This window comes from Ambystoma mexicanum, chromosome 9 (assembly GCF_040938575.1).
Source record: "Ambystoma mexicanum isolate Mex_15411 chromosome 9, UKY_AmexF1_1, whole genome shotgun sequence".
Classification (NCBI taxonomy): domain Eukaryota; kingdom Metazoa; phylum Chordata; class Amphibia; order Caudata; family Ambystomatidae; genus Ambystoma; species Ambystoma mexicanum.
Window position 1 is genome coordinate 1209712935 of NC_090931.1, and position 72089 is coordinate 1209785023.

Below are 72089 nucleotides of genomic sequence, written 5' to 3' on the forward strand. Positions count from 1 at the left end.
CGATACTCATCGCATCCCAGGCAGACATGGGAATCCTCGTAGTCAAGGTTGGCGATACTCATCGCTCCCCAGGCAGACATGGGAATCCTCGTAGTCAAGGTTGGCGATACTCATCGCTCCTCAGGCAGACATAGGAATCCTCGTGGCTAAGGTTGGCGATACTCAGCGCTCCCCAGGCAGACATGGGAATTCTTGTGGTCAAGGTTGGCGATGCTCATCGCTTCACAGGCAGAAATGGGAATCCTCGTGGCTAAGGTTGGCGATACTCATCGCTCCCCAGGCAGACATGGGAATTCTTGTGGTCAAGGTTGGCGATGCTCATCGCTTCACAGGCAGAAATGGGAATCCTCGTGGTCAAGGCTGGCGATACACTGTCTGTATTATTCCTTTCAACTCCCATTCCGCAGAGGAAGTTGATGCCAACCAATTCATTTAATCTCCTACGTCCTTTGTTTCTATATATGTACTTTACACTTCTGCTCCTTTCAAACAACTAGTTCTTTCATGCTTAAACCTGCTTTAGCTCGCCCAAACGCCCTATTTCAAGATGTCTAGCTCCTAGCTCTTCCTCCCAGTCCTCTGTTGCAGAGCTGCATCTGAGCTCTCTTGAGGCCTCTACACCCATGCCTAATGCCTCATGCCAATTTAAATGTTTTAAGAATCATTGTTACTACCTTCACAGCAAATAGAATGACAAGAGGAAAGTGGGTAATGGATGGTGTTCCACTGGAGAAAGTACCTGATAAGTATATTTGGGTTTTTACATCTCGAGCGCCCAAAATAAAGCAAATACACTGGGTTATTTCAGACAAAGGACAGACCTGCTGATCTCCCAGATGATTTGATCAAAACCAGGTACTGCAAGTACTCCATACTTCGTCTTATTAAGTATTATGTTGGTATGGTACTCCCAAAATTCACTTATGGAATCGAGGCTGGGTCTTTCAAATTCTGGAAAGAATGGAAAGTAGAGTGTGGAGGAAGGTCTTGGGATTGTTTAACTCCGTCCCTATGATGGTGATTCTATTTGATATTGACCTGTTTAGCATAATGTCCTTGGTTAGGTAGAACATCTTGTTGTTTTTTAATAAACTGCTGGTGCCTTGTCCCAATTTGCTATATTCAGATCTGAACCGAATATTACTAGCGGGTGAGGAAAACATTATGAAGGCCTTTGGAGTGCCTTGTGATCTCATTCTGAAGGAAATTGGTCCATCAAGAGTGCAATTGGTGAATTCTCCAAATACAGCTAAGAGGGTTATGCAGCAACTTAATTGGTGTACAATAACAGGCAGACTACATAATCAGAAGAGCTCACAGCATGTGTCACACAAACATAAGCGTCTGGAGGCCCTTGCTCCACATTCAAGATTGTTTTCTTGTCCAAAACTTAGACAGGATTTTCGAAGATTCCGTTGGAACCAATTTAGAACCCGGGAGATCCAGAGAAGACATACGTTAATTGATTCCAATGATGTTGCCTGTCGCTTTTGTGGTGATGAGGGATCCACTGAAATGCTAGAACATTTAATTATGCACTGCTTGACCTTGAATCATAAATGCAAGATTTATTTTGCAACATCTCTGGAAAGGAGTCAGCCGTCCCATAATAAATCATTCTTGAAATGCTGTTTGAGCGGTACTCCTTTGACAGTTGCCATAGCCATTGTGGGTTTTGTTATTTACTTGGGCTTGTGTGATGAAGTAAAGGGGAATGTGGTGGTAGTTGAATTCTAATATTTTCTTTTGATTAAGGAAAAAATATTAATTTTATATTTTACAGTTTTATTACTTTTTAATTGAATACGCGTGATTAATTGAAACACTTTTATGATGATTACAAATTGTATTGTAATTTTGTATGATGAAATATTGTAAAGGATGAACAACGTTTTAGCCAATAAACAATAAAAAAACGGGGAAAAATGCCTCATGCCTGTTCCAGAAAAATACACTGGGGGCAATATTCATTTAAATCGTCATTTGCACGGAGAGACCACTTTAGTTTGTACTAAGTACAAAAGTTCTCCTCAATGCAATTCGTACATTTTCCAATACGTGGTGGAACATTAAGGAGTAAAGCAAATGCAACATTTCCTTTTACACTTGAATTGCTGACTACTTTTGTAGAATAGTGTAAATGTCTCACACAATTAATGATTGAGGTTCTTTTAGAAAGGATTCCGATGGAATCCGCCTTCTCCTACCAGGTAGCAATGTCTAGCAGATTACAGAGGAATCCTCTGCTTTCAACACGGTCAACCATTCCATGGTGTTCAATTGTCTCTGTGAGAACCTGGGCATCACATAAGGCCCTCGCCTGGTTGACCTCCTTCCTCCTGGACCGTCCCTCTCAGGTCCAACTGGGGTCCTTTCTCTCCACCACCTCTCTCTCCACATGTGTTGTTCCCAAGGCTGTCATGACCGCAGCCTCCAAGGAGTCAGGTTTAGCCCAACTGCCTCGGAAGCTGGGTCACAACTTCATTTCCAGGCACCCATCGGCTCCCATAGGGGCCTTATGGACCTTGTCCTGGTGCCAGTGGCGCCAGGCTCATAAGGGGACCCAGTCCCAGCACAGGACGTGCCAGGCTCATGATGTAAGGAATGGTGCTTGGGTGGACCTACCGGCTGCAGACCATGCTGCTCACTCACCTGCAGGGTGAAATCCTCATCCATCCATGGCTGGAACTACTTTACCTTCTGGGTGTGGCCAGCACCACTCCCTGGGACTGGATACTGGAACTATTCTGGAAGCTGGGACTTCTTATCTGGGCGAGGCTGCTGTGGAAGGAGACACCTAAGCACTCCAGTAGGACTATTTAAACCACGCCCGATCAAAGCAACATGCTTCGCGTTATTCTACAATAGCAGCAGGACGCTCACCGTGTCAGCTCCAGAGAATCTTCAACTTCTGCATCTAGGGAAGAGAAATCCGTAATCTTACCTTCTGAAATACCATCTTTGTCTTCTGCAGCATCTGAGAAGGGAAAAGAACACCAGGTTAGCACGAGATAAAAACCAGCGCAGCACTTACCCAGTCCATCGGTGCATCTCAAGCCACAGGCAGCAGCTTTCCATTTTTCGGCACCCTGTGGAAGCAAGGACATTGGTTAGTAACCACCGTGAAACTTTCCTTACCTGCGCTGCATTCTTCTCGCCTCCGCCGACGCTGCTACTCGCATCTGCAAAACAAAAGGACATCATTAAGAAATACAAAACTCCATCTATACGCACGTGTTTTGGGCAGCTCCCATCTTTCTCACTCCTCGGCGCATTCCTCGACATCTATTTTTCTACCCAGCTGCTTCTGCAACCTGAAAAAGGAAAAGAGACATTAAGAAGTGCTTTTAACTTTGAATTGACATTTTCTACTTACTTGCCTGAAATACCTTTGCCATTCCATCGCTCTCCGGACCTCCATATTCAAGCAACCGCCGTTTGTGCTGCTCACGACGGCCTAGCTCCCAATCTTCATCCTCTGTAACCAAGAGGCTGGACAATTAACCAGTGAAGTAACTGGCTTCGGCGCCCCTGCACAGACGCAGGATGGAGAGCTCCGCTTTCACCTATATAAGGTGAGCACATTTAGCCTACGAACTACTTGGGGAGTACCAGGAAGGGGAGTCAGCTTGCCAGTCAGGCTTATATATCCTTATTAACCCCTTGCTCTCCTAATTGCAGACACCTCACCCTTCAGATCAAGATCTCAGTGAGGAAAGGGCCTTTCCAGGGTGGCATTCGAGGCCTGCGCGTGACCCTAGAAGACTCCGAGAACCCCCAGCCCAGACCTGCGCCTCCGAGGGATTCAGGTGAGCGTTACAAAGGACTCCAAAGTCTCTCCCTGGCTTTCCAACCTCTGTGTGGCCCCTTTGGCCCAACTCATCTCTACCTTCTCCTCTAATTTTCAGTGTAATGCGGATGACACTCAGCTCTCCTTCAGACTCTCCACTTCCCCTATCTCGCTCATTCCTGACTGTCTATTTGCGATTCAGGAATGATGTGCCTGCAACGATCTCTGCCTCAATGCCAGCAAGACAGAGATCCTCCTCATTGGGACCGCTGCTGCTGCTTTCCCTATTTCACTCTGGCCCCACTCCTTGAGCCCTCGCCCTGCACCTTCCTGTGAGGCAAAAAACCCTGGGGTCATCTTCGACTCCACTCTCTCCTTCTCCCTTCACATCACAGACCTCTCGAAGAAGTCCCACTTTCAGCTGCACCTCTTCAGAGGTATTCTTCTTATTCTCACTTTCCCCCAGAAGCTAAAAATCTCCACAGCCCTAGTTTTCTAGTTATCAGGTAATGTTATCCCCACCAATAATATCACCATATATATGGTTGTTGGGTAAGGCCATGCACAATATTTTTAGTGGGGATAATTTATGGGGTTATTGGGAGTAGGGGTTGTGGGGGTGTCCATGGCTTAATATCGCTGCAAAAATATGGATATTAGCACATGGAACTGTTTTCTCTAGGTTGGACTATTGCAACAGCCTCTATCTTAACCTGCCTTCCTCTTCTCTCCATGCTCTGCAACTAATCCAGAAAAGGACTGCAAGACTTGTCCTTGGCCTCAAGCCCAGGGATCGTATCTCTCCAGCCCCTCCACTGGCTCCCGGTGGCTGCAAGGATCAAGTTCAAGACCCTCTGCATTGTCCACAAGGCTGTATATGGCCGGGACCCGCATTGCATCCAACGCTCTCGTCCTAAACATCTTCCTTCTCGAGCTCTTCACTCAGCAACCTCGTACTCTCTGACGGTCAGACGATTCTCCAGACAGAGAGTTGGAGGTAGATCTCTCTCCTCTGCAGGGGTCTCCCTCTGGAATGGGTTACCTGCCCCTCTCAAACTCGAGCAGGACAACCTCAGGTTCCAGAAGCAGCTCAAGACCTTTCTTTTGGCTTCTGCATTCTCTCTTGCTCTCCCTTGCTGACCACCTGTCTGCTGCACTAGCTGGTCACCTGGCTGCCCTCTGAACTCAACAGGCACCAGGCTTCCTCCATGACCTGCAAGCACCTGCACTCGTTCCAGGCCTCTGTGCACTTAGAGGCTGTATCAGTAACCCTAGAGTCCCTCTCCCTCCTCTTTTTGCACTTCCCATAGCTGGCTCCCCCGGCTGTACTTACTCAGAGTAATCGCTGCCCTGACCGCACTGCCCTTTCTTCTTCCCCCTGGCACATCTCCCCCCGCAAACGTGCACAATCTGAATGACACAAGGCCTAGTAACATTGTTTGTTTCATCCTCCCTACGTCTCCCTACTGTCACTCCTAGAAACACTCGTATACAGGCGTGTTATAAATGGCTCATCATATCATATCATTGCATCACCGCCAGCATGAAACTGGGTGTTAGTCTTAAAAGTGCACGGTGGTGGCGCAAGGTATGGTTGCTCAGCTTACCATATTTGGTGAATTTCTGAGGTTTTTTGGTTTTACTTGTAACCATAACATCCCTTTAACAACGTTTTTTCACAGAATTTCATGGGTTTTTGGTAGTGCAACTTAACCATAATGTCCCTTTAACAAAGTTATTCCACTGAATTTCATGTTTTTCTGTTAGTGCAACTTAACCATATTGTCCCTTTAACAAAGGTTTTTCAATATATATACACATTTACATACACATATACACTAACACACACACATACATTACAGGGCCTGTTATGGTTAAGTTGCTCAACTCATAGAAAGAGCACTTATTGGGTGGTCTATAACTTTGCCCCCATTGGATAAATCCTCACCAAACTTTGCAAAACAAGTATATGCCCCCCACAGAAAGATGTTGTGAAGTTTAGTGTGGTTTCATCCAGAGGGGGAAAAATTATAGGGGGGTCCCAAAATATGTGGAAAACCTCAAAGACGCAATGGAAAAAAAATGTTGCTCATGCCTACAGCCGAAACTGCTGGACGTATTCTCACAAAATATGCACCAGGATCGAAGGCTTGGTACCGAAAGCGTGCTTCTGTAAATTTGGTGTAACCCTGTCCAGTAGTTTAAACACAAATGTCCACAAATTAAGGACCAAAAAAGGATGATATCTGGTTCCGGTCCGTGGACTAATTTCCTTATTTGGGGTCCGTGGATGCCTCTGGACCAATCAGAGTCCGACGTGACATCCACGGACATCGTACACGCCCACTGATTGGTTATTGGAAAGCGTGAGCTGCGTCACATTTTTTTAAAACAGTCGCCATGTTGTGTCCGTGGACAGCCGCCGCTGACCGCAGACACTGTGGTTAGCAGAAAGTCTGGAAAACACATTTGGGGGTATTTGGTGGCCGAAAGAGGGCCTGGAAAGGGTGGGGGAGTGGAAAAAAGTTAAGATGTTGGCATTTTAGTTGGTGAAAAAAGTGGTGCAGTTTTAATTCTATTGTGGTCTTGTAGCCAGTGTAGGTAGAAGGGCTTCCTTGTGCTATTTTGTCTGAAGATACAATAGTAGTCCGCAAGATCCGCACGTGCCATTCGGGTCCTTGAAGGATGCCAGGCACGGAAAGGGTACTGCGGTGACCTCGGACAGTCATGGATGTTCGCGAACATCGGGGGATCAGCCAATCAGGGTATGTGGTCCTGGTTTACAGGAAGAGATGGTAGCAGGTGTCTTCTTTGTTGGGTGCAGTGAAGATGTCTGGAGCTATAACTATGAAGACGGTGAGAGATTCTTCGATGTTATGTTATGTTATCAGAACTTCTAAAGCGCACGTACACCCGGAGGCATCTTGGCACTGAGGAGGCAGGCAGAAAGGAGCGCAGCTAGAAAAGCAGGGTTTTCAGTCCTCCACGAAAAGTGAGGTGATTTGAGATGTCACGTAAAGGAATGGGAAGGTCATTCCACGTTCTCGCAGCAGCGACAGAGAAAGCGCAGCCACCCTTTTGGGCCAGCTTCAACCGGGGTACAACAACCCGCCGGGTGGTTAGAGAGAAAAGTGTGTGGGTGGGTTGATAGGAAGCAAATTTAATTTGCAGATTTTCTGCTCCAGATCCATGAAATGCCCGGTGTACTATACACATAGACTTAAACAAGATGCGCTGAGCAACAGGGAGCCAATGAAGTTGTCTCAACAAGGGAGTCATATGGGCTCCAAAAGGAGGGTGGATGATGGACCGGGCTGCAGCGTTTTGAAGCAGCTGCAGCCGACCAATCATGTAGGCAGGTTGCACCAGATAAAGGGAGTTGCAGTAGTCCAGGATGCTAAGGACCAGGGCTGCCACAACCAGGGCCTGATTGACAGAGGGAATAAAATGGAGGACTTTTTCGGAGAACCCTGAGTTTAAAATGACCTGATTTGCACACTGCTCTGACCTGCTTGTCCATGGTCAGGGTGGCTGAAATGCACACTCCCAGGTTCCTAACTGATGGGACGGGTATATGACGAGGGCCCAGTGACGGGGGCCAGAAATCAGTCGTCCAGAACACATGAGGGGTAGAAGTGCCCACAACCAGTTGTTGTGCTGTTTAGCTTGAGCCAGTTCAGCGTCATCCACAGTCTCAGTTCCTGTAAGCTGTTTCAGGTTTTGTGAGATCCAGACGGACCAGTATCTGGGTATCATCCGTGTATGAATAAAAGCAGAACCCATGAGACTCAATGAGGAACAGCAGATATCTTATATAGATGTTGAACAGAATAGGAGAAAGCGCTGAGCCCTGAGGGACACCACAAGAGAGAGAGACAGGGGCAGAGCAAAAAGGGGGAAGCAAAACTGACTGAGAGCAATTAGTGAGAAAAGCTATGAACCATTTGAGGACTTGACCAGAAATTCCAGCTTCGGAGAGCCGTGAGATTAGAAGAGGGTGAACGCGGTGTTGAACGCAGCCGACAGGTCTAAAAGCAGGACTGTTCCGACACCGCCCTGATCAACAAGACGCATAAGGTCATCCATCACCGAGTTGAGAACGGATTCGGTACCTCTGCCAGGTCAAAAGCCAGATTGAAAGGAATCAAGAAACTGTGGATTCCAGAAATGTAGATAATAATGGAGATACTAATGCCTCCGGAACCATCATCAGGAAAGGCAGGAGTGAAATGGGGCGATAGTTGGCCATCACTTCAGGGTCGAGAGAAAGCTTTTTAAGCAAGGGGATCACTAAAGCATGTTTAAGTGAGTCCGGGATCACTCCCGTAGTGAAGGAGTTATTTACTGCTGACGTGTTATGATTAATCAGGTCCACAGACGTCTCCTCCAAAAGAGCGAGTGGTATAGCATATGTAGGGGGTGCAGATTTAAGCTTTTGAATAGTAGAGAGAACCTCAGTATTAGAGAAGAGGGGGAAAGATGACCAGCATCCTCCCATAGAGGTTATCTCGAATGGTGGTTATTTTAGGGAGAAAGAACGTGGAAATGGAGTCGCAGAGCTCTTGGGATGGAGGGTATGCATCTTGTGCTAGTTTAGGCGTAGAAAGAGATTGCACTAGGTCAAATAGGGCCTTAGGTTTGTTGATAGGCTCCTCTACAGTTTGAGCAAAGTAAGCTTTTTTGGCATTTACCACTTCACTATGGTAGGCAGCTAGTGTATTCTTGTAAAGGGTTTTAGAGTTGGGAGAGTAGCTGCGACGCCACTTTCTTTCTATCTGCCTACACAAGAGTTTGCTGTCCTTGAGCTTAGGTGAGAAACAGGGCTCTGGCGGTCATCTACGCTGTTTACATAGTTTATAAGGTGCCGGCACATCTGCAGTAGCAGAGAAAGAAGCCTGTAGTGTGGTGAGAGAGCAGCTATCGACAGAGTTACAGTGGGTATGAAGCAAATGAATCATTTTAGCTTTAGGGACAGCTTTCCAGCTGCGCCTGTGAACCGCAGGCTTAGCTGCAGCAACAGCAGGAGCTTTGAATGGAATAAGAAAGGGCACCAGAAAGTGGTCCGACCAAATAATGCATTCATTGAAGGGTTACACTTGTGGCATCTCTGCTACTATTGGATTGGAAGAAGTGGAATTTTCGTGGTATGCAGTTTGTGTGTTAAACTGTGGGACCTCATTGCCATTATATGGCTCACTTTAAAAGCCTGGATATTATTGTTGTGCATTGTGGAGGCAACAGTTTGGGCTATGTAAGTCCAGTATCTTTGCAGCTTGACATGAAGAATATGTTGATAAACCTAATGGAACTGTTTCCAGCTGCAAAGATTATTCTTTCTCAAATCAATCCAAGGCAAATATGGAGATGTCCACATTTGTTTTCTCCACAAATGGAAGAAACAGGCACCTTGTCAATAAAGGTTTATGTGCTTTTTTTATATGGTGTAGAGATGGTATCTTTTGAGAATGAAAATGTGAAGTTGGATGCTGTGAATAATTTTCAGAGGGATGAAGTGCATTTAACTGATGTTGGCAATCAGATTTTTGTTTGGAATGTTACAAATGCATTGCAAATGTTCATGTGAACAAGTTAAAATGGAACATGTGGAATGTATACTAAAGCATTTCTTAGTAGATGTGGGACATCAAAATGAGAAAATCAAAAATAAATGAAACCCCCCCAGAAAATGGCTCTTTTAAGAGCCACCCTTGTAAATTAAATGTTTTAAATTGAGTTTAAACCTCCCCACCCCCTTCAATTGGTAATGCCGTCTGCAGACAATGCGGTAGTCCGTGGACACTATGGGCCTCATCACGAGTTGGACTGTATTCGCGGCTATAATACCTTTACCACCGCATTTAAGAGCTACAGCCCAACTCGTGATGAGGCCCTATATGTTCAATCCGGCTATTTTAAGGCTACGAGGCATAGAAAGGGGACTAGTGGTTTTGTGGGTGCGCTGTACAGGACGACTGGGCAGCAAGAGTTATCTTTGTTGTGTGCAGTGACGATGGCTATGGCTTTGAGGAAGCAGAGTGTCTGGTTGGTGGGCGATTCTTGGGTACAATTGTTAAAGGTGTACTGTGAGCAGTGTGGATTACCTGGGAATCTTGGATTTCAAGAATATGAAGTTTCATGGTATGGAGTTCGAGCAGATGAAATTTCTCCCGTTTTGTGAGAGTATGGTTACTTTGAAGCATGTGGACATCATTGTAGTTTAGGTTATGGGCCTCATTACGAGGTTGGAGGTAGCCATGGAGCTATTAGCTTCATGGCTGCCTCCAAAACCCTACCGATTCCGCCCTGGTGAATGGAGCAATTACCGGTCCATTCCAAGGTTGGCAGGACCGGTAATTCCCCATTCACCAGGGCCCTTCCCCATTCCCATTTGAGCCCCCATAGGGCTCAATGGGAATGGGGAAGGCGCTAATAACGGTACCGCAGATTGCGGTACCGTTATTAGCTCCAGAGTCCCTTTGCGGGTCCCGTCCTTAATGCCTGGAAAAACCAGGCGTTAAGGGAGGACCCGCAAAGGGAACTCGTAGTAGGGCGGTAAGGGATTACCGGCACCGGTGCCCTTACCGGTGCCGGTAATCCCTTACTGCCCGCCTCGTAATGAGGCCCTATGTGATTAGAATTTCATTACAGTTACCAATGAAGGATACAGTTTCATAGTTGATGGAACTGTTTCCACATTTGAAGATTATTTTCTCTCGGATAGCTGAAAGACAAATGTGAAAGTGTTCAAATTTATTTTGTCCACAAATTGAGAAAGCAAGGAGCAATGCAAACAAAGCTGTATGTGCTTTTTTTGCAGAATGTTGGAAAGACATCTTTTCAGAGTGAAAATGTCAAGTTTCATATTGTCAACATTTTTTGAAGAGATGGAGTGCATTGGACTGATGTTGGCAAACAGATTTATCCTAAAAAATCAAAATGCCTTGCAACAGTTTCTGTGAACACATCAAATATGGATTGAAGTATGTTTTAGTACTTGTAGTAAACAAAAAGAAAAACAGAAAAGAATTTAGAAGCACTTTTTGTGAAAGTTAGAAAAAATAAGGAAGTTCAGTAGAACATTAATTACTTAAGTATATAAAACCAAATAATCCCAAAAATATAGAGGGTTCAGTAAGTCAAAAAGGGTCATTTTAAGAGCCACCATTTTTGTACGAAAAACATGTTAATTGTTTTTAATTCCCCTGCCCTGTGCCTGGAGGTTTTCAGGTGTCTGTGCACTCTGATAATGTCTGTGGTCCTTACAGGCTGAAAAAGGTCCTCTGATATTTTTTTTTCTATTTTTTAGCTGTGAAAAGTGCCTCCAAAAGGATTTTTTTAGTTTTACTGGATTTTATATTGTTTTTTAATTTTGTTTTTAAATTTGTCAGAGAGGTGAAGAGGTAAAGTGGGGGAGTGGAGGGGTAGGAACCACTGATACAGAGGGGCATGTGGACAGGGGAAGGTGTTGGGCAAGGCTTAAATACAAGGTAGGGGGCAGTGTTTCTCATGTTCCTTGACTGCGGCTTCAAAAGCACTTTGAAACTGCTTCCCCCTGAAGAGCAGTGTATTGCAGTATATACAGAGAACTGTGACCCTCGAAAGGTAAGGTTCGACAGCCTCCTATATGGCCTGCAAAGGAGCTGGCGGGTTCCTCTGCTCCACAGGAGTACCTTGTGTGGTGGCAGAAGTGGTTGAAGAAGATGGGGTAGAGGGAGTTACCTGTGTCTCCGTGACAAAGGAACAGACTTTCTCAGAGCTCCCGAGTGGTTGATTTTGGTGTGGCGTTGCATGGAGGTGGTCCCGTCGTAGGACTGCCCAGGTTGTCCACGACTTGCACTCTGTGCATTTCACCTTGGTAGCCTTAGCCTTCGGTACACCCCCAACGGTGGTAAAGAACCACCACACCCATGATTCTCTCTGGGTGCTGGAGGTAGGCATTTCCTCTATCTCATCTTCCTGGTCCTCTTGATTCTTTTCTGCATAATTGCACTTTTTCCATTGTCCAGGCCCTCCAGCTGGTGGTGGTGGTGTTGGTGGTGGTGGCTCCTGGGTAGGAAGAATGGCCATGTCTGATGTCATTTTTGAAGTTAAATAGCAGTTGTGCTAATATTCTTTCAAGCATGTGCTTGGCCATGGATTGCAGATGGAAAATCAGTAAGAATAGGTATCGGAGCTGTGCAAGGGTAAATGTTCAGCTTGAAACCTCCTAGATCAGCTGAAGATGCAGGTTAGAATTCTTTGTGAAGCAGCGACCCGTTCGCGAAGCATGGACCCGATCGTGAACACGTCATCATGCCGCACGCGTGTGGTCTGGTGACACTATCTGGAAAATCCACAGTGATGTCAGACGTTGGTGAATGTCCGCAAACAAACAAAAAGTTGCAGAAAGTTAATAGAAGTGTTAAAAATGTTGCTATATTGGGGGTAAGAATAAGTAAGGATATTAGGAAATTGTGGCAAATTAGGTTGCACTGGTAAAAATCCATGAAATTCAGTGAAAAAAGTTTGTTAAAGCGACTTTATGGTTACAAGTAAAACCGAAAAACATCTGAAATTCGCCAGTTACGGTAAGCTAAGCAACCATAACTCGTGCCACAACCGTGCAGTGCTAAGACTAACACCCAGGACATTAAAGATGACATCACAAATGTAATTGATCACATTAATGTCCGAATAGGTACATATGCCCTGCAATAGATGTTTTTTTCTTAGGGTGAGTAATGTGACCAGTCAGAACTGCAGAGCCCAACTTCCATTTATTTGCTCAAAAGGGTTTCTTACTGAATAACTTTAAGACATGTTTAAAATTTAAAATTGTGGACTTTGCTATGTTCCCATAATGCTCTTTGCTTTTATGCATATAGGCAGGGAAGGGTTCTATGAAGAGATACTGAATTGTGTGACCTAGCCCGGGGCCACGTAGCCTTGGCCCCTCCCCCCTCCTTCCTACGGACTTGCCCCTCCAAAAATGAGAGGGTTCCCCCAGTAAATTCTTTCCATTTCCAGCACTCAACCCTGGTCTTATTAAATATAGACTGTGTGAATGGTATTCATAATGTAATTGCTAAATTCTTCACACAAAGGCAACCAATTTGGCAGTGAGAATGTTATATGGCATGAAGCGATATGACCATCTGACACCTGAACATAGAACTCTTTGCTGCCTTCTGGTAGAGGCCAGAGTGAAGTTCAAGGGGCTATCCATAGCTCAGGCGGCCTAATGTAAACCGGGTCTACATTTATGAGTACTAAAGTCATACCACATCAATCAGAACAGAGTCTATGCTGTACGGCAATATTTTGTCAGAGAAGATGGGCTCATAGGGCAATCTCTTATATGGCAGCAGCCCTACCGAAGGTAGAACAATAGAGATGGGTCTCCCCTGAACCGTGGACCTGGGGAACTATATAAATAGCGAATAAGAGAAATGGGGTCACACGGATAAATACAACAATTCAAAACACACAAAGAATCAATAGGGTGAATGGGCAATGAGGGACATGGACAGGTCAGGAGTCAAATTTACATATTTTATTCAATTAATACAAATAACACAATAAAGATCATATCATCCACACTATAACATTTTCTAAAATGTAGCCCTACGGAAGACAGGCCACGTTTCACTCAGAGCACCTAGGTACATGACAAGTTTATGAGAGCTTTGAAGACCGATTTTACTGCTGAAATATGAACAGATCTTGGTGGATGCGTCTGACTTGTTTTAGCCTGTTTAGAACTATCTGAGAGAATAACATGCAGTAGTTCTGCAGCAATGTCACATAAGAATTGGTTGCAGATTTGAGACAAATTGGTTTAGAAATATTAGCTTTGTGAGGAAAGAAATGATGGTGGGATACCTCATGGACAGACTGAGCAGTGGGAAGACATTGGAATGAGGAGGCTCGGGAGGTGATAGAATTCTACATGCAGAAAAGGGATTGAGTAGATTAGGCCAAGTTGCTTCTGAGTAAGTGAATGTGACAAATCAACTTCCGGGGCACCAGTGGTCCAGGGGTGAATATCTGTTTCTAAACCATCAATCAGCCCCACACCTCTAGTACACCAGAAGGGATCCAAACAGATAGGAAACACAATCAAATAATAAACGTCCTTGTCCAATTTTGGTAAGGAGGATGGAGCGGCAACTTTATATCCACAAGGTCGTGGATCGTTGGTTAGTTGCAACACAGCGAAAATAAAATGATCACCCACTGATAAAAGTGACTGTCCAGTCAAGGTTGTATAAAAATATCTACTTTATTATTATCTCAACAGACATTTCTAGCACACTACAAAATACAACCCACATGGGAAAGGAATGCAGAGGACAGACAGTTTCAAGAAGGAAAAGGGGTGCACTCTGGATACTGACAGGAGGGTAGTGGGTAAAGTAATTAATTGCAATAGTTCAAGGATACTTGGTTTCAGCACAAAGGGAGCAATGGGTCTTAAAATGTCACTAGAGGAGAAGGACCAGGGGGACAGAACCACAATGTACCTTGTTCTTTTAGAAGTTTTTGGTGCTCGACAGGGTCAAAACGGTTTCAGGGTGCATTGCAGCTAATGCAACAGAGCTCAAGACGGGAGACAGCTGCGGGTATCAGGCGGCAGGCAGTTTGTCGAACGAGGGTGGACAGCTGCAGGCTGGCCGTCACAGCAGCTCGGGGTCAGGAATCGCTGTCTCAGTGCTGGTTGGTGGGTTTGAAGCACTGGCGGAGGCATGTCAGACGATGTTAGCGACTGCAGCGTGTAGACAGTCAGCGGTGAAGTCAGTTGCAGCTCGAGGGGCTCGACTGACTCGAAAAGTTCCTTTAAGGCCGACACTGGTTGATATGAGTCAATACACTCCTCCTAGCTTCTTCACTGGGCTCTTTTCATCCTTTAAGGAGGACGGCCCAAAGCTGAGGAGAGTGTTGCAGGCAACTGCCTTGTCCTGGGTTTGGTTTAGAGACTCTCTGGCACTTCAACATCTGGTTTGAAGAAGAAACCACGACCATACAAAAATCGCTAACCAGCCAACTATCAGCAATGAATCTGCAAGAACTAGTCAAAGGAGCAACCCACTCTGCAGGGCATAAACTTGACACAATCTTCGCAAACAATCTACTCTTCACCACGGCACCCACAATTCAAATACCCTGGAGCGACCATCTCATCATCCCCTTTGTAATCAAAATTACCATCCCAACAGTCAACCGGACAAAACACAGAACACCATGTAAAGAAATTGGAGAACCATCAAGAATTCCAACTTAATTGAACTCTTGGAGCTAAGCAAACCACACCCAACATTCATGGAAGAAGATGATCCGGACAAAAAAGTAGCCCTGTTGAATTCCTGGATTATAACTACTATAGACAACATTGCCAAAGAAAAACCCTTCACTCCTTCTCATAAACAGGCAATAGCAAAATGGTTCACCATGAAAAAGCAAAACTGAAGACTGAAACTTCATTGGAGAAAACAAAACGATGATTTGAACAAACACCCAAAAAGAACTCTTCAAAATTATAAACGAAATCAAAAACCCTGCGAGATGTAACAACACACCAACTCCGTCCATGAAACTATGCAATGACCTTGCAGACCAGTTCAAAAACAAAATCACCAGCATCCAACAAACCATACAAAGCAGACTGCCTGATCTGACCACGATCCCCACCTACACCCAGAAGGAACACCCAAATAAACTACAAAGCTTTCCAGAAATATCAGTGGAGACATTCATCAAATTGGTGAATGAAAGCAATAACTCAGGGTCTCCCAAAGACCCCTGCCCACCAGATATATACAAATCGATTGTTAAACAAGGAACACCCATGTAATATCACAGGAACGTCCTAAACCTTTCCATTGCAGATACAGTAATGGTAGATGTGGGCAACCTCCGCCAGGACGCAAGGAACTTAACAGAGAGAGTGACGGCGATGGAACAGCAGGTGCAGCAAAATATGGCAGGGGTTGCTGTAACGCAGACGCAGATGTCAGAGGTATTACAGAGAATCAAGGTTCTGGAAAGGAGAGCGGAAGATGCAGAGGGGAGAGCGCAGAGGAACAACATCCGCAACATTGGAATTCCGGAATGTGAGGAAGGCAGAGACCCCACCGAGTACGTGGAAAACATGCTCCTCCAGGAGGTCGGAGCAGGTGTACTATCCCAGGGCTTTGTGGTAGAAAGGGCACACAGAGCGCTGACCGGAAGACCCCAGCCAGGTGCCCCCCCCACCCCCCGAGGGCGATGATTGCTAGGCTCATGAACTACAAGGACAGGGATAAAATACTAGCGTTCTCACGGAGGGGGGGGAAATCACCAGAAACTCTTCCAAGATCACAATGTATAACTATACGGCTATGGTTCAGAGGCAACAGGCACAGTTCGGCCCAACAAAAGAATGCCTCAGGGTCACAGGGGTGAAATACATGCTCCTGTTCCCTGCTAAACTCAAGGTGATACACCAAGGCAAAACTTGTTTTTTCGACTCCACCGAAAAGGCCCACACTTGGATGGACTCACAAGGCATCCCTCAGCTGAGACAGAGAAACGCTAGCATTGTCAGAAATAGACCCCGATGAGGAGTAAGAAAGGCAACCTGGAACAAAGAAAATAAGCATTACATAAGTAAAAAGAAGCTAGAAGAAAGCCTAGAGGAGCAATCAGCCCCACTTTAGCTGTGTTGGCTGAGAGAAGCGGCGCCCCCGGGAAGAATGAACTACTAGTTTGGATGTCAGTTCTAAGGCATCACGCTGCGGTGAGTCTGCCCCTCCCAAAGGAGCATGACGAGAGAAGCGGCGGAGCCCGAGCAGGGGGAGGGTGGCTGGGCGTTAGTTTTCCAGTTTTTGTTAAGGTTAAGGAAGTTGAATGGAGTGAATGGGCGGCACATGGCACGAACTACGGAAGGACTACCGCAAAGGACATTAACATAATACAGACAATAAGCGACCGGAGTAACGTGGGGCAGGAATCCTGCGACAGCAGCAGTGGCTGCATCAAGAGGCAAGGATCCAGGACCAGAACATCGAGAGAGATAGGTACGAGGAGATCAAAGGGCAGGGTGCAAGGACATGGCAGTGGGATGATGAAGCCAGGCAAACAGAGAAGATCATGGGACCAGACAAATTGACAATAGCTACCTGGAATGTGAGAGGACTCAATGCGTATGTTAAGAGACTTAGGGTTTATGCCTGGCTAAACCGGATGAAAATCAAGATAGCGATGTTACAGGAGACACACCTCACAAGAGACAGACAGGATAAGAAATGGGGAGGACAGATATACAGCGCCACATACTCAAATTACGCACGAGGAGTACTAATATGGATTGCCCCGGGGGTCCCGTTCCAGCTACTCAAGCAGGAGACCGACACAGAAGGACGGCTGGTATTAGTGCATGGCATGCTAGAAAACAAAGAGGTGTGCCTGGTCAACACCTACGCACCAAATAATGATGCAACTGACTTCTTCAAAAAGCTAGCGCCCAAGTTAGCGCAATATAGGGAGGCAACGTTCATCTGGGCCGGCGACTTCAACTGCACCTTGAATCCCCTTCTCGACAGGTCTGATAATAAACACAAGAAGCCGGCACCCCCAGCCAAAGAACTGCATAGGACCCTGGAGCAGCTACAGCTAGCGGACGTATGGAGGCAGGTACATGGAGAGGGGAGGGGTTATACACACTGCAGCGCACCACATGGAACATTCACACGTATAGACTATATATTCGCGGGCAGGGAATCACTATAAGATATCACGGAAATCACCATCAAAGCACCCACACTTTCTGATCATGCCCCAATAGTGGCAACATGGGCACACACCAATAGGAAAGCCCCTATTCCAACATGGCAACTTCGCGCAGAGGCCCTGAGAGAAGGTGAGTTTGAGGAACACCTCCAGGAGGTGATCGATGATTATTTCGAGCAGAACGAGGGCAGTGTTGAGAGTGGCGCCGTATTATGGGACGCATTTAAGGTAGTAATAAGGGGAGCAGCAATATTGACGGGAGCGGCCATGAGGGAGTTGAATGAACTCGAGAGGGAGATTGAATTGAGAGAACAACGAGTGGGGATAGAGGGGGAGGAACCGGGAGAGCTGATAGAGCTGCGGACTAAATGTATGTTGCTCTGGGAAAAACTAGGGAGACTAAACTATGGGAGGTACCTACAGCAGTTACACGCGGAAGGAGATAAACCTAGTAGGCTCCTGGCCTGGCTCACCAGACAGGAGAGTAAAAATGATCCCATAACGGTGCTAGAAGTCCACACTGGGACAGAGATCAGGGATCAAGAGCACATTAACGCTCTGTTTGCGCGTTTCTACGAATAACTGTACGCCCCGAATCCGGAAATAGATCCGGAGGACACAGCAGATGCACTGGCAGAAATAGGGTTGCCGAGGCTAGCGGAAGAACAGGTCCAGCTATTGGACGCACCCCTCACGGTGGAAGAAATTGAGACTGTGATCACAGAACTTCCCACCAGCAAAACCCTGGGCCCGGATGGGCTCCTGGGAGAGTTCTACAAGACGTACAAGAGCGCCATTGCCCCGAAACTACTCAAGACATTGCAAGACGCATATGAGAGCATGTGTCTCCCGACAAGCCTGTCGGAATCAATAATCATCCCGATCCTTAAACCAGGGAAGTCCCCCAGGAAATGCGCCTCCTAAAGGCCGATATCCCTTATCAATCAGGACGCTAAAATACTAACGGCAGTTCTAGCCAACTGCCTAAAACAGGTAATACCCACGCTGATTCACCTGGACCAAACGGGCTACGTTCCGGGAAGGAACACGTCCTGGAACCTCCGCAGACTTCACCACGTGATAGATGAGACAAATCGACTACAAGACGAGAGCGTAATAGTGTCTCTGGACGCTGTCAAAGCTTTCGACTCTGCGCTGGGAATGGCTGGTGAGTGTACTCGTCCATTTTGGTATTGGGGAGGGGTACCTCCGATGGATCAGATTGCTATATAAGGAACCCAGAGCAAGGGTGAAAACTGGGCGATTCATTTCCAAGGAGTGGAAGATACATAGAGGAACCAAGCAGGGGTGCCCGCTATCGCCAATGTTATACATCCTGGCCTTATAGCCATTTGCGGTATTCCTTAGAGCAGAATATAGAGACACTGGACTAGACATAGATGGGGTACTCCACCAAATCTCGCTATACGCGGATGATATGCTCCTATTCGTAAGCAAGCCAACCACAAACCTACCCTGCCTCCTAGAAGCGATCGGGCGTACACCAGGCTCTCGGGCATAGCGATTAATAAAGAGAAGTCCCTCCTCTTCCCCTTGGCAGGTCTAAAACACGTCCCCCCACATTGTCTGCTGGACCTGGGCCTGACATGGGCGCCCCGCACCTTCAAATATTTGGGTATAGGGATACATCATGACACCGCTGATACCCATACATCCAATACACTCGTCGCTTTAGAAAAAACACAGCGGTCGATGACCTTGGGGACACTCCCACTGGGAATGATGGGAAGAGCAGCCCTCCTGAAAATGGTGGTACTGCCCTGCCTATTATACTTCCTCACGACGATCCCATACAGCATACCCAGCGCCTTTTTCACCAAACTAAACACGATAACGCATTCATTCCTATGGGGGGAGGGAGAAATAGGATCGCAATAAGGACCTTGCAGAAGGACTACGAAGAAGGGGTTATTAGACTACCGGACTTCGAGAGGTACTACTTATCAGGGCAGCTGCAATTTGCAGTAAAATGGCTGGGGAAGACGAAACAATAGACGCACGCATTTTCCAGCCAGCACTGAAACAATATTATTTACGGGAAATACTATGGCTCGATAGACCCCTGCTCAGAACCCTGCCGAACATGCTCAACGTTGCAGTGGACTTATGGAAAAGAGCGTGGAAACTCCCAGGGGCAAAAGATCCGCAGTCTGCACAAATCCCTCTAGCAGGTCTCCTGGGAGGGAACACAAACACATTAGCAACATATCGAGCACATTGGGAGGCTAAAGGTGTAGCACAAATTGGAGACCTGAGAAGGGAGGGAAGGTGGGCGGACTTCCACGAAATGGTAGACGAATATGAAATACATGTGGGTCAATTCATCCTATATACCGGCATGATAAGAAACATTACGAGAAGATGGCCAGATTGGGAAGACCAGGATGAAGAGACAACATTAGACGTATGGTATGACATTGCAGAGGGAGCGCACACAACCTCCAGGTTATATGAACAGCTACTGAAAGTTAAATACCCACAGGAGCAACACACGAGGCAGCGTTGGGAGGAGGAGTTGGGGAGACCCCTCAGGGACCAAGAATGGACCAGGGCCCTATGATACCCAAAAAAAGTATCCAGAAATGCAATATTTAGGCAGGCGCAGCTATATGTAACGCACAGAGCGTATCTCACACCCAAAAAGATTAATAAAATCCAGATGGGAAGCCAGAGCGGGTGCCCCGCTGCTTGTTCGGAAGAAGCGGACATGGTACACATGTTGTGGTCCTGCCCAGTGATACAAGAGTTCTGGGACGGGATCAGACTTAAGATAGCAAGAAGCTGACTTCAAATCCAGGCGGAACACCCCAAAAAGTACCTACTGGGCCTCTTCTCGAGAGGGGGTAAACACGAATCGCATCTAGCGAAGATGAAAGATTTAATAAGTATACTGGCCAAGAGAAGGATAGCAATGACATGGAAGTCAAGGGAGGGCCCGCGCGTGGAAGCATGGTGGTCAGACCTTCAGAAGTGGACGCAGGCAGAGACGGTGCTGTGGATGAGAGCAGTGACAAGAGGGGAAGGTGAAACTGCGCACAAGTTGACTGCATGGAACACGCTAATACAAGACCTCTTTGGCCATGGAGAGGAGGGAAACTCTGAAGATCCCTCGGAAACAGAGGGTCTATAGATGAAATAGAAAGACCAAGCACGAAGGTCAAGAATAGAACATTATGCGTACCAGACCTGTTCGACCCAACGGGAGGTCCGGATTGGACTAACAAGGTCGTTGGAGAAAACTATGAAATGACAGCGGAAGGGCAAGATCCGTACAAAGTGCCAATAAGCCATTTATGTTATGGTTGTTTGTATGTTATGTTGTTGTTAAAAGAAAACAATAAAGACATTTTAAAAAAATATATATCTTTCCATCGCAACTGGGAAAGTGCCACAAGCCTTCAAAACTGCATGCATCAGGCCACTACTCAAAGATACAGCAGGAAACTTAGAGGACCTCTCCAACTACAGACCCATCTCCAACATCCCGTACACAGCCAAACTGCTCGAAACGTAGATATACAAAACGACCCAAGACTTCATAGAAGAGCACGGCCTGCTAGACCAGGCACAAGTTGGCTTCAGACCAATGAGAGGAACGGAATCCGCTCTACTCTCAATATGGGACGATCTAAAAATGAACACAGACTCAGTCAACAGCACTGCCTTGATACTCCTAGACCTTTCAGCAGCATTCGACACAGTTAACAACGACACCCTCATAACGAGATTAGAAGGGAATAACAGACACTGCATAACTATGGATCAAATCTTTCCTAACAAACAGAGCAGAAACCGTATGGATGAAACCCTTCAAATCTAGCCCGAGAGACTCCACCTGTGGAGTACCACAAGGATCCTCCTTCTCCCTGCTACTATTCAACATCTACCTGTATCTACTTATCAGAATCACCAAAAGCCACGGCCTCACCTGCTAGAACTACGGCAACGATACACAAATAATCTTCAAAATACAAGACAACCCGGAAATAGACTCAACGCTAGAAAACTGCCTCTGCGATGTATTCCTCTGGATGAACTCCAACTGCCTCAAAATCAACCCAGGCAAAAGAGAAATAATGAACGTCACAAAAATGGAGGAGAAAACCAATTCATCCCTTGGCCAAGGGAACTTGGGACAACACCAGCACACTCGCCGATTGTAAAAAACCTGGGGGTCCTGATGGACAATAATCTCACGCTAGAGCCACAAGTAAATGCCCTTCTCAAGAAAAGCTTCTTCCTCCTGCGAGCGGCAAAAAGGATCCTACCATTCCTATCGTTCGCCAACAAAACAACCACCATCATTGCCCTAGTCATGTCCCGAGTAGACTACGCCTACAGCCTATACTTAGGCGTGCCTGAACGACTTTTAAAAAAACTACAACGCATTCAAAACACGGCAGCCAGACTGCTTCTGAAACTACCCCGAAGAGAACACACCACACCAGCGCTGAAAACACTACATTGGCTACCAATAAAACAACAAATAAAATTCAAAACAATGTAAATCACACACAGAGTAGTACACAATGAAGGCGCTGAGTTTTTGAGAGACAAACTGCCTCTACATCAACCAACAAGAACGCTCAGATCAAGCATTGACATCCGCCTGGAACCGAAACCCTACAACAAAAGAAAACTTGGAGGATGCTCCTTCTCTCCCCAAGCCCCGAAAACCTGGAACGACCTACCCAAAGTACATACGTAACACAAGAAACTACCTACTATTCAGGAAACTACTCAAAACCTGGTGCTTCACATCATAACTAGAAAGACCAGCCACAGGGGCACACACACAACTAAAACATTGATGAACATAGAGAGAGACCCGGATCCACACCAAGCAACCAATGGGAAAAACCCTCAGGAAAATATCCCATGACATACTAAACGACTAACCGGGAGACAGCCGCAATACGACCAAAGACCGTATACATAGCAAGACAAAGACAGAAACACTAGGACGAATCACCAAGAGGACCATGACCTTAAACTATAACCATTCCCAACAGACCTAAGGACAACAGATAGAGACGGAAAGGAAGCACTGCACCACAAGCCCCAATCCAGTGGGTGAGAAACAGAATTTTCATCATTGCACACTGTCCACCTACTACAGCACAATGCCCCATCACACAAAAACTACAACTAAACAACAGCCCCAAGGATGTTCACCCCATGGAAACCAAAGAACCAATGGAAAGACAGTCATGACAGGAGGAAACGAACGACTGAATTCACAGGCTCACCAAGACGGATGCACTAGAACGCCACATCAATACCACTCCGACCCTGAACCATTCAACATCTCAACTGACCAGTGTCACACTAGATAACAAGGGAATAGATATTACCAACCCAATCCCACACCCAAAGAAAAGGTTCAGACGCACCTATCAATCCAAACCATGCTCACTAGGATACATCTGTATCAGCGCAACACCAACATAGCGAGTCGGCCCACGAGGAACCAGCATCATTCCAACCCACAGGGATACCACTCTAACGGAATCAGAAGTACCTGAATCAGGATACAGACCCCACTAACCCAACCCTCAATCTTCTGCATACTTAAACTACACAAAGCCATACAACCATCTCTCTCCCAGCAATCCACACGCACTTTACCACACCGCATCAACAACACATAAACATCACCTACAGCACTCGAGGTCTCGCCTGATCCGATACTAGCATCAAAGCCCAGCACTCGGTGTATACCAAGCTGAAGTTGCCAACACATCACTTCTCCCACTCTCCTCCTCCCCTGCTCCCGACTAACCCTACCCGTCCTTCCTGTTTACAGATCCGCCAAAGCGCCTGGGGACCAATTCCGTTGGTGACGGTGCGCTAAATAAGTACCTTTAACATAACATAACATAACTTCCCACCTAGGAAGCTTGTTTGCGGAGCCTAGCAGGGCATGCTGTGTGCTGGCTGGGTACCAGTTCTGGAGTTGTTGGAGGGTCCTCTGGATTCAGTATCTCCTTATGTTCCCTGTGAGATGTTTAGGGGAGGGATCTTGCTTCCCTCTTTGGAAATCCTGGCCTTCCTTCACTGGCAGAAGCTGTAAGGCAGACTGTACCTTCAGCCAGTGTCCAAATTAGTTCTTCTTGTTACTCCTTGTGAAGTATTCAGATGATCTACCGAAAGAGGGTCTCAACCCTTTTTTAAGCCAAATGGACCCCAGTGATTGGTGTAGGCTAAGCCTACCTTAATGAACCAATCCTGGATCACCACCAACAATCTCCTGTATGCGGGCAGTCATAACCAGAGTGCTTTGCAAAAGAAAACGTAAAGGGGTGAAAACATGTAATACTAAGTCCCACCCATCTTCCTGTCTGTTGTGTATCAAAGGGGCTCTCTGGCTAATTGAGCTCTCTGTGGTTCCTGATTAAAGCGGCAGGTCTTCCTTGAAGCTGAAGCAGGACCAGACTTTTGCTCTCAGCAAAAACAACATACTTGTACCTTCTGAATGGGATCCCCTTAGTCCGAGACATGACATGTCACTGCCCTTGATACTGAGAGGTGGGAGCTGGGTTGAGGTTGACACAGTGCATATCAAAGGTTGTTGGGGTTTTCCTGTCCTGTTTTAGTCTTGCGACGAGGGCTCCCGTGGCCCTGTTTGCATTCACAAGGCTGCCACCTGCAGCTAACAAATGAAAGATAGGATCCATGAAGCCTTTGTTAGTTAATTAGGCTGGCCATGGCATGATGAAGGTTTTGCCTTCCCCCTTCTTAGATGCTTGATGTACTGTTGGCTGTCATACTCCAACTAAATATGACAGGGGGCGACTGCAAAGGACCGGTGGGGGGTGTCTGTACTTCTGCTCTCTATATGGTAGAAGAGAGGCACAGAAGACCCCAGCCAAGATTCTCTATTACGGTAGCAATGGACGAGAAATCACGGCCTAGCTTCTCAGGAGGTGATGCAGGCTGGTTCTTAAGTACAGTGTAGTCCCCAAGCCCCCACAAAGGAATGTCCACACATTGTATTGGTTGGAACACAGTCTTTATATAATCAATATTCAAGGTTATGTACACTTATCATAATAACTCACTTTGTACTTAGGAAAATCAACAATGGCAAATATATACAATTCTAAAGTGGTACCACCCTTTGTATTAGATCTCATTAAAGTGCATCAACAATACTGTAACAATGTCACACAGATCAATAGAGTGAAACCAGCAATAGAGAGAGGAGAGAAAATAAGATGGTTGAGCAATAGGCAGAATACTGGCCCCTACCACTAGACACAGTTCTGTGTGGAGATCCCCCCCACCTGGGCAACCTGTAAAATAAAGATATAGCACAAGCCCAGTCCATATATTGTTCTGCAAGTCTTATTCCCTCCTATAATGTTTTTACCCCCCCAATGTACCTGGTGGAGTCGAGTTCTTCGAAGAGGCGTCGACAGATCCTTCTTGAGCGACCCCCTTTCAAGCGGGAGTCACGGATCGTCGAAAGGCGTCGAGAAGCGTCGAGGAACTCGGCGTTCGGCGGCGGGGAATCGACGGCCCTTCTTGAATGCCTTCCCTTTCAAGCGGGAGACACGGGGCGTCGAACGTCCGTCGAGGAACTCGGCGCTCGGTGTTGGTGAATCAACGGCCCTTCTTGAATGCCTTCCCTTTCAAGCGGGAGACACGGGGCGTCGAACGTCCGACAACAAACAGGGTAGAACGGCGTCGATGAGGCGGCAGCTTTGTCCGAGCGGTGCTCGTCGGCGTCGGGGCGTCGGCGTCCTGCAAGGCAGAGGCGTGCGGGGCACCTCGGTGACAATAGTTCTGGACCGCAAAGATTGTGGAGACGGAGGCCCAGCAAGGGCGTCGAGCCGTTCGAGTCTTTGTGGTCTTCGGGTGGCGGGAAACCCACCGGTAGGTTTCTCCTCGGCACGGTCGTCCTCGACTTTCTCCGGCAGGATAAAGCGGTCGACGGTGCGGACGAGGGAGTCCTTCGATTCAAATGTTCTTAGGCAAGGAGCGGATGGCTCCGGTCGTCGGCGGCACGGCCTCAAGTGGTTCCCACGGCTGGGCAACACAACTTCGACGGGCCTCCAGCGGTTACACAAACCTGCGAAACCTGGTCGACGGCAATGGACTTCGACGGCGGCGATGTCCGGGTGCTTCACTTCGATCTCCTCGGCGGTCCCGTCTCGGGTCGGCAGCCTTTCGAGGGTCTGACTTCCAGGGCGCTTCGGCGAAGATGGAGCGGTGCTCGATGGTCCCTCGGAGCACGGGAAGAGGGCGCCTTACCAGGTCCTCTCTCGGGTCAGTCTTCGACGATTTCGGCAGCCTTCGGATCGGTCGAAGCAAATGCAACAGCAAGTCTTCTTCTTCCAGCTGGACGCCGAGGATCAGCAGTTCCAATTACTCTTAGAGTGGAGACTCAACTCCAGAACGCTTCTGAACGCTTCTGAACGCTTCTGAACAATTACCAGTGGTGAGAGCTCCCCAGATATACTATTCTGTCTCTCATCCACACTGCTGGCACACACTCAGCAGCCAATCATACAGAAGGGCATTCATGCAGTCAGTCAGCCAATCAGGCACACAGTGCATTCAGGCCACACTCCTCCCTTTCAGACACTCACAACAAGGAATGTGGATTGGGACAAGTACCCAGCCATTCAACACTGCACACTGCATTCAGGCCAGTTTCGGGCAGGGCTGTCTCAGTCTTTGTCTCTCATGCCAGAAACCAGACAACCACAACAAGGAGTGTATATTGGTCACACATTCCATTCACCCAGGTCCCACCCACAGGAGGTACCCACAACATACAGTCACTGGGAAGGCTCCAGTCAGTCTAGCTGCGCCTTCACAACAACACCATATATGGAACTTCTACCCAACAGCCAGTCAGGGGGAAGGGACAGAGTCAGGGCTTCCCAGGACTTTGGGAAACAAGGTAACAGGCAATAGAAAGCAAGAGGCCACAGGGGCCATCTTGTTTCCTATCAGGAATCAACTGATCCCAATGGCAGGGCCTGGGTATCCCAAAATGGAGGACACCCAGAGCACCTGTCAAATTCAGCATGGAGCTGCCACCAGCCCATACCCTGCTCTGTGGGCCACCCACAGGTGCCCAAAAACATACACTAGGGGCACAGGGTTGTACCCCTACCCATGGGTGCCATAAGGGTATCCCATGGGTCTGTTCACCAAACCAAAAGAGAGAGCTGCACTGCCAGGAGTCCCACATGGACTCCTGGGCAGAAAACACGACAGAACACACGATAAAAAGCAGTAAAGGACAAGGATTCAGAGGCCCTGTCCCTCTGATGCATTTCCAGCATCACAGTCGCCCCCCCCAGACTGAGGTGGAGGGTGTCTAATCTCCCACGGGATAGACACCCTCATCCAGACGGTCAACATACCTTCTGGAAAGGCCATCTGCATTATCGTGACTCTTCCCTGGTCTGTGCTCTATGGTGAAGTCTAGCCCTTGCAGGCTAATGGACCACCTGAGCAATTTCGGATTCTCACCCTTCATCTGCATAAGCCACTTCAGGGGCTTATGATCTGTTTGGACCTTGAAGGTAGACCCCGTAAGGTAGGGCCTAAAACGCCTAAGGCTCCAAACTATGCTAAAACACTCCTTTTCAACAGTAGCCCACCTAAGTTCTCTACCCTGGAGTTGTCTACTGATGAATATGATAGGATGTTCTCTCCCTTTGTCATCTAACTGGGACAAGACAGCTCCAATTCCGGTGTCGCAGGCATCCGTCTGGACGATAAAGGGTCGGCTGTAGTCAGGCGCACACAACACAGGTGCCCTACACAGACTTTCTTTCAAGCCATCAAAGGCCCTCTGACAGTCTTCGGTCCAATTAACCTTCCTAGGCTGTTTGGGTGAAGTTAGAGCTGTCAGGGGTGCAGCTATGGTTCCATAGTCTGCCATGAAATTGCGATAGTACCCAGTGAGGCCCAAAAAGGCTCTCACCTGGGTTTGAGTAGTGGGAGTCTCCCAGTTCTATACATCCTGTACTTTACTGGAGAGAGGTTGGATTTGACCCCCTCCTACCTCATGACCAAGATAGGTAACTTTCCCCTGAGCTATCTGGCACTTGGTGGCCTTGATAGTGAGGTTAGCCCTTTTCAAGGCCTGCAACACCTTATCCAGATGTGTCAAATGCTCTTCCCAGGTGGAACTGTAGACGGCAATGTCGTCTAAGTAAGCCACACAAAAGGCTTCCAGCCCACTGAGCGCATGGTTGACCAATCTCTGGAAGGTGGCAGGGGCATTCTTCAACCCAAAAGGCATGACCCTAAACTGGTAGAGTCCCTCAGGTGTTGAGAAGGCCGTCTTTTCCTTGGCATGGTCCGTCAGAGCTATTTGCCAATAGCCTGAGGTAAGGTCAAAGGTGCTCACAAATTTGGCAGCACCTATTGTGTCCACGAGCTCATCAGCCCTGGGCAATAGGTGCGCGTCAGTTTTGGTGACGGCATTGACTCCTCGGTAGTCCACACAGAACCTCCAATCCTTGGTACCCGCCTGGGAACTTGCCTTGGGGACAAGGACCACTGGACTGGACCAGGGACTGGTTGAGGGTTCAATAACACCCAGATCCAACATCTTGGCGACCTCAGCCTGGATGTGGTTCTTGACGGTATCTGACATACGGTAGCACTTGCTTTTGACAGGCACACTGTCACCAGTGTCAATTTCATGCCTACACCACGGTGTAAGGCCTGGCGTCAGTGAAAACAGAGAGGCATACTGTTGGAGCAAAGCCCTGCAGGCCCTCTGCTGCTCTGTTGTCAAATCCGGAGAGAGATGTACTCCCTCCACTGAGCCATCCTGAGGGTTGCTATGCAGCAAATCAGGAAGGGGCTCACTCTCATCCTCTTCTTGCCCTGAAGCTAGCAAGAGACATGAGACTTCTGCTCGCTGGTGGAAAGGCTTGAGCCGGTTGACATGGGATATCTGAGGGGCTACCCCAGAGGCTCCCATGTCAACCAGATAATTGACTTCGCCCATCTTGGAGATGATCCTGAAGGGTCCAGTCCATTTGTCTGCCAAAGCTCTAGGCTTGGTAGGCTCCATCACAAGGATTTCCTGTCCCGGAGTCCAATCCACTTGCGAGGCTTTAAGGTCATGCCAGTACTTATTCAATTCCTGGCTGGCCTTGAGATTTGCTGTTGCCTGACCCATCATCTGTGTCATCCTCCGTCTGAGGCCTAACACATAGTCCCCCACTTGCTTGGCGGGACCTGGAGGGGTGGCTTCCAAGCCTTCTCTGATCAAGGCGAGGGGCCCCCTCACGGGATGTCCAAAGAGTAACTCAAAGGGGCTGAAACCAACACCCTCTTGAGGTACCTCTCTGTAAGCAAACAGCAGGCATGGCAGGAGGAGATCCCATTTCCTCCTTAGGGGTTCTTCCAAAGCCCCTAGCATGCCCTTGAGAGTTTTATTAAATCTCTCAACCAGACCATTGGTCTGGGGGTGGTAAGAGGTGGAGAACTTGTAGGTTACCCCGCACTCTTTCCACATGGTTTTCATGTAACTAGACATGAAGTTGGATCCTCTGTCAGAGACAACCTCCTTGGGGAATCCAACACGGGTGAAAATGCCCAGGAGAGCCCTGGCAACCACCTTGGCAGTAACAGTCCGAAGGGGTATTGCCTCAGGGTACCTGGCGGCATGATCTACCAAGACCAGGATGAACCGATGTCCACCTGAAGTGGGAGGGTCAAGGGGACCGACGATGTCGATGCCCACCCTCTCAAATGGTGTGCCAACCACTGGCAATGGCTGCAGTGGGGCAATGACACTGCCTCCAGTCTTGCCAGACAACTGACAAGTTGGGCAGGTCCTGCAGTGGGACTCCACCTCTACTCCCATCCGTGGCCAGTAGAAATGGGCAGAGAGCCTCTGCTTAGTCTTCTTGGTCCCAAGATGACCAGCCAAGGGCACCTCATGCGCCAACTGCAGTAGGAAGGGCCTGTAAACCTGGGGTACCACCAACCTCTTGAGGGCACCAGGTTCAGGCTTAGTGGGCTCACTAACAAGGAGCTCACCCTCCCAATAAATCCGGAATGTCCTAGGCGCTTCTCCTTGTGCCTGGGACATGGCCTGTTTCCTCAGTCCCTCGAGAGAGTGGCACTCTCTCTGACCCTTACAGAAGTCTGCCCGGGAGGGTCCCCCTTCAGCTAACAAGCATTGAAGGTTGGGATGATCCTCCGGGTTGAGAACCTCTCCCACAGGAGAGTCCTCTGTCTCTTCTCCCACAGGAGTTGAGTTTGGGTTTTCCACTGGACCCAGCCCGTCCGGAGCATGGATCCCAATGGGTGCTGTCGGAACAGCAGGAAGAGAAGGTGTTCCCTCCACAGAGGTGGCCTTCTTGGTCTTCCTTCTTCTTGCCTTATGCCTCGCCTTTGGCTCGGGTACCTGACTCACAGCCAGACCCGGTGTCATCTGTGACCTAGTGACTGCAGCAGCAGTCATGGGAAGACCATCCGAGATCAACCCCAACTCTACTAGATCATTTCCTAACAGAATGTTAGCAGGGACATTGTCCTGAACCAGGACAGGAAGCTTTGCTGTCTTGTCTCCAATCATGAGTGTGACTAAGGCTACAGGCGATAATTTGGGAGGCCCACCAGCTAACCTGGTGGTTCTCAGAGGAGCACCTACATAGTCCTCTGGCTTGAGCAGGGTCCTGTCCACCACTGTCATGCTTGCCCCAGTGTCTCTCAAACCAGTAGAAGGCTGGCCATTCAAGAGGACACTTCTCAAAAACCTATGGGTGTTCTGTGGGATTGTCGCCAGTACTTCTGCATACTGGTCCCAGGCCCCAAGGGACACTAAGGAAATCTCTACCGGAGCACCAAATGTGATCCTGGTAGAGGAGGGGAGGACAGTGGCCTCCACCTCAGACACGGGGTAAGGGTAGGTCAGGCTGACAGCCTGTACTCCAGGTGCCTTACCTTTACACTTGGAGTCACCCCTTCTGTGATCCAGAGCCCCACAGTCTCAACAAGCGCCAGGAGTGCGGGGTACGGTACTGGAACCACTGGGAGCCTGCTTTGCAGCAGGTGGACCACTACTCTTATTCCCACCCACAGATGACTTATCCCCACTAGATTTTTGGGTCTTGGGAGAGGAAGGTTTAGGTTTACCCGACTGTGACTGCTTGTGGGACTCCTCAGCTTTCTGAGAGGCCCGCTTTTCTTTGTCCTTGTCCTTCCCACTGGAGTCCTTAGGGGACACCCGGTGGGAGACCCACTTGTCAGCCAACCTAGCCAGCTTAAAGGGGTCCAAAATGTTCTGGTCAGCCACATACTGACGCAGCTCTGGTGAACAGGCTTCAGAAAAATGCTCAAAAAACAAGAGGTGGGACAATTCAACAAAAGTCTTAACCTTGTATCCATCAATCCTCCCCATCATGTTCATGTGCGCAGCACTCACCCAGTCAACCCAAGACACATTCTCTCTTTTCTTAAAATCCCTGAACCTTCTAAGGTATTGGGTAGGTGTCTTGCCAAACTTGGCAATCAAAGCAGACTTCATACACTCATACTGACCCCTTTCTTCCACACTCAGCTTCAGAATACAGTCATATCCAGTTTGAGGCACTCTGCTTAACAAACACTTAGCCCAATCTCTTTTATCAACATCATGAATCGCACAAGCCATTTCAAACGCTTCAATCCATTGGAGGATATCTGAACCCTCCACAAATACACCAACCAAATCTTTCATAAACTTGGTGGCTGGGGACCTGACACTCTCACTGGTTTTAGCTGAAGTCTCCACTCTAGCTTTCTCTAGCTGGATTCTCTGACATTCAGTGTCCTGGCTCTTGAGTTCAAGGTCCTTATTTCTGAGTTCAAGATCCCTATTCTTGAGCTCCACTTGTTGAGCCAACTCCTCTTTCTTAAGTTCAGCATCTATTTCCAACTTGCGGTATTCAAAGGCCAATTTCATCCTTAATAACTCAAGCTCCAAGGAATTGCTGGGGTTTGGAACAGAGGCAGCAGGAATGGTGGCATTCCCAGAAACAGATTCAGCAGAAACCCCAGGGGCAGAGTCCTCATTGGTTGCATTCCCCCCCTCATCAAGAGTTTCACCATCAGTCTGGTAGTCCACCAGGGCAGCTATCAGCTCAGCCCTAGACTTATCCACAAAGTCTAACTCCCTGGCTTCACAAACACTCTGGAGAGCCTCCAAGCTCATCCGAGTCAATTTGCCATTTGCAATAGACTCCATTGTTTGAAATGCAGTTATCTTGTACACAACTAAACCTTAATTTAATAAAGTGCAGATATTTTGTAAGTGGCACGGTTATACATTGATTCTTAAAACCATAAGCATCCCACCGCTGCCACCAGCTGTAAAGGACCGGTGGGGGGTGTCTGTACTTCTGCTCTCTATATGGTAGAAGAGAGGCACAGAAGACCCCAGCCAAGATTCTCTATTACGGTAGCAATGGACGAGCAATCAAGGCCTAGCTTCTCAGGAGGTGTTGCAGGCTGGTTCTTAAGTACAGTGTAGTCCCCAAGCCCCCACAAAGGAATGTCCACACACTGTATTGGTTAGAACACAGTCTTTATATAATCAATATTCAAGGTTATGTACACTTATCATAATAACTCACTTTGTACTTAGGAAAATCAATAATGGCAAATATATACAATTCTAAAGTGGTACCACCCTTTGTATTAGATCTCATTAAAGTGCATCAACAATACTGTAACAATGTCACACAGATCAATAGAGTGAAACCAGCAATAGAGAGAGGAGAGAAAATAAGATGGTTGAGCAATAGGCAGAATACTGGCCCCTACCACTAGACACAGTTCTGTGTGGAGATCCCCCCCACCTGGGCAACCTGTAAAATAAAGATATAGCACAAGCCCAGTCCATATATTGTTCTGCAAGTCTTATTCCCTCCTATAATGTTTTTACCCCCCCAATGTACCTGGTGGAGTCGAGTTCTTCGAAGAGGCGTTACAGATCCTTCTTGAGCGACCCCCTTTCAAGCGGGAGTCACGGATCGTCGAGAGGCGTCGAGAAGCGTCGAGGAACTCGGCGTTCGGCTGCGGGGAATCGACGACCCTTCTTGAATGCCTTCCCTTTCAAGCGGGAGACACGGGGCGTCAAACGTCCGTCGAGGAACTGGGCGTTCGGTGTCGGGGAATCGACGGCCCTTCTTGAATGCCTTCCCTTTCAAGCGGGAGACACGGGGCGTCGAACGTCCGACAACAAACAGGGTAGAACGGCGTCGATGAGGCGGCAGCTTCGTCCAAGCGGTGCTCGTCGGCGTCGGAGCGTCGGCGTCCTGCAAGGCAGAGGCGTGCGGGGCACCTCGGTGACAATAGTTCTGGACCGCAAAGATTGTGGAGACGGAGGCCCAGCAAGGGCGTCGAGCCGTTCGAGTCTTTGTGGTCTTCGGGTGGCGGGAAACCCACCGGTAGGTTTCTCCTCGGCGCGTTGGTCGTCCTCGACTTTCTCCGGCAGGATAAAGCGGTCGACGGTGCGGACGAGGGAGTCCTTCGATTCAAATGTTCTTAGGCAAGGAACGGACGGCTCCGGTCGTCGGCGGCACGGCGTCAAGTGGTTCCCACGGCTGGGCAACACAACTTCGACGGGCTTCCAGCGGTTACACAAACCTGCGAACCCTGGTCGACGGCAATGGACTTCGACGGCGGCGATGTCCGGGTGCTTCACTTCGATCTCCTCGGCGGTCCCGTCTCGGGTCGGCAGCCTTTCGAGGGTCTGACTTCCAGGGCGCTTCGGCGAAGATGGAGCGGTGCTCGATGGTCCCTCGGAGCACGGGAAGAGGGCGCCTTACCAGGTCCTCTCTCGGGTCAGTCTTCGACGATTTCGGCAGCCTTCGGATTGGTCGAAGCAAATCCAACAGCAAGTCTTCTTCTTCCAGCTGGACGTCGAGGATCAGCAGTTCCAGTTACTCTTAGAGTGGAGACTCAACTCCAGAACGCTTCTGAACGCTTCTGAACGCTTCTGAACAATTACCAGTGGTGAGAGATCCCCAGATATACTATTCTGTCTCTCATCCACACTGCTGGCACACACTCAGCAGCCAATCATACAGAAGGGCATTCATGCAGTCAGTCAGCCAATCAGGCACACAGTGCATTCAGGCCACACTCCTCCCTTTCAGACACTCACAACAAGGAATGCGGATTGGGACAAGTACCCAGCCATTCAACACTACACACTGCATTCAGGCCAGTTTCGGGCAGGGCTGTCTCAGTCTTTGTCTCTCATGCCAGAAACCAGACAACCACAACAAGGAGTGTATATTGGTCACACACTCCATTCACCCAGGTCCCACCCACAGGAGGTACCCACAACATACAGTCACTGGGAAGGCTCCAGTCAGTCTAGCTGGGCCTTCACAACAACACCATATATGGAACTTCCACCCAACAGCCAGTCAGGGGGAAGGGACAGAGTCAGGGCTTCCCATGACTTTGGGAAACAAGGTAACAGGCAATAGAAAGCAAGAGGCCACAGGGGCCATCTTGTTTCCTATCAGGAATCAACTGATCCCAATGGCAGGGCCTGGGTATCCCAAATGGAGGACACCCAGAGCACCTGTCAAATTCAGCATGGAGCTGCCACCAGCCCATACCCTGCTCTGTGGGCCACCCACAGGTGCCCAAAAACATACACTAGGGGCACAGGGTTGTACCCCTACCCATGGGTGCCATAAGGGTATCCCATGGGTCTGTTCACCAAACCAAAAGAGAGAGCTGCACTGCCAGGAGTCCCACATGGACTCCTGGGCAGAAAACACGACAGAACACACGATAAAAAGCAGTAAAGGACAAGGATTCAGAGGCCCTGTCCCTCTGATGCATTTCCAGCATCACAGCGACGGCGCCTGTAGGCTGTGCCCACCCAGAGTACACAAGTCTATGTGTATGTCATGTGGTGAGCATAGGAAAATGTGTGTGGATTAGCCCCTTCCAGGGTGATCTACCATCATTTCATTTCATTTAAAATTTCAAAAAAGCCCAGTCGAGCGCACATCCACCGTGGGGATGGTCGAATGCCTCACAGTGGACTGACTATCGGAGGACCTCGAGGCTGATACGAAAACACATTCATGTCCAAAAAAAAATTCATACCTCCGTTCAGGAGTTGCTTTTCCAATCCTGTGTTTTTTCATTGCATTCCCGATTTTAAAATGGAGACTTCAGGACTGCGCATCCCAGAAGAACACAGGTCTGGTAAGTATCACCAAATGGAACTTGTATGAAATTACCGTGACTGAGACAAAACCTGAGACTGAGGAGTAGCAGGAGGTCTCGTTATGAGAAAAGGTTTCTAGTTCTGGGGTGGCAAGTGAACCAGATGCAGGTAAGGTTACTGAATGGCTTTATGTCATTTAGAACCACATAATCCAGTTCTGGGTTTCCCTTCCCCTCTCAATTGCATTTTGCATGTCATAGTCGTTGGAACTCTTCAATTAAGCTAAAGTAAAAGCAAAGCCAAGAACTGGAAATGAACAAGGTGACACTGGGTGACATGGAATCAACTCATAATCTTACAGCGAAGGGGGGCATTTAGGCCTAAGAGGGTGAGTTTTTGTTGGGGCAGGGCTGAGGAAGACTGTGTTACTAGTTGATCCAACTCCAGGCCTCAAGGGCCTCAAACCTAATGGGCTTTCAGGCTTTCCCTCATTAATATTCATGAGAACAAAATTGCATATATTTAGATTCATTGTATGCAAATTTATCTCATGGATATCAAAGGAGTATCCTGAAGATCTGACATGTTACTGGTCCTCAACACCTGGAGTTGGGCAAAGCAACTTTTGACGTGACAGCGTTTGAGAACACATGAGCCAACATATGACCCACAGCACAGCAGTGTTCAGTGTGCAAATGTTTATGCAAAATATATATATTTGTGCTACTGCTACATATAAATATAACATTTGTTGAAATACATTTTGCACCCTATTGCACTGGCATTGTATGGCACGACATATTTGGTGTCCACCTCGGGCTGCGGCAGCCTAGACCTCCGGTCGCTATGAAACAAGCCTGCGAAGATTCGAGAAGACCTACCGTCAATTAATCTCCGCGGGGAAACCGCCTAAATTAGATTTTACTTTTGAATAAATGAAAGAGAAGATCGATAGTCCTGTTCTGGCGTCGCCTGCACGCAGCACTTGTTTAGGCGGCCAGCAACACTGTCATGGCAGGGAACGGAAAGGAACACATAGCCAGGGGGCTGGAAAACGGTAACAAAGAGCTGCTGTATTTCTCACATTAAGCAAGCGCCAGTTTCTCGCCTGCTCATATTTTCATTGCAATTATCTTTATCTCTGTGTCCAAGCAGTAAAAGAGAAAATCAAAGGGCCATCTTCCTGGTGCCATTTGGAAAAGCAATCAGCTTTGATGTTGGTCTTTTGGTAACCCTAGAGAGGGAGGCAGGGGGAAGGGAGATGGAAGGCGCGCACTGCCAGCACTGGCTCACATTTGACACGGCTTAAACAATCGACTGGCACATGCTAATGCTGCGCAACCTCAGAGAAAGCCCCTCCGCGCCATTACGCTACGCTAACAGCACGCACAGTATCAAACCACCTCAAACCTGCATAAAGTGGCTACACTGTGCGCGGGGCAGTAAAGATGATGCCCCAGCGCGCTCAAGTGGAGATAGAAAAACCTGGGTTAAAATGAGCCGAGGCGAGAAACGTGTAACATCGCAAAGGGTGACAGATCAGCTCGGTATTTACAAAGAGGCCTGTGGTTTAGTCATGGCGCTCACTGTGAGAAGCGCTAAAATCACAGAGCTATATGCATTTATGCAAAAAAACATCACGGTGGTTATGAGACCAGTTATAGACGTCTCCGTTGGATCAATTGTTCTGGGGTATTAAACTTAGGGACATTATTACCTCCACATCCCTCGTCCTCGTCCCAGTGCTTACACTTGCGAGGGAACTGCATTCCTCTCAGTGAATCACAAAGTTGATGCTGCTTCTTTTTTTAAAACACTTTATTGGTTCAGTGCCTAGAAAAGGTAGTTACCCATGATCTTCCGCTGTTCGCCCACACCCCCCTCACCCAGAACGTGATTCAAGTGAGAAATCTGCTGCAGATATTTCTCATGCATCAGGAAGAAGACATATCCCCACCACCTGCTGCGCTTTAGGCGTGTACCAAAAGAGACTCTCCTGCAGCTTCTTTCTGGCAGAAGCTGTAGTTGAGATTGGGTTGCTGGGCCCCAGGTAAGTAGGAGCCTGTTGTGCCCGAGGGGGCACACGAATAAGAACAGACATACCAAGCTAAATTGTACGTCCTCTTTATTACTCGCACATACGAATACTAACTTGCTCCCTCTTGCCCCCTCCCTCTTACGTGCTACGTCAATCACCATAACATCACTCCCGGACAAATGTCCTTACAACTTCTCAACACTCCTCAACCAGGCGTGATGGTTTCTTCATGGCCCGTTGGGGCCGGCTACCGGTGCCTTCTCCTGGATCTTCGTCTGGCCTCTCTCTTCTCTTCGTTCCTTAACGAGGGGAGAGTCCTGGAGGAGTCCACAGTGTGTCTCTCGGATCTATTGAAATTGGTTCGGGATCCGGAGGCTGGAGTCTCTCATTTTCCATGATTGTCATACGCTTGAACTTCGAGCTGTTCCGTGTTATTTCTCGTTCTTCATTTTCAGCAGTCACCATTGTTCCTTTGATCGCCATGACTTGTAATGGTTGCGGGGCGAATCTTGAGTCAGTTTTCTTGACTGTTGACTGTTGCACTAGCACCTCATCTCCTAATTGAAAGTCTTTTGGGCACGCTCCCCGCCTTTCGTCTGTTTGGATGCGGGCTCGTTCCTTCCTCTCTGCGTCTCGCCTTAGTATCTCCGGATCTGTTTTTGGCTTGTTTATCGGATGTTGTATGATTCGTGTGCGAACTTGGTACTTTACCATAAGTTCGGCTGGGGTCCTGTTTGTGGCCTCATTGGGCGTATTTCGATAATCCCGAAGCATCCTGCATAAGGGTTGGTGTGGGTCGACATTTTCTCGTCGAGCTCTTTGCAGCGTCTTTTTGATGGAAGACATAAACCTCTCGGACATTCCGTTGGCCTGTGGCCATAAGGGTGTTATTTTCTGGTGTTTGAACCCTAAGTGCTTGGCAAATGTTGTGAAATCGTGGCCGCAGAAGGGCGGGCCGTTATCTGACTTGATGACATCAGGTATGCCCCATTCGCTCACCACTTCGTCGGAGATAGCTGCGACTTGTGCGAAGGCTGTAGATGAAGACCTCTTTACGATTGGGAACCTTGAATGTTCGTCAATGAATAAGAGTAGGTATTCTCCTGACTCTAAAAGCCCACGGATGTTCTGGTACTGTGTCGGTTGTCGGGGTACTGGTGTTTCGGTTCTGGTCGTGCATTGACACACCATGCAGTTCCTTACCCACTGGTCAAATACTGCATCAAGGAAAGGGAACCACGCATGGCAGCGTAGTTGACGCTTGGTGTTGTCTGCTCCCCGGTGTCCCTCGTGGGCTGTCTTGATTATTTCTGACCGCAAGGCCGCTGGGATGACTATTCTGCATCCTCTCAGGAGTATGGTTATGTCTTTCACGGCCAGTTCGGTGTGGACATCTGCCAGCCTCTCTAGTTCGTCTCGTTTTTCCCACGGGTGCGTTGAGAGTGACCTCTTGTAGTCTTTCCATTTGTTGTGTACAGTGAGTTCGACCGCTAGGGCCATGGATGGGTCTGCTGCTGATGCAAAGGAGACAGCTTCTAGTGAGATCGCTGGCGGTAGCGCGCTTCTAGTGACGTAGCTTATGTATTCCATGTCACCTTGTCTAGGAGTTGGCTTTCCTGTAGGGTGTCTCGACAAGTAGTCGGCTGGGTTGTGTTCACCCCCCGGACGATGTATGATGCGGTAATCATACTCTTGTAAGCAAATGCCCCATCGTTCAATTCTGGGGGGCATCTTTGTGCGTGGGTTTCCAAACAGTGATAGTAGGGCCTGATGGTCTGTAATGAGGGTGAATCTTTTCCCTATTATGAAGTTGTGAAAATGTTCACATGCCTAGACTGCCCCCAGACTCTCCTTTTCCGCTTGGGAGTATGCAGACTTGGGGGGTGCCAGCGCCCTGCTGGCATAGGCCACTACCTGCCTTGGGTGGGTGTCAACTCTGTTGGTCTGGGCAAGTATGGCTCCTAGCCCCACTGGGCTTGCATCGACTACTATTTCGGTGTGCCGATCCGGGTCGAAGTAGGCTAGTTTTCTAGCTTCTGCTAGAGACTGTTTGATGATATCAAATGCTTCTTGGCATTCTGCCGTCCATGCAAAAAGCATGTCCTTTTGGAGAAGTTTGCGGAGTGGTTCAGTGATGGTGGCGTAATGCGGTATCTATCTTGCATGGTGGATGCATCAACCCACTCATCCAAGCCCTGCAACAGTACTGTGCATTGCTGGCAGCAGAAACATCAGAATGGCCACTGGAAAGCATTCTGCTCGCTCAAAACCAGCCAAAAATGCGCAGTAAAAATCTGAAAGATGGGCTGCCATCCGCTTTTGCCTATCTTAGGGAGCACAGGAGGTCACTGCCAAAACCACCATTGGGCCATCCACAAAGCAGCCTGAAACCACTTGGAAAAAGCAATGCTGATTGCCAAAAGCAACATAGAGCTGTTTGGGAATTCATTTTCTTGATTGTCAAAATGTGCTAAAATCATGGCTCACAAATCACCAAAAAGATCCAACCTTCTTGTTGGGTGTTCCACATTATTCTACTGCAAGAATCCACATCAATACAATGTCAGCAAGAATCATCTGATATCAAGCTAAATCCCCTTTTAAAGATAGACAGCTGTCAAAAATGGGTGTAGTACCGTTACTCACCTCTGTCAGGTGTTGGCAATTCAAAATTCTGACAGGAGAGCTGTGTTTCAGAAGCTAAATATGCCAAAGAAGAGAATTCCATCGAAATGCCATATAGAGTGATACACAGTGATTTCATGTTGAAAAAGACTTGATTTAAAGATATATTGCTTATTTTAAGTTTATAAAATGCATTTCTTTTCACAAGGAACTCTGTTGCAATTGACTAGACGGAATCTGATTTAATTAAAACTTCAAGAGGCCTTCTATCCATGGGAACCCTTCACATCTGGCCTTCCTACCAAAAGGAGAGGATATCGCATGGACATGTTAATTAGAACTGTTGTGAGGGGAGGAGATTTCCCCTGCTGGCAGGGGGAAAGAGACAATAGAGTCTTTCAACTGAATAGAATATGCTGATTTGGGTGTACCTGGTCAACAACTGCTCTAGCAGGAAGGCAGGCCATGTGACCATCTGACTCACCCAGCTCTGGGGGCGGACCAGACTGGGATGTGGATTTAACATTGCACCAAATATATGTTTAAGGAAAATGGTTCTAAAATATTGTAACAAGCTGACAAAAATATGAAACTTTGGGATTCTTAAAATGACAAATTCACTCACAGTTCAAGACTAAGCTGGACGCTGTGTGATGTTCTGAGCCCAAACCCCGTAATTTATGAATATTGTAGCTGCAGTGTTGTTGCTATGAACATAAGAACTTACAGCAATATGCCCAGAGAGGATCTGCATGCATGTGTAAAATTTGGTGCAGAACCAATATTGCGAAACCCACCAAAAGCGCGAATAAGTTGTCATTTCTGAACCCAAGCTCGTAGGAACATGGGACTTGAACAGAATGTACCTTAAGTAATATGTGATGTGTATATGTATTAGGAACAACTTGTCTATCTGGGAAATATGTTTGTTATGAAAAATTGATTTTCTAAGTAAAAGCAAAGGGGAGTGTTCTTTCCTTAAGCCATAAACATGACACCTGATGACACAGGATGACACACTACTCTTTTCTCCAGTCAGGGTACAGGAGATTCTCTGACCTATCAAATCATTAGGGGGTTGGGCATGTAGAATCAACCTCCACACCCACTTTGAAAACACAGAAAAAGAGACTGCCTAGGACAGATAGGAGACTCATTTTTTAGACTACTCAACGATTCCTGCGAAGCACTCTGCCGGACCAGATCCAGACAATATCCAGATAGAGACTCCAGATCTAGATCCAGAGACCAGAACTTAGAATCCAGACTCTAGAACCAAGCTCTAGAACCCTGAAGCAAAGGCCTAATTCACAAGCTGAATCCTTCTCAGCAGGCCTTCAGAATCTTTTTCAACCTGATTCTAACCCCTAAACTTCCACGGGGCATAACCAAACCATTCAACAGCCGGGCCGTGCTGTTTGCTTCTAGCTAAGAACCCTGTGCTAGAGCCCAGATCCAGACCCAGAGAGAGCAGTGCTGTATCCAGACCCATCAGATCCAGTTCAAGAGACCCAGACTGCCGTGCAGTGCTGAGAGCAGAACCCAGAGGACCTGAGACCTATCCGGTGGCGAGAGTGAAGCCAAACCATTGACCAGATCTTTGACGAGGCGCATTCCATTCCAAAACTAGGAGTGAGTATCTTGTCTAGAACTGTACAGAACCAATCTCTTAGTTTAAAGTAATCCTCTTCCATTCCTTTCAACCTATCCAGAACTGCATTATAAAATCCTGTGTTCATCCTGTTGATTCCAAATCTGTAAAGCGCCATCTGTCATTCTGAAATCTTGACTTTATTTTTGAAAATCTACCTTCACAAAAACATCTGTAACTCTTTTAGTGAATTAAAATCAATTTAGCAGATTTTTCCATCCATTGCAATCACTTTCAAAAGCGTTTTGACCTGTGTTTTAAAATCATACCTGTTTCTCTAAGCTTGCTGGGGGGAACTGGAACTGAACTGCATTCTTGATTGTATTCCTGAGACCTGTGTGCCCTCATTTCCATCTCTTCATATTGCATAGTGGGGGAAGTGAGTAGTCACAGGGGAAAAAGTGATCATATTATCCTTTGATTGAAATCATATCAAGTTATTTCTGTGTAGCATTCTTTCCCATCATTGCATTTCCTTGAATTGCATAAAGTATTCTCTGCTACAGTATCCTCCATATTCATACTCCTAAGTGATTAAAGAGAGTGTCAGTTTTGTAATATTACCCATTGTTGATTACCGTCCATATTCATAAGTGTGCTATTCAGATATTATTTGGTTCATAAAGTGTGATATATATATTGTTTAATTCTTCAAATAAATATTTTAATTTGCAAAACAAACCTACTTCTTGGCTCAGTGAGGTCAGGGGGATTCAAAGAGAGGGGCGTTATATAAGGGTTCATCATCAAGATTCAACGAACTTTGACATAAAAATATATAAATAAGGGCTTCCATTGGGCATCCCATCCTAAGCATTGACTTAGTTGGATTGCTGGATTGAAGTCACTTACATGCGCAGTACTCTCCCATGCCCAGGATGGAACGTATGTCTGCAATCTGTCTTGGCGCTTGTAGGTGGAAAATGGTGGACACCTTGTCGGGATCTGGGGTCATTCCGTCTGCGGAGAATATGTGTCCAAAAAATGTTGGCTTGCTTTTGCTGAATCAGCATTTTTCCACATTCAAAGTGAGACCAGCATCCTGGAGGGCCTTGCACGTAGCGCGAAGGGCGACATCATGTTTTTCCCATGAGCGTCCATACACTAAGATATTGTCACTGTAATTCAGTGCACCTTTGGTTGGGCAAATGATTTGTCTGATGGCTTCGTGGAAGATTTCTGCAGCTGACGATATGTAACAAAATAGTCCGTCATTTGTGGCAAAAGTAGTGATCCCCCTTGACTCAGGATGAAGTGCCATCTGGTGGTAGCCTTGGTTGAGGTCTAATTTGGAAAAAAGGGTGGATTTATTTAGTTGGACTATCATGTCCTCAATTTTGGGGCCAGGGTGCCATTCGCGCTGAATAGCGGTGTTGGCCACTCGCATGTCTACGCAAAGCCTGAGTAATCCTCCGTCCTTTGGCACGATGACCAGTGTGGACACCCATGGGGTCGGGCCCGTGGCTGGCTCGATTATTCCATCTTCTAGGAGTTGGGTTAGTTCAGCGGACACCGCGGCTTGAAGGTGGATACCTACCCTCCTGGGGTGTTGTGGCACGGGTCGGACGGTGGGATCGCTGTGGAGTTTTACCGGGGGCCCTTTTAGGTTCCCTAGGCCCTTGCAGATGAGGGGAAATTCTTCAATGATGTTGTCTTTTGACATCATCTCTGTCTGCGTGGGTTCTGGTTGGACGTTAAATACGTGCTCTCTAGTCTCCCCTGTTGGTTCCGTCGAGTGGATTATGTTGCCATCTTGCACGTGTATGTCTATGAGCCCTAGGCACGATGCAGTCCTGTAGCTGAGGAGGCATCAACCTTTGGTTGGGCTGCGGATGACGTGGATGCAAGTCAAGGTGGAGTATTTGTCATGAATGAGACGACAGCAGAGAAATCCAATTGTTTGAAGAGGAGTAGCAGCGCGGGAATTTGGTGAAACTCTTTCTCACCCATTATGTTGACAGTGGGTCCTGAGTCAACGAGGAAGCAGAATTGCCTCCCTCCTATGTCAACCGGTATCTTGGGTGCTTTGCGGGCTTCACCTTCGTCCATGATAAGGTTGACGTATTCGTCATGTGGGTACTGATCATATTGATCGACTTCATATTGCACACTTTGTTGGTCTGCCTCATAGTGGGAGTGATGTGTTGGGGGTCCATCGTATTCTTCTCTGATATGAGACACTTGCTCGTACCCTTCATTGCCCTGGTTCTCATCTGTTGGGCAAACGTCCTCGACAACTCTGACGTATCTTCTTGGGTTTTGGTGATACGGTCGTATTTGATAGGTTTGGGCTTGTGGGTTTCTGCTTGGTATTTTGAATTGGGGAGCAACCGTAGGTCTTTGTGTCGGAAATGGTCTGCCTTCCCTGCAGACTGATTGAAAGTGTCCCTCTCTGCCACAGTTGCCGCATCTCTGGGATAACGCGGGGCAGATTCCGGTGTGAGGGAAAGGCATTCCACAGTGGTGGCATTGATGTTGAGTTCTTGGTGTCATGGAATATTTGGGGTTAGTGGCTCTTTCTGTAGGTTTGCTGTTGTTGGACTGCAGTGCTAATACTGTCTCGTTTTTTATCTTGTTTCGACGAGGTGGTGCCAGATATCTGAGTAACTTGTTTTTGAACCCTTTCTAGAATCCTAGCCAGCTGACTTACTTCCTCAATGGTGATCAGCTTTTTGAGGAGTTGCTTCTTTAGGGTCTGGGATCTACATCCTTCAATTACTCTCAATCTCATAGCCTCGTCAAGTGAGAAAGCATTGAATTGACAGTTTGCTCCTTTTATTCGTAAGCGAGTGATGAACGCGTCCAAAGTCTCATCAGTCCTCTGCGTGCACTGATTGAATATGTACCTTTCATAGTCCCTGTTGTTTAGGGCTGCAATTAGTGACGGGAAATCAGCCTGTTGAGCTGTTGGGATAGTTTTCAATAGGACTTTAATGTCATTACCTGCTAGGCGTAGCCTTGGTGACTTTTCTTCCCCTGCAGCGTCTATAAAGGTATTAAAGTCCTCTAACCACTCAACCCATCGTGGGCCCTTGTCCGCTTGTGAGAAAGGGGGGGCATGCGCCATGCCGTGGTTGCAGTGTTCCCTGTTGGAGCTGGTGCGTTTGGGGCTTGCTGATCTTGGGGCGAGCTCATGGCGAGGTGGTGGTGGGCAGGGTATGCAGCAGGCGGGGTAGGTTTGGGCCTACTGTCCTGTGCCGTTGCTGTCGGTGTATGGTGTCACCCACCTCTTTCAGGAGTCCTCGAGCCTTGGTTGTGACCGCTGACGGATTGCCGTGCAGCCGAGACGTGAGGGAACTGGATGCGCACCCTGAGCGAGTGGTCTTCTCCTGTGTAGGGGCTTTGCTGGAGGGTGGGCCATGTGGGGGTGAAGAATGCCTGGGAGTGGGGGCCCAGGCTTGTGGTCTTATTCACCTTTGTTGGACTGGGTGGGCTCTTGGCGGCGTGTGCTGGTGTTTATGAGCCCTTCAGTTGGCTGTTTCTGCACTTGTGGGAGTAGGGGTGGGTGTGGGATCACACGCGCCGCTGATGCAGAGTGCAGGCGAGCCTGGAGTGGGGCGCGGTCGCCGGAAGGCTGTGGATATCTTCAGCTTAAGGAGGAGGCAGGCCTGGGATCAGGCGCGGTCGCCGGCAGACTGGAGGTGTCTGTAGCGTGAGGAGGAGGAGGCAGGGCTGGGATCAGCCACGGTCGCCGGCAGACTGGAGACGTCTGTAGCGTGAGGAGGAGGCAGGCCTGGGATCAGGCACGGTCGCCCGTAGGCTGGAAATGCCTGCGGTGTTATGTTGAGCGGGACCGCTGCAAAGACGAAGGAGGAGGAGGAGTGCTCGGCGGTCCGGTAAACAACCTCGTCACCAGTTGTTGTGCCCGAGGGGGCACACAAATAAGGACAGACACATAAAGCTAAGTTGTACGTCCTCTTTATTATGCGTACATACGAATACTGACTTGCTCCCTCTTGCCCCCTCCCTCTTAGGTGCTACGTCACGTGACGGCGATCACGTGACAGGGTGTCGTTCTCTTAAGGAGATACGATCACCGTAACAGAGCCCCTGGTGGCTTGAGAGGTCAGAGCAGCTGATAGGAATGTCGGGTAGACATTCCAGAGACAGATTCAGGCAGCAGAGCAGTCTGTGGAGAGTCCAAGCGTCCAGTTCGGTTCACCACAGAGGTTCAGTTTTGAAGCACCACCTGGACAATGGGGCAAAGCTGCGGCACATCGAGGATGATGTCACAGCCTGCTTAATGCCTGCTGCTCCCTAAGACCTAGATCCATACACCCTTGACTGCCCACCTAACCTGTGACTGAGGAATCTGGTCCCGCCTAAATCTCCCCAGTTGCTTGTAGATCCCTTCCTGCCAAATTGCCTGACCACCCCTGTTTCTCCCCGCTTCCTTGTATCTCTGCTTCCCTCACCGCGTCCTTCCCCCTATGATTTGTAAACAGCTCTGTTGCTTCCGGAAGCTAGGTCAGTGCTCGATAAATTTCTTAATAATTATAATAATAATAATAAAAATAAAAGCTAGTTCCTACACTAGTGACAGCGCAGAGGACTACGGCGGTCCAGCGCATCAGTGATATCATATCCCAGTGCCAATAAGCAGTACTGTTTGCAGGTGCAGGAGAGAAGGGTGAGCTTGATACAAAGGTGCGATCCTGTCACAGGCCACAGACTCCGACTCATGGAAAGTGGCACTAAGCGATTGTTTTAGCAACCGTGTTGCTAGTGTGAGTTCCAGGTAGCACAGCAGAGAAGAGTGCTCCACATTCTGGGCAGTCCAGCTTCTCTTTTATTCATTATCATGGGCAAGCAAACTAAAAACTTCAACTGAGTCTTTGGAACCTCCCCAGCATAAGAGGACTAAGAAAAAAGATCAAGGTCCTCAGAAAGAATCAAGGAATTGATCAAAGCAATGTTGAGAGAAGAGAGAGGTGCCTCCCGTAAGCACAAGCGAAGGAAGCATAGGAAGGATCTGCCTTCCTCATCGCCCTCATGCTGACATCTTCCTCGTCATCCTTACCCCATTCATTTGAGGTTAAAGCAAAGACCGTCACTAAAGTTATGGCGCAGATTTCAGAATGCATGGCTTTTAAAAAAGGAGACCTTCTGGAGGCTGATGCTGACCCCACTGTCAGGAAGTTTAATGAGACAGCCAAAAAGGTCTCTTGCTAATTATAGATATTTATTTTTTATTTATTTATTTGCATTTGTAGACCGTTCCGAGCCTGGTGGCATCTGTGCGCTGGTTACATTTAGAATTAAATAATGAACAAACAGATGATACAAGTGTCTGGTTCCTGATTACATGAGAGCGCAATCCAGTTGTATGGGTATGCGATCTCCCTGCCTGATAAGTTAGGGGCGTGAATAACCAGGTCTTGAGGCTTTTTCGGACGGTCCAAAGGGATGATGTCGATCTAAACGCTATTGGGAGTTCATTCCAGTGTTTGGCAACTACCACAGGAAAGCTACGGCCCCCTGCCTTAGACTGTTTAAATCTGGGGATGGCGAGTAGGTGTGAGTGGGTTGCCCCAGTCGGTCTGTTGGATTGTGATTTGCTGATTTTGTGGGGCAGTGTTAGACAGACATTTATTGGTGAGTCGTAGAGTTTTAAACATAATGCAGTTCTGGTCCGGCAGCCAGTGGGCATTCTGTCTGGCAGACAAGATGTGTTCATTTTTGGGAATGTTCAAGGCTGCTCTTAAGGCATTGTTTTGTATAATTTGGAGCTTTTTGACATTATGCGTGATTGATCCTGCGAAGAGAGCATTGCAGTAATCGATCCTGGATAGAACCAGTGTTCTGGCTAACGTAATACAGCTCTCAGGCGTTAGGAAGGTTCTGCAGGCATTAATAAGTTTAGTTGTGTATACTGCAGCAGAAGATATTGCATTCACGTGTCTGGTTAGGAATAGCAAGGAGTCTAGGTATACCCTCAGCGCTTTTACTGCTTTAGAGACTGGGATAGGGTTTCCTTCTATAACAAAGGACTTGTAGTTATTTTGTAGTTTGTTAAGTCGTGATTGAGTTCCTACACGGAGTAGCTTTGTTTTTTGGTCGTTGAGTCAGTGTCATAGTTACCAGTGATGGGGACGAGTATCTGGGTGTCGTCCACATATTTGATATAGGAGATACGCTCTTTGTCCAATAAGTCAAAGAGTGGCTTAGTAAAGATATTACACAGAGTACGGGAGACACAGGAGCCTTGAGGGACCCCACAGGTGATTAGCACGTGGGGGCCGCAGCAGTCTTGGTGAAGACCCTCATTGTCCGGTTGGAATGGAAGGATTCTATTCAATGTATGGCTTTGGGGAGAAGTAGGCTGCTGATGAGAGGTGTTGGCATAGGATTTTGTGTTCAACTAAATCAAATGCTGTGGAGAGGTCTAGTAGGAGGAGGATGGCCAGATTTCCGCTTTCTATGATTTCGTCCATTTTTTTTGTATAAAGCGTACTGTCATAATGGGGCGGTAGTTGATGGGGATGTTAGGGTCTTTAGGGTTGGTGAGGATATTGCCTGAGAAGAAGGAGTTTTTAATGAGAGATGCGATGAAGGGGGCTAGTTCAGTCATGCAATAATAAGGTTGGCCAGGCAGATGTCACCATGGCATCTTGAGGGCTTAAGGCCTTTGATCATTTTGGTCACTTCAAGCACGGTGACTGGGTTGAATGCAAATGGTTCAAAGGGGAACAGGTTGAGGAGGAGGTATGGCTGGTATTTCGGCTTGTGGCAGCTTGTTTTTTTTAGTTTCAATTTTTGTCTGGAGTGAGGCAATTTTGTCACTAAGTGCCTTTTGTATATTAGTGCACCAATTGAGATCTCTACAGCAGCTATCTGGGGAGCGGGGGAAGGGGTAACTGAAGATTCCAGCTCTCGCAGGATGGTCCAGAGTTGGCCTTTTGAATTTGCTCATTGTAGGTTAAGTTTTTAGCTTGGAGGATGGCCTGTTTGTAAGCTTTAGCTGAGGAGATGAAGAGTTCTTTGTTTGCTGCTAAAGGGGACCTCTTCCATGCGGTCTCTACTGTCCGCTTAGTGGAGCGTCCGGTTTTGAGATTGGGGGCGTGCCAAGTATTTAGGTGAGCTAGTGGTTTTCGATTTGCAGGTTGGCTAGTAGGAGTGTCTGATTGTGTTTGATTGTATAACTCTACCATAGATATTGGATCGCTAGCTGCGTGTCTGTGATTAGTTATGGGTTGCAATAGCAGGATCATATGTACTGGGGTGATGGTGCATGCATTTCTAGAAAATGGAAGCTGGTGCAGCCTGCAGGGTTGGGCTTAGTTGACTGTTTTTAGGGATAGAGAATAAGATAATATTAGGGTCAGACCAGGGGCAGGGCGTGTTCGATATGATGTTGGTGTTACAGTTCATATATCAGCTAGCCAGTCTAATGTGCGACCCTTGTTGTGAGTGGAGCCTGTGATGCAGAAGAAGCTGATATAGGAGTAGAAAGATACAGAAAGGGACCCAGGTCCCTCGTTTCATGGGAAAGCAATTTCACTCTTCAGATTAGGGTGATAATTTACACGCTACATTGGGCATAGACTCTTTGCTCTAGTTGGACAGGTTACCCTCAATGGGACCAGATGAGGCTGCTGTTCTGGATTCTGTTGATGGAAAGCTTGACACATCGCTCAAAAATAATGTCTCAGGTGCCCATGCCTCTACGTGAGCCTTTACTTATGCAGCTTGCACAGCTCAAGTTCTTTTGTATAATGCACTATTGCAAGATGGAGTAAGTTGTAGACTGCTCTTTCCTAAAAGCAGGCATGCCGCAGCAGAATCTTTACCTGACCTGACATATGATTGAGTCAGATCATTGGCTATCCTTGTGGAAACAGAAGTGGTGGCCATACATAGTAAATTTAATAGACTGGACAAGTGACAACTTGTAGAAAACAGTAGCACTCCCTCTGCCTTTAGAAGTCACCAGCGTTTTTGGAGATCAATCAGAAGAGAAGTTAGAGAGTGAACAAGGCCCAGATGCAGAGATGTAGAGCCTGGATGTGAGGTAATTTAGGTGACAACACTGCATTACCCGCTGACTGTTAATATACACCTTGACAGTCTGGCTGTCAGTCCAGATCAAGACACTTCAGTCCTCTTTCTCTGACCCTTAGTACCACCATCGGTTCTCTCCAGGTTGAAGACTATTTGGTCTGTTTTTAGTGTTTATTAAGTGCAACCTATAATTTGTTGGGTGTTCATAAAGACTGCACCTCCTGCTGTTCCAAGGTTGCTCCCAAACCCGTGCAGCTGGCATCAGTCATGATGAACACAGAGGCTTGGGATCCAAGGGAACTCCCTTTGGAGGTTCTCTGTGTTGGCCCTCGACTTGAGTTGGTATTCAATGTGTGAGGAATCCGGGTTCAGGCTCTCGTAATATCCCAACATACAAGGCACCTTTGCCATATAGGTTGCCATATCCCCTTGCAGGCATAACCAGGCCATGGACAATGATTCCTGACCCAAAAGGAGTAGATCCAACCAGCGCTAAAGGGATTCCGCTAATGCAGCAGGTAGACAATCTCCCCCTTTCATGTTGTTAGAGTGGATCCAGATTAATTGCAAGGTCTGAGAGGGAACCAAAGACAATTTCTTCACATTGATCCAGAACCTGCATATTTGGAGCATTGCACACACCCATGCACACTGAGCCGGGCACAACTAATTGGACAGGGCCTGGATCAGCATGCCATACCTCCAACGAGTTTATAAACTTTGTAAAGACTCTTGGCAGCAAAGATAAGAACAACTGGAGGACTTTAAATTGATATGCTGAGTCTGCCACTCAGAAAAGAAGGTATTTCTGATAAGAGGGATGGATTGGCGCATGCAACTCGGCATCCCAGAGGTTCATTGCTCTCATGCAGTCTCCTGGTAGTTTTGAAGCAATGGCACGCCAAGCAGTTTCCATCTGAAAGGGGTGTTACATGTTCAATGTTTTGAGGCTCTTGAGATAGAGGACCGGCCCTATGTGATGAAATGACTTCTGCACATGCAGGAGTAAAAAGGTGAGTACTGGCTAAAGTGCCTACTCTGCTCTCAAACTACTACAAACCAAGAGGGATCCCAATCATAAAGGTAAAACAAGCACAGTTTGGAGATATGCCTCCTTCGCCTTTTGTGGTAATATGGGCAGAGGGAATTGTATACTCTTAAGAGGGATTTGAATATGATCCGGTAGCAACCTAAACAGGAATAGTGCAACACTTAAAAATAAAGGGAATACCCAAACAAGGCTCCATAAAAATAGATACATTTTAATGAAACACACCATCTGCCAAAAAACGTAATAGAAAAAGACTTCACAAAATCCACCTCTGAGGAAAGGGCACAGAATAAGCAATAGTAGCAGGTGCAGCACTCACGAGTAAGGAATCAGGGGTGCAAGGCAAGTCAAAACTACAATGCTCTTTAGAAGGATATTTTCTTGAGTGCAAAAAGGAATTAAAGTCATGTAACCAGTCTCTAGGGTCCAAAACTGCTTTAGGTTTGAGGCAGGGCTACGACACACTTGGTTAGTGCGGTAGCAAACAAGTTTGGACATGAAGTTCAGCCGTTTGAAGAGTGGGTGAGTGCCAAGGGCAGTTCCGCAGGGACCTGAAGGTGTGATACAGTCAAGCAGGCTTGATTTACTGTTCCAATTGGTTCGATGGAGAAAACACAAGGATCCTGGATTCATTGACCCTCGGTTGTTATGAGTTCCAATCCAGGAACTCAAGGATAAGTTTCAGTCCTTATTCAGTCCTTTTGCAAGGGCTCCAACATACAGGAAACTAGCCCACAACTGCAGGTGTCCCTCAACACCGAGAGGTTCTGCGTACCATTGTGACTGGCAAAGAGGAATGTCTGTCTCAACAGCAGTTCATGCCCAATGATCACTGAAGATGGTTAGTGCACTTCAGCCATGGACACTCAGGGCCTCATTACGAGTGTGCTGGTCAGGTAACAACAGTGCCGGTAAGCCTAACGGCACCGTTGTTAATGGACCGCACAATCCAAGTCTGTGGACGGCACCCGCACGCAGACTTTCACGGAAGCACTGGCACCGTTATTAATGGTGCCGGTGCTTCCGTCATCCCCATTCCCATTGAGTCCAATGGGACTCAAATGGGAATGGGGATTAACAATTTTCCGGCGCCTGACTTCCAGGAACACAGGGTGGCAATCCCTCAGTGTTTCCATGAAGCCAGGCGCCGGAAAAATTCACAAATCCAGCAGCAGCCTGACGGTTTTACCGGCACGGCTACTGCTGGACTCGTAATCATCTCTTCAGTCTTCACCTCACTGGCGGACGAGTTTGGAAAAATCAACTCTCCCAACAGAGGTCCAATTACTTCTTCCTTAAGTGTTTGTCCAAATGTGAATCCCAGAATGGGTAGTAGACCCCAACATTTAAAGGCAAAATCCCAGAGGTGATTGAACTGAGGCTAGACTGCTTTATGGGTGCAATCCCTGTGCTTAGAAGAAGTAGAGCTTGCCTTCTGACATCACACCCAAAGTGCGTTGCCCTAATGAAAGTGGAGGGACAGGAAGTACAAATAGAGGCAGAGAGAAACAATATAGTGAAACCTTCCTCCAGCTCTAAGGAGTTCCCTCTACACTAACCTTTTCCCCCATTCTCAATATATTCAAACACCCTTTTGGTATTCAACAACCTGGTGTGAGGCTACTCCTATTTTGGATGGGTTTGCCCTTTGATTCCTATCCCAAAGACAGCTTCCTGTGGAGTGGCTGTCTCTCTGGGGAGGGTGTTGCCTGCCCCCACTAAGGAACAAAGAGAGGCAACCCCCCAGGGCTACACTCCTGCTGGCAGCAGCAAAAGCAGCCTGACTAGGGGGAATACACATAATCATTTTACAGCTGAGCTGGGCTCACAGGGCTGACACGTGTACAATATCAAATTGCTGTTGGTTGGATAATTAGGAGAGATGCTAGTCACATTACCTCACACTGAGGTATGTCTTATAGCTAAAGTTTAATATGCCACCAGGATAGAATTCTCATGGTTATGTAGTTTTTGGAACTGGGGTGAATATCTTAAGTGTAGCCTATGCGCTGCAGAGACTTGGCTGTCGCGGCAACTGTCAAATGGACCGCTGTGACCTCTGGACCTGGATTGTGCCACTGGAGAGCAAGTGCTGAAGATCAGGGAGACTGATGCAGCAGGGCTTAGGTGTACACTATGCTTTTGACATGGAACATATGAAATGGGAATCTGATTATTTTTTTTTATTTGTAACGCGCACTATCAGGCATCAGGGCGCAACTTGTGCAGAGTTACATACAGAGCATATATACATACATAATTTTAAACAAAGAGCATATATACACACATAATCTAAACAAAGGATACTCAGCAAATATATCAATATGCATAATTTACAGAGCAAATGTTTGACATGAGACATAGAGACAAAAATGTACAACAGGCGGGATCAGTGCTGATTGAAGAGCCATGATTTTTGGACTTGAATGGGTTAAAAGAATCTTCAGATCTAATGGTGATAGGGAGGGCATTCCATAGCTTGGAGGCAAGGACAGGGAAGCTTGTGCCCCCCGCTTTCTGGAGTTTGAACCTAGGGATCGTTAGACAGAAGGACTGGGCGGTTATTTGAGGACGGGTAGGCGCATGGCGGGATAGCCGACTGCAGAGGTACGGAGGAGCCTTGTTAGCCAAGCATTTGTGCGTGAGGGCAAGTGTTTTCAGTGAGATTCTCTGCTTGACAGGTAGCCACTGTGGATTCAGAGATGTGGTGGTTTCGAGGAATGTTTAAGGCAGCTCTGATAGCGTTGTTCTGGATGATTTGTAATTTATTCAAGTTCTCTTGGCTAGATCCTAGGTAGAGGGCCATAGTCAATTTTAGACATAATGAGGGATCTGGCTAGTGTGACACTATTCGGAGTAGTTAGAAATGGCCTGCAGGCTGCAATGAGTTTACAGGTGTATGCAGAGGCTGATCTGACTGCATTTGTTTGTCGAGATAAGGATAGAGTGGCGTCAAGGTAAAAGCCTAGGGTTTTTGTGTCTTTTGAGACTTGGATGGTATTGCCATCAATGATAAACGACTGGTAGGACGGCTCTAGTTTGCTAAGGCGTTGCGAAGTGCCCAGGATGAGGAGCTTCGTCTTGTCGTCATTGAGGCATAGCTGGTGTTGGGCCATCCAAGCTTGGGTGACCAGGTAGACGTCATTAAGGGTCTTGGTGTCAGCTAAGTAGTCTCCAGTGATGGGAATGATTAGCAGATTTCCCTTTCTGTGATGGAATTACCTGTAGCATTTTATTATTTTATTACACTTTTACACCCTTGCCAGATAGCAATCCGTCACAGTAGGTAATCGCTAAAGAGAAGCAAGTGTTGCTTGGCACTTGCATTACAATGACTGGGCCACATTGCTGCTGTGGACTGTGCCCCATGACCACAGTCTCCCTTTTTGCCCTTGCCTCTCGCTGGTTGTTGTTCTCCTTGCTGGCGGCCTCCCACTGCTGGCCCCTACCCTATGCCTCTGATCATCCCTTTCTGCCCCCATGCCTCAACAGTTTCCAGTTCTCCTTTCATGCCAGACAGTGCACAGCTCCAAAAACAATTCTGATTGCACTTCACCCTTCCACTTCTACTTCTTTTTGTGTGATGGCTTTGGGTCTCTGCACCTGAGCCCAGAGTTTTCGCTTTCATTCGCCTGCTAACTTTAGAAGTGATGATTAGGATGAGATAGAGGAGATATTCAATTCGCACCCATATGAAATGCAAAATGCGAATCCGAGCCAAACATTGAGAAATGAGACTATGTGCCAAAGAAGGGAAGTTTCCTGGGAACATATCTGTGATGTGCTGGGCATTTTGATCCCCTCCCCAGTCACTCTGCTGTATGCCAAGATAGCACCAGGGCTATTGACCTGCTTCCCCTCCTGACTGTCCCCCCCAAAGCTGGTCATTTCCATACCTCCATGCCACCCTTGCTTTTCTTCAATACACATTGTCCTACTCATCCCCTCTAGTTGGTTCACCCCCCCACCCTTTTGTCTATTATGTAGTGCCCAGGCTAGGGCTCTTCATCACTTTGCTCGATTGACTCATGCAATCACATAGGCAATGTATGGTGATTCCACGATAATCGGTCCTTCGAAAGGCTGCCACACATCATATCTTTCCCGCCGCAACAAATAGATTTCCCCTTTCCACTCTTACCTCCACTCTTTCATCAGTGGTGTTACACATGGTAGGGTGCTTTTCCCCCCAAGGCTTGAGTTGGTAAGGGTAGAGATCATTCTGCTTGCCAGTCTGGTGCTAGTCCTGGCAAACGCTGGCAGAATTCTGGGGTGGTGTTGTTGCTGTTGTGTGGGTGGAACGGCATGGAGCAAATTGTTTGTGCTGAGTGGTGTAATGTCATCAGACTACACTGTTCAGAACCAGAGATTCTGCGATCCAACGGGGTCCAGGGAACACCGGGACTTTGAGGATTTGTTCCTGCCATGTTCTGACATTGCCGGGTCCCACCCTCACCCCAGACGGATTGTTTTCCTGCTCACCTATGTCCCATTCCATTGTCCTGCAGTTCATGAATGGGCCACTGTCATGTGCCTCGACAAGGTTCTCATGGCAGTGTCATCCTCTTGTAAGTGAAGATGGAGTGAGAAGCAGCTCCAGCAAAGCAGCAGCTTGCGGCTGCAGGTCCTCGACTTGGGATTTGTTAGGTGGGGCCCAGTCACGGGTTGTTGTTGGAACTGGCAGCTGGTGGTGTCAGTGGGTTGTGCAGGAGTTCTGCTTGATGGGTGGACGAAACAAGGGAGAATAGCAGAGCCTGTGTAAAGTTGTTCTCCTTTATTCATTTGGTGGGTTGTTCCATCTTGACGGTTCTTGCTACGACTCACTACATTAACTACATGAACTCAGTGACTTTGCCCCAGTATTACACTGTTAATGTTGTGTACTTTTTAGAAAACCTTGTGCCTTTTACCTTAATCTTATAACCTTAGATAATGATTATACAAATAACTGTACCATATTATACATATGAAATAACCTGTCAATCAAGGAAGAAAGGGAAGTGCACATGGGCTAAGTGCTGTGCATGTGAGACTGATGATCGTACGTAGCACGGTAGAGCTGCTCTTCTTTATTTGGGGTAGTGGTGGTGGTCTGAAGAAAGTACAGTGGGACAAGGGATACGTTTGGGCTGTGCCTTTGAGGTAGTTGATTGGGATTCTATGCCTTTCAGTGGTAGAGTGGCATACCTTTCATCAAGCATTTCAAGTGACAGTGGCAACACCCCTGAACCCATATAAATTTGATTGAACGGCTATAAATTTAATGAACCCAAAAAATGGTATATATATTTTCTATGAATTTGATAAGAACCCTGCTGTAGTGTATATAACATTTGATAGAGATGGATCCGAACCCCTATAAAGTTGACCGAACCCCAATGCATTTGATGACCCCCAAGCATTTTATATACATTTTATAGGAATTTTACATACATTTGATAAGAATCCCAATTCATTTAATATAGATTTATCCAAACCCCTAAACATTTAATTGAACTCCAATAAATGTGAAACTGTTACGCTTACCTTGTCTGTGCACGGGCATTGGGGTACGGTTGGAACCCTCCCAGGGTGAAATGCGTCCTTGGATGCACAAGCCGTGAAGACCAGTGACTGCACAGGATTGTCTCAGGGTCGCGCACGTGCGTAAATACAAGAGGAACGTTGAGTTCTGCTGGCTGCGACCTGCCCCCCTTTCCATCCCTCCCCCAGGACTGTACTCAGATAAGTGCGCTGTCCTGGTTGGCTCACCTTTTAGTAGAGTCTGTGGGCACTCCGTCCTGCTACTTCTGGCAGGGACGCTAGATTCCCAAGGACCAAGTTCCTTCATTGGTCCTTTGCAGGCAGAAGTCCAGCCCTGTTGTGACTACCTGGTTCTTTTGGTAAGTAGTGCTCTGAATCTTGTCTATCTTCTTTTGCGCGTTGGTTTTCAACCTTTCTTGCTTGGCTTTAGTAGGGTTATGGTAAGTAATGTTATTCTTGTCTGTCTTTGCGTGTTAATTTCCAGCTTTTCTTTGCTTGGCGCTGTATTATTTGTCTTTCGCTATGTTTCACTTGCTTGGTTCCCTAACACTGTCCGTTCTATTGTCTGTACCTTGAGTAATTCTGTTCTTGCTTTCTCCCCCCATGTAGGTGATGAAAGCGGGTCCCTGGAGCTGCGAGGAAGGATGCGGTGTCTGGAGTGATGGAGAAGCAGATCCACGGTTGCTGGTAACAGGAGCGATGAAGGATTGGATCCGCGATTGCAGGTAACAGGTGAGTTGTATTATGGCGCTGCATGTGTGCTTTTAACTGCCGCGCACTCCCAGTTTCTGCGATGCGTTAACCTTGTGTTCTTCTTTCGTTGCAGCGACCGGACTCGCTGAAGAAGAAGGCCGGGAAGAGATGATGGAGCAGAGCATCGGATGCAGGGTGAATATTTCTCTGCATCTTCAAACGTCGGTAAGCGTCACGTTACTTGAAAGCAAGTTAACGCGAAGCGCTGGCTCCAAGGATGGAGCGGCTTATATAGCTGAGCTCCTTAGCCACACCCATTAGCTTGCTCAGCCTGCCACACCCAGCCTCGCCTTAGTCCCTGGCACGTGAAACTGGCCCATGAAGGCCACACCGAGTACCTTGCAAATAGAGGCCTCGAAAATAAGGGCCCAATGATGTTACTATAACTCAACATCAGTTCCCCACATGAGCTTTGTGCTAGAGACGCCAAGACAAAGTCCAGCCGGGCCCCCTATGTGTGTGTGTCCCAAAGGAACACAGATAAGTCACTCCTTGGTATGGTCCCATGGCACCCATCATCCGGGGTATCTGTGCATATACCCCAGGGTGTGTGGTTGTGACAGAAACCCCCCAAAAAATAATGATATACATTTTAAATACATTTTATAAGAACCCCAATGGGCTTGATATAAAATTACAACTTTGATAGCACCTCGTGAGTTTGATTGGGTCTGTGTGCTTACTAGTCATGTGTCTATGGGCGTCACTAAGGCTATGACGCTATTAGGGGTGAGGTCTCCCAATACAGATATATAGCTGTTACTGTAGGCCATGAAAAATATGTGCACTCTGCAGACTTCTTGGGACTATCAAGCGTAGTGCCAGGGAAACTGTAATTATGAACAGCTACAGTTACAATGGGTAAAAAACGCCCCTTGCACACACAGTGATTACAAAGATAGTTATTTATCTTATTGCCTAATAGAAGATACAACAGTCTTGATGCAATGGATGACTCCCAGGCTTTGATGGTGGACCGTGAATATCGGGAGCTCGGTGAGAACATGTCTACACTTTCTGTGAGCAGTCAGCCCTCATTGCCATTGTCATGGGTCGGTCGGTTGTAGATGTCATTCAAAGCAGTCAGGTGAGTCAGCCAAAGAGATGGTTAATTTGCAAATGGGTAACAATGCTGACTCTGTGGTTCTCGAGCAGCTCATGGGTGTAGATCCTGTACTACCATGTATAGATATGCAACATGCTGAAATGGAGTCTAAAGGAAACAGATACGAGTTTATGATCATTTAGAATGATGGAGTGAGGTGGAGAGAGCGACCATGACCCCCTCAATATTATGAGAATACAGAAGGACATGGATTGTCGATATTGGACATCATGCTAGCCGGTGGGTATATTTTTAAAGCAAACATTTGTACCTTTTTAGGGGTGTGACACCTAATCTAGCATTAGAACCATGCATTTCTGTTTTTGTCTACAGCCCCTAGCTTGCAAAATGGATGGCAATGAGGAGAACCAAGCTGCAGCAGACACTATCAATATTTACTGTACTTGCTGCTCAAATTAAAGTGAAAATCCAGGGAATCTCAATAATAGACTGTCTAAGCAATATATCTTAATAATGGAGTATGATAGTGTTGAAGACAATGCGGTCACTACCGTTGTGACCATTACTGGTATCCTAGACATTCAGGGCTTCACAGCCACAGTGGTGAAACATGTAAACAGCCCTTTCACAAATGGTTCGCTAGGCATAAAATTGAAGATCTGCCACAGGAGGCTCATAAATGTTTGGAAATAGCCGAAACAGATAAATCGTTACATAAACTATGCTACATGCTGAGCCCTAAATGCCTTGTAATAATGATGCATCTAACAGAGCTGTCAACCCAGCTAAGGGTTCGGAAAGAGGCAGAACAATGTGTGTCTAAAACAGTGTGGGCTATACAAGTGGCGTATAAGCCCCTTTTGAAAATGAAGCCTCTTAGATCGGGATGTCTTCTGTGTGTTAGAAGTATAATTGAGAAAACTGTTTGCAAGTGGGGGATATAATATATTTGAACCATTACAACAGAGAAATGTGCATGGTGCCTCGTAACCTGACCTATGAAGATTGAGAATAAAGAGAATGTACATGTATTTACGCTTATTTGCAGGAAATAAATAATGAACACCCGTTGAGAAGCTGCCAATTTAATGTGAAAACTGCCAGTGGATGTGTACAGCAATTAATGTTGGCTTTACTTAAAGAGCATCTAGGCAGTATATCCCCCAAGATGTGTTATCTGCAAACACTACCGGAGGCATACAAATGTGAATGTAACAATGTTCTATGTATCGCGGACACATGCTTCAATAGATGCCACCCTACAATGGACATCAACTGGTGAAATTGCTACAAAGGGGGTTTTGACGATATAAGGATGCCTGTGAAACTTTAACTGAAGCTGGCAGTGTACGACATGCAACATAGTTTCCTAGCCATTAAAGATACTGGCTGTTTGATAGGAGCTATATGCATTTCTATCAGCCACCGCTATATTATGTATGTTTGCTTATCGACGCAGTGAACGACAGAGTGTATATGAAGTAATTGAGCATATTGCAGAATTTGTAGCCAGATTGATAACTGTACATCAACAAACAACCCTAGATATTCAATGTGAATAAAAATCTGATGTTGTAAATCTGAATAAAAATCTGATGTTGTAAATGTCCATACAAATCTGTTGTTTGTAAAATGTAGTTGTGTCTTTATGTCCAACTGCTATGTGGTGGAAATGCCCTGTGCAAAGCTGTCCAAAACATATTACGATGAATGGGGTGTTGGCAGTTATGGAGTTGTTGCGGGATTGCATCGTAAACTGAAATCTGATGGTGAGATTTTGTCAAGGAGCAGTATCAAAACGTGACTTTTGGATCAGGAGTCCTATATGCTAAACAAGCTGGCAGGGCTCAAGTCAAGGGTACACGCGGGTGACCGGCGACCGCCCCCATTTTTCAGAGGGGGGACGCTTCCCCTGGTACTGCGAGGAAACTGACCCTCATCAGAAAGTCTCCTTCGTGCATTCACAGCACTGCGCTTCTTCATGTTCACCGCAGTGTTGTGTATGCATAAAACAGCAGCAGTATACCTTTAAGATTAAAAGCAAGCCCAGACGGCTGGACCAGGAAACAAATGGCATGCACGCACGCTGTGCTATGTGCGTCTAACGTGACATGCGGCGTGCAAGTAAATATCACTCGAAAAGCACTACCAGGGCAGGAAAAGGAAGGAGCGGACTGGTAGACATGCAAGTCAGGATTATCTCTGAGGTGAGGTGGTAGGTTATTCCCCTTCCTCTTGCACAATTCGTCATCTACCTGAGGGATCTGCACCTTCACTGAGACTTTCCCCAACATCGCAGTATTGCTCCCGCCCACCAGTATACGTTACCTGTTACTTACTTTGCCTTTCAGCAGCCCTTTCATAGGTAGCTCGCTTCTGGGTGCTACACACTGGGTGCATGGGGATATCATGTGATCTTCCATGTTTTGCTCCCCAGGCCACAACTTGTCCACAGGCTGATGACATCTGCACGCTCCGCAAAGAAATTTCGTAGACCAGCTCCTGCCAGATTTAAACCATGGAGTGTCCTTGGCTTTTTCTGTTTTCATGGCTCAGTGTAAGAATGTATTCCCACTGTAGTGCTGCTCTGAACAAAAAAGGAATGGCCCAGACTGCTGATAGCAAGCTAGAGAGAGGTGCAGTGTGTTTATGGGCAAGCTGGAGAGGTGTTCATTATTTGGTTGTTCAAAATGATAACTTTTATTCTGAGACAAGGATACAAGAACACATAGTGTTCAAGTTCTCCAAACTCTTAAATGTGAGAATGAGTAGCTATGTGCATATCTGATGACAACACAGGAAGCAGCATTTTATGACCTTTGGAGAAAAAATGCCAACTCTGATGAATTGCCCTCTGGCAATGGTGTGGAAGCCCTGTTTTTTAAACTTTTTATTAATAAAATTATGCAGGTAATTCCATCACTGAAAGGGTAATTTGCTGATCAAATTCCCCTATCATTAGCTCCATGTCAAAAGCATAGTGTGTACATATGTCTCAACTCACACATTTGTGGCAGGTGTCACCAGTCCGGAAAACATTTCACTCACTCGCCAAGCCCCCTACTCGCCCATTCACGTCAATGGGCTCTCACCCACCATACACAAAATTGGGTGTTTTCACCAATCCTCTGGACAGAAAAGGTTGAGAGCTATGGTGAGTACCTGTGTCCTGCTTCATCAGTATCCTGATCTGCAACATCTGGTCTAACAGTGGCACAAGCAGGTTCAGCGGTCACAGGTGGCCATTTGACACCTGCAGTGACAGCCAAGTATCTGAAACACAGGGGCTGTATTTAAGATATGCACCCCTCTACCAAAACTCCTATGATTACCAAGGGGTACTGAGCCAGTATTTGTGGGTGCAAAGCGGTAGTGGAGAAAGTGGCAAACATTGGCAAAGTTATTTGGAACGGAGATATTAAGGTGAGGCTTCATGAAGTTATCAATTACAATTGTACATAAAATGGAGCTGGCAATACTCACTCTCAATATGTTGGAAATGTCAGTTATTCTTGGAGAAAGTAGCAACTGTGTTTGCAATGAAGCAAAACATATGCATACAAAAAATGGCTGGATAAACTTATATTCAAATAAGAAATCTAATGATGTAATTGTTTACAAGCAAAGGAGGACATTTTCAGAGCTTCTTGTAGCTTTCATGCTCTAAAATATTAGTGATTTTGTGATGTAGCTTAACAAGGTATTTGGTCAGCAACTAAATCAAATGGAGGCCCATGTGCTTACCTCCAAAGACCTTCTCCTACATGCCCCTGCCATGGACAATCTTCCTCCGCAGCATCTGTGGCTAGTCTGCGAGCCCAGCCAGGAGATGGCACAGATTAACACAGTCCCACAAGCATTGGCCCCACCAACACTTTGCCTCCCTTCCCCAGCACGAAGGCTGCATCAGCAGTAGTCAGCAGCAGAGGTAAAGCCATGGCATGCTTTGGACAATAACTATTGATAGAAGTATCTACATACAGATACAATATTGAAATTACCTGGATAATTTTACAAAATCTTGGCCAGTTAAGCAATTCCTTTTTATGCCTTTAACATGTTAAAGCATTATTGTCTGCAATTAGTTGATGGGCAAATCAATCAGGGCATTGTTTCATAACCGCGCTACAAACTCATTGTGCTAGATATTTTCATAGGAAGGTATTTTCTGTTAATTTTCTTTCTGTTAATGACGGCAACTCCACAATGGAGCACCAAATGCAAGTAAAGTACATGAAACTAAAACCTAGCTAATTTCATGTCTTTTGGAATGTGTGTAGCACAGTGCAAAGGCAAATCTAGTATTATGGATTTCTTTGCAAAAACAATCAAGAAACCGAGCTCCGATTCTGACAGTCTTCCTGAGCCTTGTGCATCCTGTCAAGATGCTGTAGTGTCAAATAAATTCAGGGAGGAGCGTGTCCAGAAAAATCCATCTCCCAGCTTATCCACAAGCAGAACTGTATTGACCAAACATAATGAGGTTACTGTTCTGCAAAAGGACACTCTTTCGCCCGAGTTGTGTGACCTGAATCAGTGGTGACAATTCAAGGAAAAGTATTCATGGCTAAGTGCAGAAAGTGGTCTTCTTGGGTGCACAATATGCCGTGAAGTTAAATTACTTGGAGTGTCAGTGTCTCAGGGTGTTAGCATTTGCAAGGAATGGGTCTCTGGGAATATAGCTCCATGTGGCACAACCAAGGCTAGCAAGCTGACTTCTCTACGCAAAACAAAATGCATAAGCACAGAGTCTCTGAAGCACACATGAAGGCATGTGCAATCCAAGCTGCGTCTAAGAAAGAGGTGCTGGGGTTTGCCATTGTTGGGCAACAAAAACATTATTTTGCATAAGCAGTGAAGGTGTTTTACACTTTATATTTTCTGTGCCACAAATAATCATCCTTTTTAGACTTTCCAGATCTAATTGGCTTGTGAAGTTGCTAGTGAAGCAGACATGGGGTCTATTCTACATTACCAATACACTGCAGCACAAATAGCCGATTGCATTGCTCCTGAAATCTTTATTGATGAATCCACAACTTTTTCATCTCATTCCATTTTAATTGTTTATATTTCTGCTTCTATTGATGATAAAGAGCCAATCACCTTTTTCTCGATGTGCTAGAATTGGCTGGAGGGGATGCACGGTCTATTGAATCCTCACTTTTGATTTGTTTGTCCAAACATGGGTTTTGCCAAAGGTGCTGAAGAACATTTGATAGGGGTATGCAGTGATGGGGCCAGTGTTATGCTAGGACGAAACTCTGGTGTGCTTGAGAGGTTAGCTGAAAAATATCCCTGCAATGTGAAATGGCACTGTTTGTGCCACCACATTGAGTTGAGTATGTCTGACACTGTTGATGTTGTTCATACTGTCCCTGATCTGAAACATCTGACATTGTTTTTTGAAAATCTGTATGCAGCTTGTCACCAATCGCCCAAAAACCAATGTGAACTTTCAGAATGTGCAAAGGATTTGGAAGCTCACATTCTTAGGATTGGCAAAATCCTTTCTATTAGGTGGATTGCTTTGAGCCACAGTGCTATTGGAGCAGTATGGGAGTCATACCTGGCACTTCATAATCATTTCCTGAGGGCAAGCTCATGTATTTCACATGACAGCAAGCAGTGTGCTGCATTCATTGGGCTGAATGAAATCATGGCATCTGAGGATTATCTGCTTAATTTAGTTGGTATTGCAGATGCAGTAAGTGAAGGTAGGGTTCTTTCTGAAGCTTTGCAAAAGGATGATGTGAATCTTCTGAGAGCCTATCAGCTCATCAACCAAACTGTATGGGCCATTGAAAGATACAAGAATGTGCCTGGCAAACATCTGAAAGAAGTAACTGATTCCTTTGATAAATGGTCCTTTAAAGGGGTGACTATCAACCAGCAAGAGTCAAGAGGACAAGTGAGAATAAATCTGACCTAATTTTACCAAAATTTGGCAGATAATTTACATTCACGATTATATGCTGTGACTGCAAGTAATAGGTCGACCAATGGTCCTTGGGTGATGAATTTGATGCACCTGTTGTTCAGATGTTCTTAATTCACAGAAGTGGCTCAGCAACATTGACAGTCTGTGGGTTGAGGGTGAATATAAGCTGGAAATCCTGAACAGCAGATTTTCGCTGAATTACAAATCTATAGATAAAGGTTTCTGGGACTACAGCTATACTTTAGTTGGAGGCTCCTAATGTATGGAGCGGGAATTTGTGGTATCTTTAGAGTCTCTTTAGATGCACAATGCCCTTCCTATGCCACAGCTGTGAATGTGCTAAACCACACGTGAAAATATCTGCCACGAGTATTGAAAACGACGTCATGGCTGTCGCCTATCGACTTGCCAAGCAGAAAAACGAGGGGTAGAACGGATCAGAATTCATGTATAGAGCATGTCGGAGTGTTAAGAGAAAGAGGTCCACATCACATCTATTCGGCCCTCTGAAACCTGTCAAGAAAAGGAGCTCAAGGACCCGACGCAGACATCAAACTAATAAGAAGTGTGTTATCCCTAAAGAACAATGGCCTTCTTACATTGTTCCTACAGAGAGTGTGTGAAATCAGAGCTATCTCTTCAGTGTCCCACTGACCCAAACCAGCATCAAGAACAGTTTTTTCATGGAGGTGTCACCTCTGGCAGTGCTATCACCACTTGCCGCCATAGAATTCTTTGTATCAGGGTCGACCGACATGTATCTGGATTTAAATGACACATTGCTGCATCTAATTTGTAAAATAACAAATGCTGGCAGAACCAACTTCGCAACTGGTGCACGAGTGGCTACGATCGCATACCCAATGGCCACCATGTTCAACCAGGTGGATGTAACACTGGGCGATCGAATGACGCCCTTCTTCTTTTTTATCACACTTACTTGGTGTTGTGTTATGTGGACGTGTCCCTTTAAGGTGTTCTGGGCAATCTCAAACATCGCAGCCACCAGATCATCAGAGGCTGTAGCTAGAATGGCCTTGTGTTGCTGGATGTTGGTATATAAAAGCATTTTGAGCAGCACAATATTTATCCGTATGCATGTCGACATGTTGAAAGATGTAACAGCAACTGACCTGGTACTGTAGCTAAGGGTGTGGATGTTTTACGTGCTCTTTTAGGGGTGTAGACAGCAGGTAGAACAGGTAGGACCATATAGGTGTGTAATCTATAATCCTCTAGAGGGACTGTGTTTAAATCAACCAACAGATATCCATATGGTTCAGAGAGGCTGCCAACAGCTGTAAAGTCAGATAATGTTTGATGGAACATGTGACATCACTGTGTGTGCATTTTCTAGATGTTTTCTGACAAAATAACTCTTGCTGCAGCTGGAAGGTCCAGCCAGCACACACACAAACGGATGTTGTACTCTGGTATCCATAACACCTGGTGATCTAAAGCCATAGGGATGTTTCAAGCCTCCTGCTGCTAGCACCCTTTTATCAAACATGACACTGAGAGTTTTCTGTAGAGTACTTGTGATAATTTCCCATTTATTTTTATTGCGCACAATGCACAGCTGTGTAATGGTAATAGCCATAGGGCTGTTATGCGATTCTCCCTGTGTAAACGACTGTACAAGATCTTTCAAGCTGTCAAAATGTATCTCAGCTGTATTGTTAATGTTCAGCGTTATGCCTTTTACTTTCATACTGACAGTCCCTAGAGATGTGTGATAGGCGTATGTTATAGGCCCTGCAGATATGAATTCCACAATGTAGTCGGCAGGGGCTAACTCAGAATTTAAATCCCCTTGGTAATTGCTGGTGGCCGGATTGACATCCCCGGGGGCACTATTGGTATCATTGTACAGAACCATCTCTTGCAATTGCTCCATCACACCATAAAGCTTCAAGTGAACATGAGCTGTTGTGAATGCGGCTATGAATATATTGGTATTGTCAGAAGTTGTTGGGTATCACCAGTGCAAACAAGCAGTTTCGTCATCTATGAACACGCAGACGTTCACATCATAGGATTATCGAATAATTATGCTTGTAACTCATTGGGGTCAGTGATGATAACTGTGTTTGACAAATTAACTCTTTACGCAAACTTACCCCATAGCAAATTAAGACATGGTTTTGGTAACAGCTGCCAAGAGGGGTTGTCCTCAATGTGTTCCATATGCAAATGTATGCCCTCATGTTTGTAATAATAATCCATGTCCAGCCTGTTTAGTGGCATCATCCACACACCATGACGGAAAGCCAGAGGCCACTTGTTTATGCTATAGAAACATTTTAATGTACTCACAAAACAGTGATAGGGTGATTGCTTTAAAATGCCATATCTCGTATATGCGCCCAAATCGATAGCCACGTTTTAAAGTGGCCGGTAACTTGATCGTACACCAAGTGCTTTTCATCACCCGCTCTTCATGCGTGTGTTTACACCAGGTCTGTTTTGTCTTGATGCATGTATGACAAAGTGGGAGCATTAGCTTGCTACCACATCTTTACGGCAACACTGGTAGGTAAAGGCCTTGGGTCGATAGACCTCAGAGCAGATCAAAAATACTGGTCTATAGCTCCACAATTGTCACAGATTATCTCAGGGTGGCCTAGAGGATATGGCTTTTCATTTTTCACAGCCGGGTATAGGCTGGTAAAATCTAAATAGTGTATTTGCTCACCCCCTGAGATGCAGCAGTGTAACTTTAAAGGATTCGTATGACCTTTGTAAAATGCATCTTGAGGTTTCACGGTGTATGGCAGTTTCTTCTCTTTACGAAAACTACCCTCTTTTGGGTTGCGTTGTACCATTTCTCGTCACTCATGTTCCCAAGTACTGAAAACTAACACTCCTTGACTAGATAGGAACATTTGTTTCAACAGGATGCATCTTTACAACTGCTCGTAAGTGGTGCAGGTCAGAGTTTTGAAACCCCCAGCGGGGTAACATTCAGGAAACCCATGATAAAAACTACTGTTAAATTCATAGGCTGTTTCTACACCATGAACCAAAGCATATTCATCCAGCCAGTTTTTACTGTAGTGTTTCTCACCGCTACCAGTTATGACATGTTGCATCGCAATGTTTTTGGTCTCTGCTATGTAGAAGAGCCATTGTGGAATAATGTTTTTGGTGCCCTTGGTATAAATCCTGGGGCAGCAGCACGATTGTTTCAGGCTTTAGGTACAGTTGTCTTTAGATCTGCATACAGCAACTAGCCAGCTTGATACTTTTAAAAGGAACCGACGTATGACACGTGTAACCCCCCTTTATGGCGGGTTGTTTGAATGAACCTGTCCCTGAACAAATTGCATGCCTGTCTTAAAATGTAGACATCTTCTTTACAGTAATCCATTAACTTCTGGCGAAAGTCAAATATGCTGTGCTCATTTGGGTTATACCACGTCATGAATTCGTCTTTTTCGCTAGGCATCATGTACTGAATGCAATAGTGATAGCGGGCCGGGTTCAGGCCTACATAGTTTTGATTAGCTGTCGTGTTGAAAACATGTGGAAAGGACCCAGAAAAACTAAACGCTTACTGAGTTGCATAGGTAGGAAGTTCAAGGAGTCGATAAAATGTATTTTCAATGTTACCACAAGCATCGACGTGAGTTTAACACCCTGTGCAATATGTTTCATTCTAATTCGCTCCTTCACCAAATGTTCGAGTATAAAGTAGCTGTCATACTCTATGGCATTATGACCTAAAAATGTGTAGCCCATGAATCAAGTTGTTACAAAGGTGCCAACAAAATCATTCACATACAAATCACCCTCTAACTCCCAACAACTATCACCTGTTAGATGTCTGGAATCAATGTAGTTTTGCTGGTGCGTTATATTTTAATGCATGGCTTTCATGTCATACACAATATAATCCTAATTTTTCTTTTCAGGTCTACCAGATGTCATATAACACAGGTGCTCAGCAATGTTGACAACAGGCACTTTGCAAACTGGTCAAATCAACCCATTATATGTATGACTCTTGGGGTAAATTTCCTACACGTGAGACATTCAAAATGTGGCTCACACATGACAGCCCCTACGACAGCTTTCTTAATGTGAATGTTCAGACAAACATATGACCTTGCAAAGGTGTGACATTATGAACATTTTGAAGGTCTATCCGTAAGCGAAATTGCGCTTGTCTCTTAAACACAGGCGACAATGATACTGACAGCTGTTTTTATTTTTGCTGTTGAAAATATGGTGACAATGCCTATAGAGGTTTTTAGTAGATTTGTTATACCATAGAAATGGTCATTGTGATGTATAACATGCCACATTTCTTTTGCTGTTTTAGCCGTTAGCAGGAAGTATCGCCATACACCTCTGTTGAAGCACAGTATTTTGATGGCACTAGCGAAATATCAAAGAGAGCCAACTGTCCAAAACACACATGTGTGTCCGTCAGAATACGCAGCTCTCTATGGGCTTTCAATGCTTTTTCATGTATATCTCCACCTGCACAACAGCATGGTTAGATTGAACCTATGAGATTAGACGTGAGACACAGATTTTATGGTCCATGATTGAAATTTAATAGCCATCTGTTACATTTTATAATGTGACTGTGAATTAGTTTGTTCGAAGGTTTGTAAATACCTCTGGAGCTGGGCCTGAAAACTACTGCAACAATTCTTAATGGTGCAAAGCACATTATTCTGGTCTTACTCTGCATGAGCCTCCTCACATTCTCCAGAAATTGTAAAACACATAAGACATTGTGAGTGGCTCACCTTTTAAATAATGGCCTGTTTGACCATCAGCTTCAATGTTTATCTGTATGAAATCATTGGGTCCAACAGTTTTGAATATACACCTGACCAGTGTTTATGCAGCTTCTGTTGTAACAGCTGGCCTGTGTCCCAAGGACCATAACTGATCAAGTTTACAAATCAGAATTCCTCATACTACTCAATAGATGTGAATGTTTTATATTCCTGTTGATATATCTGAGCCCTTTCTAAGTGCACAGGAGCGTCAAGCTGTGGGGCTTGGAGTCGTGGCATAATAGGATGATCATTATCTGGATATAACCAACCTGGTCTTTTTGAAGATTTTAAATAACTGACACTGCTGCGCTCAGGATCTACACAATTTTATGGATCGTCCAGTGTCCCTCTGAACTGAGTACCCACCCCCACTCGGTAGAGATGTGCCGACTGTAACAGTGCTTGTGTTTTCAACATTAAACCCTTGATCACTCCTGTTACATCCGGCACTGGTTAATGTGAGGGGGCTCTAGCGGTTCAGTGGCAGTTCAAAAGATGCACCTTTTTTGTAATGGGCCATTTTATTTTCATGTGTGAGCTATTTACTGGCCACAAGCAGTTGCTGTGGTTAGACCCTGTTACATGACATTATTGTGATGCCTTTTCAGTGGTATTGGTGGATTAGCAACTGTACTATGGTTTGGTGTCACTATACCATCCTTTTCAGTGGGTATCAATGGCGTAAAAGATATCTTATGGTTTTCAAACCAAATGGGCACCACTGCCACTAGTATGTTATGTTCCACATTATAAGCATTGCATGTTGTGTTATTAGGATAGTTCTGACGTCACATGGATTTCCCACAAAGCACAGCAGCTGTGGCAGTACTGCTATCATCCAGCAGTTTTTTTAAATGTTGAAACTACCTGCTCCACATATTGAAAAGAACCCCTCACATCAGGATCCCCCAATTTACTTTTACAATAGGGTTTCAAAGTTTTCATGACAGCCAGCATTGTTTATAGCTCTGTTTTAAGGCGGGGTGTCTACATGATTTTCTCTGTTCTTTTTTGCTGGAGTTGGGGATTCTACACCCTACTGGGGCCCGCACATATGATGGATGTGTACCCGCACACATTGACTATGTCATCTATAGTGATGATAGTAGCGTTAAGACCATTTTGAATGTTAGCAGGGTCCACCTGGCAATTATAACACACCCGCTCTAAGACATTAATACTGCTCTTCTGAATTTCAGCATCATTCTATTTATTTTATTTATTAAACATTTGTATGCCGCCTATACAGCAGAAGTGATTCAAGGCGCCTCAAGACAAAAAGAGGGGGGCATAGGAAATCACAACAATAACAGTCCTACTAGCCCTTGTGACATTCGAATTGTGCAAGTGCAGTATCAAGAAGTGCAGGTGGAGAGGGCATGTCTGAGAGGGGTGGGAAGAGGGGGAAGTGCTGGAGGGATGGGGCCCAAGGGTACTGGGCAAGTGCAAAGGGGCACCTGTGAGGGCTAGTGCCAGGGGCAACCAGGGGTAATGTAATAGTGCAAGGGGTGGGGAGGACACGCCTTAGAAGGCTAATCAGGGAAGGATGCCAGAGGGCAAGTGCTGGTAGGGATAGGGTGAGAAGGGAGGACTGAATGCCCCTCACCGGATGGGCCTGAAACCAGGGGAGATTCATAAGGGAACAGGCATCCATTCGTAATGGCAAGAGGAGGCTAGCAGGGGAGGGGAGAGGGAAGGAGGAGGAGAAAAGGAAGGTCTTGAGGAGCTTCTGGAACTTAAGGAGATCCGGCTCAAGACAGAGAGGGGCAGGGAGGCTGTTCCAGAGGGAAGCTCCAGCCAAAGAGAGGGATCTATCCCCCTCATCCCACTCTCTGCTTTGAGAAACGTCTGACCTGCAGAGAGTTGGAACTAGAGGTCTAAATGACTCTAGCAGGGAGGTATTTCAGGAGAGAGAGTTCAATATAGCATGGTCCCAGGCCCCAGAAAGCCTTGTGGATGATGCATAGGGTCTTGAATGTATTTCTTGCAACCACTGGGAGCCAGTGGAGATATTTTAGGGCTGGAGAGATGCGGGCCCATGGCTTGAGGCCAAGGATAAGTCTTGCAGTCCTATTCTGGATTAGTTGAATGGGGTAGAATGCGGAGAGGAGCAAATTAAGGAAGAGGCTGTTGAAATATTCAAGCCTTGAGAGAACCAGAGCTCGGGAGACATTGAGTATTCAGGCTGAAGGTGAGGAAAGGGAGAATGCCTCTGAGGAAGTGAAGCTGATAGTGAGCCTTCTTCGCTCGGTCAGTAATATGAGGTGAGAAGGAGAGAGGAGTCGAAGATGACATCCAAATTCTTTGCCTCACACGAGTGTAGGCAGCAAGGTGGGAGTAGGAGTCCCAATGAGGAGGATATCGGTCTTAATGGCATCAAGATTAATGTATGCATTTGTGCCATTTATAATGGTGATATTGACACCCCCACCATCTTGAATTTCAGTGGGGGCAGCGTGGGGGTTATCACATACATAATCTGAATCATTGACACAGGTCTTTTGAGTTTCAACAGTGTGATTGTTATGTGTGATTATGTGTCTAACGCTTGTACTCGGTTCATCAGCAAATGTTCCATGGGTCGTTTTTGAAGAGATTTTAAGCGATTTCACAAATCTCCTGAGTGGACACATTAATACAGGGTTGTAACTCCTCAGCCCCCAAAGCACCCAGCACTGCATCTAATCAATCAAACTGCACATCCTCATTAACAGGCCTATTACAAGCCCCCACAAATACATCCTCATCCTCCTACTGGGTTATGTTTTTGTATGGAGGGAGATCAGGCTCATACTGGTAAATAGTTCCTGTATGTGCTGGCAAATGATTGCCCTCGAGTCTGTAGAGGGGTTAATTGGGGCATTGACAACAGTATTTGGAATATAATTGATCTCTACAGTTACCTATATTATTTTCTAATTCACAATCAATGCCTTTTACACTTTGCCCATTAGTTAACAGAGTAGACTGTGTTTTATCAATGAAGGTGCTACATGCTATTGCGGCATCATCATTGTTGATGATTACCATAGCTTGGGCTATGTCATCACTCTGTTGAACACGCATGTGTGCCCCTCATCTTCAGCAGTCATCTGTTGTTGCTATAGCCTGAAGACTATGTGCATCGGTACAGTCCATAGCAATTCTGTTTGGCAGCATAACACCCCATGTCCCACTGGTAGGCACATGTTTAGTTTACTTCTTTTATGGCTCAAAAGTGTCCCGTTAGACCATGCCCCTACTTCAACAACAAGTGTTTTAAGCCCAAACAATCTGTCATCCTGCATGATGGCACATGACTTGCAATTAGTCCCAACCCCATTCCTGCATATCCAGTAGCAGGTTGCATATATAAAGTAACTGTCGATCTACACAACAATTGGGTATTTTGATCTTGGGCCACTTATCAGTGCTTTACATAAAGACACCATCTGACGTTGTAGGGGTCCCAGCTCCAGGGACCCTTGGTGAAACAAGATTGCGACCTGCAGCACCCCCAGCATGCAGATCAGCCCCCATGGAAAAGGCACTCTGATCTGTTGTAGGGGCTCTGGCTCCAGTGACCGTTGGTGTATCAGAAAATACATTCTGATACGCTGTAGCATACTGCACACTGCAGATCTAACCAAGAGGTATCCACTTCTTTGAACAGATCTAGGATTCCTGTCGATCACTAGGCTTCATTTCATGTTTTTAGCCCCAGTCCATGGATCCCCCACTGATGGACGTTCAGCCCCACAAATGGAATCCATTGTAACTTTAAAGAGAGCACAAGAGAATTCTGATTGAAAACACGCACTCAACATGTCAATAAAACAGTTGTCTTTAAAAGTGTATTGAGCTATAGACTGCTAACATAAGGTATGACATCTGACTATTTTTAGGAACATCCTACTACCTGTACTTATAATAGGGCTGTA